The sequence below is a fragment of the Watersipora subatra genome, chromosome 5 (genome assembly GCF_963576615.1).
Source record: "Watersipora subatra chromosome 5, tzWatSuba1.1, whole genome shotgun sequence".
Lineage (NCBI taxonomy): Eukaryota > Metazoa > Bryozoa > Gymnolaemata > Cheilostomatida > Watersiporidae > Watersipora > Watersipora subatra.
In genome coordinates, this window is record NC_088712.1 from 4,306,827 (window position 1) to 4,378,561 (window position 71,735).

The 71,735-nt window shown below is 31.7% G+C and overlaps 2 protein-coding genes across 2 annotated transcripts in view; both read left to right on the forward strand.

The window, feature by feature from the left end:
• The window catches only part of LOC137397058 (uncharacterized), a 34,077-nt gene extending 11,429 nt beyond the window's left edge, over window positions 1-22,648 (forward strand). The window contains exons 3-12 of the mRNA XM_068083341.1: window positions 447-731; window positions 1,394-1,471; window positions 2,595-2,813; window positions 4,220-4,356; window positions 5,887-6,013; window positions 17,813-18,097; window positions 18,933-19,010; window positions 20,125-20,343; window positions 20,877-21,013; window positions 22,511-22,648. Coding sequence (XP_067939442.1) covers window positions 447-731; window positions 1,394-1,471; window positions 2,595-2,813; window positions 4,220-4,356; window positions 5,887-6,013; window positions 17,813-18,097; window positions 18,933-19,010; window positions 20,125-20,343; window positions 20,877-21,013; window positions 22,511-22,648 — 1,703 coding nt within the window. The remainder of the gene's footprint in view (window positions 1-446; window positions 732-1,393; window positions 1,472-2,594; window positions 2,814-4,219; window positions 4,357-5,886; window positions 6,014-17,812; window positions 18,098-18,932; window positions 19,011-20,124; window positions 20,344-20,876; window positions 21,014-22,510) is intronic.
• Window positions 22,649-42,561: 19,913 nt separating this feature from the next.
• Window positions 42,562-60,317, forward strand: LOC137396600 (phospholipase B1, membrane-associated-like). The gene is made up of 16 exons (XM_068082913.1): window positions 42,562-42,627; window positions 43,110-43,143; window positions 43,233-43,327; window positions 45,026-45,094; window positions 46,833-46,908; window positions 49,878-50,065; window positions 50,878-50,977; window positions 51,638-51,770; window positions 52,562-52,608; window positions 52,906-53,029; window positions 54,349-54,481; window positions 55,218-55,387; window positions 56,206-56,398; window positions 57,630-57,728; window positions 58,041-58,103; window positions 59,766-60,317. Exons 1-16 carry the CDS (start codon window positions 42,574-42,576, stop codon window positions 59,799-59,801), a joined length of 1,614 nt encoding a protein of 537 aa, XP_067939014.1. The 5' UTR covers window positions 42,562-42,573; the 3' UTR covers window positions 59,802-60,317.
• Window positions 60,318-71,735: the final 11,418 nt, after the last annotated feature.

Below are 71,735 nucleotides of genomic sequence, written 5' to 3' on the forward strand. Positions count from 1 at the left end.
TTAATTCTGCTGCTTGTTATAGTTCTCTTAACAGCGGAAAATAAAGAGTTCAAGAAAAGGCCCCATTTTGCGAAGAATAACCTCTCTACTTTTAATAGTCATGATGTGGCAGTTATCACATTGAACTGACAGGCAAAAAAGCACCCATGTTTAATTTTTTTCTGTAATAATAACCTGAGACGGACAATAGCAAACAATCTACATGTAGGTACCTTCTTGAGAAAGCTTACACAGAGAATTTATTAATAAATTTAAAGACCTAGCTATAGCCCCATGCTTTAAGTTGATCCATACTTTTGATTGACTCATTGCTTCCATAGGTGGGACTTATTGGCCAACATCTGTAAGTTTTCTCATGCATATGCAAACGTAGTTCTATATCACAATCATTTGTCACACCCTTTTGCAAAAATGGCCGTGCATCAGCTTTTTTTTGCTTATTACAGTGGTTTGGGCTGCAGCGTTTAACTTTCTCGGACCTGATAATGACTCTCAAGATTTGTTCTTATACCGGCAAAGAAACTATGTCCTGCATCAACTTTTACAAAAAGAGTGTCATGAACTGCTTAGATTCAAGCGTGAAGCAATCGATGCTAACCATTTATCTTCAGCATTACTTACAGAACGAAGGGTTTACGATCGATTGTTGAACGCTATGGTCGAGTGTCGGGCAAAAAACAGTTTGGTAAGAGCGCCAGCTTCTACGACTACTGAAGTAGTAATCTTGCCAGGTAAAACAAACTTTAATGCAAAAAAATTCAAAGTGTGTATGTTTAGTTTACATTTATTGTGTACTTCTTTGAGATATTACTCTGCTTTTGTTTTCTTTAGTTGAGATCCAGTGTACCCTTTATAGGTAACTATTTTGTGTACCGCTGTGGTAAACCCCTTTCGTGTACCTCTCAAATGTATACCTAGTTTACCCTCATTTACTAAATATGCATTTACTAATACTACATATAACATTTAGTAATCTTCTCTAGTGTACCTTTCTAGTATGCCTTTCTATTCAATGTATGCATAGAAAATTTCAAAACACTATAATAACATTTGATCATCTTTACGCATCATGATTATTTTAGTTTTAGGCTGTAAAGTGATAAATATATATATATGACTTATTTTTAATTTATAAATATAAATTTTTTGTTCAAGTGTCTTTAATTTAATAAGATCCTTCACTAGACCTGATTAGACAGTTTTATCAATTATGGATAAGTTACCAAAGATCTGATAATTGTCACATTTAGACTCAAACTTCCCACGTATCATCAATAAATGATGAGTTGGTAAAATGATTTTTTGCTTTTTAATATACGACAAAGCTGTGTTCTGTTGAGTGCATCAATATTGTATAAGATACGGATATTTTTGCATCTTGATTATATTTCAGGAAATGGATCAAAAACAGCAACAACCGCGGAACCCAAAAAGTCAACTGTTCTGCAAGGTTTGTGGTCCACACCTCGAGGTAAGTTACCAAGTGCCTGATAAACATTGTAGATATTGTGAGAAGCACAAAGTTGATCTAGTAAAAAAGTTTTGTAAGCTACAAAACAACGCAAAAATAAATACATTGTTATTATAAATAATCAAAATATATAAATTATATAAATAATATAAATGAATAGAAATAGTTCATTAAAGCAAAACTCACCGTGGTGACAGAAATTTTATTATATGCAAATTATTTTAACATTTTTAGAAACATCTCACAAATTAGTAATATTTCAATAGCAGTTGTATCCAATGTTATCAATAGCAGTCTTCCATCGACGTCAAAAGGTAGCATGTGACTATTATGTTTATTGTGCTTTATAGTTTTTCCTCCAAATAATTCAATAAAATTTAGATATTGGTTAAAATTGTAAACTTTTAGTTAGTAGCTTAAAAAACGGAGCATTGACAGCATTAAAATAGACCGTGATAAGGCAAAATATTTATCCTTCTGTAAACAAAAGCTTTTGAGAGAGAGCAGATGTTTGCAGATAGCTTGGTGAATGTATCTAAGTATTCCATTAAGGATCAAGCATGAGTCCTCATTTTCTCCCTGCAGCCTAATCTTTCACCATTTTCTATTCTACAGTCATAGCATCTTTTTCTGCCTTGTCCATTTATGTACCTCGCATAATCATACACCTCCAAATTTGAGTTATAAAAATCTGCAAAGATTACAGATATAGTCAAAATTCAAAATCTATTAAAAAATCTGAAATTTTGAATTATTTTGTAAATGTAAAGCAATACTTTAAACTTCTCAAGGAGATATAGTTTTTTTATTATAATATTTCCTCTGGGTTTTATCTTTAGTATTAAAAAAATGACACATCATTTACTAACATGTGTAAAAACTCAAATGTATTCAGATAACCATTTTCAGCAGCAGATGAATTTCATGCTTTTAGTAAGCAGCTTATCAAGATAAAACAACAGTACCTCTTATCACCATTAAGTTTTCCAGATATTTGTAAAATAAGTTTATGTAATTGAATGTAGTAAGATTATAAGTATATTATTAGAAACAATATTTTCACAACACATTTAAATGAAGACTTTTTTGTGTAAAAACTATAATTAGTAACGGCTGCTTTCAGATTGTCAAGAATATTATGATCATGGATCAAAAACTTCTGGACCATATGTGATAGCTCCCCCAGCGTACAATAGTACAGAGTTTTACGTGTGGTGCGACTTCTTTGATGGACATGGTTGGACTGTCTTTCAAAAACGTTTTAATGGCAACGTGAATTTCTATCGAAACTGGACTGAGTACAAGGAAGGATTTGGTAACGTGTCTGATGAGCACTGGCTAGGTAATTCTACTTTTATAGTATATTTTTACATTTCTTATATTTATGACAAATCACATTTTAGTAAACTTATATGCATCTTGAAGGTTGATGTTCTAATGTTCTGCAAATTAAAAGAGAAAACTTGTATTTACTAGTGGTATTATATAGATTTTTTTCTATTTCTAAGTTTCCATTTTTGAGTAATAGTGGTAGACTTATATGATGTTGCTGGTACCAAATTCAAATGTATCGTTATTTGGTTTACCTTTTTAAATACTGTACAGGAAAAAAAAGTTTTTCAGCCATGCCCAAATCAATTCTTTTTTAATTTTTCTTAGTTTTTTAACATGCTTCAAAGTCTTGAAAACTGTACAAAAAAAGTAAATTCAACAAACGTCAATGAATAAAATAGCTAAAGATTGACATGAAGGGTTTCAGAAGGTAAAAAAATTTATTAAAGGTTGACTTGCAACAAAATTCACATTACCGTTATTTAATATGTAAAGAATCCCCATGTCTTACACTGTTGTGTTGTAAGTGAAAAATATGTGGAAAGGTGATTACAAGCTCTTAAAAGCTCAAAAACGAAAAGAACATCGCAGCTACACGAGACCGCCGTAGATTCCCTTTCCAAAACAGCTCAAATGTGACGTAGTTGTGAAAGATGGTTTCTGTTTACACTTTCTTGCAACCTTATTCATCGAAATATTTTTTACAAATATACTTTACGCATTCAATAAAACTATGTCTATTGTTTTTTATGCATCTGTTTTATCGTCATTGTAATGCTGTCATTTTTAGCACTGATATATTATAACTTACCGTAAAAAATCGTTAAACTTTTTAATTTTAGCTCGAAGGAGTACATATTGATTATCGTCATGATTATCAGACAGGCTTATCTGATAATCATGACGAGCCTGTCGGTCACCTGTGATAATTGAAAAGCGCTGCAAAAATTATTGGCGAAGTATTGGGTCACATGATCAGATTACGACTTAACGATTGAATAATGCCGAAACAAAACTGTAAAGTAGCGAGCATCTATATTTGATACGGGGTCTTCAGTATAACCTGAAGTGTTTGTCATAAACTAGTACTACGATAAGTTTTATATTGAGCTTTTTATTGGCCTTTTAATTCAGATGAGAACATACGTGACAAGACGATAACCAAATTTTGTGGTTACGTCATTGAAATAAAAAGGTTCCAATCTACAGCGGCTTTTCGTTTTTGAGCTTTTAAGAGCTTGTAATTACAAATCCTCATATTTGGTACTTGCAACACCACAGAGTAAGACACGGTGAATCTTTTAATACCAAATAACTGTAATGTGAATTTTGTTGCAAGTCAACCTTTGAATCTTAAAGCTGGCATAAAAGCTGGCTTCAATAAAAACGATATCAGCTTTGATTTTTTTATTTTAGGTCTAGAAAAACTTCATGCTATCACGCTGACAAATAGAAAAATGAACATAAGAATCAAAGAGGTAAATAAAACTGCAGTATCTGGTACCTGGGCTAATGTGTCAATAGATGATGAGACAAGCAAGTACAAGTTACACGTAAGTAAAGTTATTCAATCATCAGGTCAATTGAGTTTAAAATATTTCATTGAATATAAGCAGACCAAAGTTTCTTTGTTTCGTAAAATGTATAAAATAGACTTTCAAAGGTTGTTCAGCTGCTGACTTAATTCAGGTTTTTGCTGAAGAGAAGAGTCAAAAGATTGTAACATAGTTTGATATTTATTAAATACTTTCATCAGATCTTTCTATTTGTGTCTTCCATAAAATGTACCGTAACAACACAACTAAAATTGTGTAATTGCTAAATGAATGGGCTTTGCACACTGTCGGCTTGGCTCCTATGAAATATTTTATTTCATGAGTCGTCTTCTTGTTATACAGCACCAGAAATAACTTTTTTAGGTAAATTTTTTTATATATTTGTCCAAAAGCTCAGTTAAACCAACTAAAGACTGAGTGTGACATTGCTTTAACAAATATTCAAGTCAAATATAGTTTAAATGTGCTTGCAAATTAATTTATCATATATTTTTGGCTATTTATTTTTATTCATTCACAACTTTATTAAACTTCTGAATAATTACAATTTAGATATTTGATGCAGTATAATGGGGCGAATCAATAAATTAGATGGATGCCGGGAACTGAAATTATGCAATTTACAGCCAAAGAAATTATGCAAGGTATTTTGTTTTAAAATTTTTCCTAATAAGCAAGCATTTATGCAAAAAACTATAAAATATGATCCAAAAGATACTTTGTGTTTGAGATATGATGAAGCAAAAATTGGTTCCATTTTATCACAAACATGGTGAATTGCATGGCCAATTACTGCCAAGAGTATAAAGATGCAGTAAGAACACTGTAGATTTCAAGATATAAGCCACTGATATTACAAGTCACCATACATGTTATAATATATGTCGTCAAGTACGTTATGATATAGGTGACTATACGCGTTCAGATATAGGACATAGTACATAGTGCTATATAAGTAATTATTAGTAGATCATTATTTAGGTCACCAGAGAAGGCATCATATGTATAATTCACTAAGAAGGTCATTATACAAGTCACCATATGATGAAAATTGTAGCTTCTGAATAGAAAAATTAAAGTATTGAATAATTCTATTATTCAAGGAAAATCTTTCAATCAAGATAATAAAAACTTACGTATTAAAATTATTTCATATTATAATTTCTAGTTAAAAATCTTTCATAAAAACTCATGCTGACTGCACGAAAAGATTTTAAAACATAAATCTCAAAGTTTAATTTAAACACTCATTATTTAATGATGAAATATTTTTAGAACATGTGACTACCAGTTTTAGAATCTTACAATTAAGATTTTAAACACTAAAATATTTAGAATCTATGAAAAAAAACTACCACATATTTTGTTCCATTCAAAGTTTCTAAACTTTGTTGTTGGCTCTAAAAGCAGTTAGGATGTTCTCTAAGTAATATCTTGCGTTACCTACAAGCACCTTAAATATTACCAACTATTAAATAAACAGTCTTCAAGTGTTTTGTAGCGTGTATGTGTACAATCTACTACTAGGTGAGTGACTCTGAATACACTGGGAGTCTGTTAAGTGTCGGTCTTTCTTACCATGATGGAATGGCTTTCTCAACAAAGGATCAAGATAATGACATATCAACCTTGCACTGTGCCGCCGCTTATCCAGGTGAGCATTGAATTACTTTAGTTTCTAGGCATTTGTATTATCTCAGTTTTAGCAAGAATCTTTCACTGTGGTTGAATGACAGCAATCAACTGCAGACACAAAAAGTTTTGATGACAGCATAAAAAAGTTTTTTTCATTTTCAGTTTGATAACTTTATACAAAATTTTCTGAAAGGTTAAATTAACCAATTTGAGCTATTTTTAAGCTACTACTGCCTTAAAACCTCAAAAATATTACAATTATCAAACACGAAACGCTGATGGTTTTCCTTTAATCAAAAGTAGTTGAATGTTGCAAAAGAGCTGTAAATTTGCATGATAGACTGGCGACTACATGATTTTGCACTTAACTAGTCTGGGAACAAAAAAATAGTTTTAGCATAGAGTTTTAGCGCCTCCCACCATGAACACCAAGTGATATTTGCACTTAATAAAGTAGCTTGATGGTATAACAAGTTTTATCTAGCTGCAATGAGTCTTTAAATTTTAACATGATACATTCATTCAAACTAATAAACCTTAATGAAGTATGAGTGGGAGACGGCACATGCATGTGCACGAGTGCAGCTGTACTTGCTTGTGAGTGTACCGCTACACCAGTGCACGTGCATGTACATGCTTGTACATGCATATATATCTGTGTGTGCCTCTATGGTGACGTTTGGTGTGGTGTCATACGATGTTATTTTATGCAATGTGGGACTGAGCAGTGATATTTATGTGTGTGCGGTGTGTGCATACAGTATGTCTGTGTGGGTGTGTGTATAATTGTGTGGGGGTTTGTATTGTATGGAATGTGCGGTAGAGTGTGGTGTGATACGCCATGGTAAGCTATGTTACCTAAGGAGTAATAGGTTGTGTCGGGTTGTGAATAAGTATTGCTGTGGCGGTGTATGTTGCAACGTGGCATAGTATTGTGCGGTGGGATGGTTTCGCAGTGCTGTTTTGTGGTATGGCTTGCTATTTTGTGAGTCAGTCTATTTGGGTAAATGTAGTGAGCTCACATTTAGGAGCATATTTATTCCAACTTTTATATTGGTATACTCTGTGCCTTCTACCGATTTATTAAAATATTTGGTTTTAAACATTTTTTGGACGGAAATGTTAATTTGTAGACAAACATGATAATTATATTGTAGGTGCTTGGTGGTTCAAGAGCTGTTTCTACTCAGATCTCAATAGTCTATATGAAGATATGTACTGGAGGACGTATTCTTCACCACTAATAGAAAGCGTAATGAGAGTCACCAGACAATGATGAACTTGATATAACAATAATACAAAGTGATATAACTTAGTATGGTTTGATATGACATGATCTGACATTGGAATCTAATAAGTTTTTAGCTTTCCAAACAAAAATAAATTTTTTGAACCCATTTTTTGTTTTCTGTAATTGTTTAGTGTTGGTCTACTATGGTGGCAGTTCGATGTAGTCTGTAGTTATGATGAATTTTGATGTACACAATCTGAAATTAATTTAATCTTATTTCCAGAACAACGGATTAATAAAATTGTCATGGATCCTCAAAGATATTATTAGATTTGAATATTTGAAATGTTTGCTTTTAAATTGTGCATGTAGAATAAGTAAGCATACAAGTTTTAATTTTGTTAAATGAAAACTTCATTTTTCATTTTAAAAACGGTAAAGTTTGGCAAACATTATGGTTTCGTAAAAAAATTTCAAAGAGCACATGTGATAGTCTGCAATAAATATTAGCATCATTGCTGCACCAAACAGAGAGCACTTCTGTCCCGTGCTAGTTACTGCAGCGGAAACATCAAACCCGCAAATAACCACCATAATTTATAAAGATGGTCCAATTTTGTTACGATGACAAGTGAGGGTTTTTAGCAAACATATAGCAATGTTTCAAACCTTTATTTAGTTCCTGTGCTCTAAACTCATATATACCCACCGGATGCTATATCTATAGAAATGAAGAATATTCCAGGTATCATCGTGCCAAACGCTATTATGTTGTAAACATAACAACCTTTACTGCATCTTACTTTTTTCTTGTAAGATAGTTTGTCAGTTTGAAGATCTTGTTACAAAACAGTCAGTGCATGTTACTAAAAAGGGCTGTAGACAAGGACAATGTGAAAGTACTTTGCTGACAGCTACTATTAGAGAAACCTCTGTCTTGGGTAAGAAGAGAGTTCCAACATACCAAGTGTGTCAAACACTCATAAAACAAACTGTAAGTTGTGTTTGCCGACTGTGTTGAGACTTTATTTATTTATTATGGGTTGGACAAATTTGAGTTCCCAGCATCAAACCCCGTTACTGCTGCTATTTTTGGAGTTTACTACCCTTGTCATTCATGTTTCTGAGCTGGGTAGGAACTATCAGAAAGAGGTCAGTTACTTTGCTTCAAATAAAAGTAGTGACAAATGATGTCAGTCAAAAAGTAAACAAAATTCTGAAGTCAAAGTAGAACATACGGCTGCTCAAAAAATTAACATAATAATGAGCAAACAACTTATGTGGTCTCTACCAATAATATAAAGACTAACAACATTTTGTTTTGGTTTAAAAAAATAATTCTTTCAGCTATATATGCTACCAAAGAAATCTTGGCTCTAATGTTTGACTGAGATACTAATGGTACCTAACCTATGCCGGGTGTAGGCTGCACACTATTCAATAACTTAGTTTTCAAAACTTGGTCTACGTGTTATGTCTTACTGTATGTGCTGGGCAAGGCAAAATCACTACTTTCTATAAGAACTGAAGTATGCATTCAAGATTAGGGAACCAAAGTTTTTTCTTCAAGATGCATACACCTGTCTCCTTAGTTTTTGCTACTATGATATGGAGTAAATATATTATATACAGTATGCAGCATAAGTGGTGTTTAAAAAGCTTCAAAAATTTAACAGTATGGCTAAAAATGTTTCTCAGTTTAAGGAGTTATCTTCCCGGTCAATAAAGGGCTGTGATGTTTAGCAGCAGTATGTCACCTCTGACTAGTATCATGTTAAGCTTTTTGGTTGGTGTTAGTAATGACTAGAGATATTTTAACCTTGAAGAATAACTTGCACAAAGTTTCAGTAAATTATATTTGAAAGTGTTGGTATGTTTTTATCATTTGCAATTGTTTTTGATGTTTGAATTGATCTGACTGCCAGGATATTTAAAGATTAAAACCAAAAAAACTTGCTCAAGGTGAAAATGATTAAAAGACAAATGCATGCAACATTATTTCATTAGTTGATATCGTTAGTGCACTTTATATCGGCTATTGTGTTTAAGTTGCATCATCAAATGTTCCTATTAAGTTTGTCACTTTGCAATTATAGACGGTACACTCCTATGTTTGCTTGATATGAGCATTATATTTCTGATCTAGATTCTGGCAATCAAATCACCTCAAAAGATAAAACAATTTCAAATTATAAAGAAATATTGATACTTTTAATAAAACCTACTATAGCTGTGTGGGTTTATGTTCAGTCTCATTGGTCAGATAAAATACAGTATGAATGGTCATACAGTTTGTCTTTTATACCGACTACAACTAAATCATAGAGAAACATTTCTAAGAAGTGAACTTGAAAAAAGTACCAAGCCACAAATTTCAGTTCATATCAAGCAGTATTAAAAATTTGACTAAAAGCTAAATAATTGTGCAATAAAATGTTATTAAAAGTTCTAGACTTGGAAAAAATGCTAGAAATTTTTGCAAATAAAAATCACCACAAGCTGTAAACTAACATTGTATTTCGAAAAGTATGTCATGTTGCATTAGTTTAGTTCGAAGTTGTCAGCTTCTTTCTTCAAAAGGCCACTTGCCAGACATGCATCTAATAAAAAATTACAGGTTTATCTGGCATTCTTATACCGCTCACAACAATTTTATACACAAAATAAAACTTAATTTAAGTCTACAAATCTCCTTTTCAGCCTGCCATACTACAAAAAGACAATGAGCTCGCCTATATTTATTTTCCACATAAACTGTGTTACTGGTAATGCTACTACCAGTAGTACCATTCTAAGATAATAAATCTATAGAGTGTTGATCGGTTAGCTACATAACAAAACAACCAGCAATTATTACAACTAACTTTAACAAAGTTTGTTTTCAGATTTTAAGGGTTATATAAAACTGTAACTAGCAAACTGCAAATGCTTGTGATGATACAGTGCACTATCTGCATACGGTTATTCTGATATGCAATTTATTTACCTTACAAAGTGGAAAATGATGATTCTTTCAATTCACAATATGATTCTATTTTCACCATACAAATTCAACACCATTTTTGCCCCAGGTTAAGTTTGGCAGTCAGTGTGCTGATTATGTGCGTCAAAATAACAAAGATCCCTAAAGGATGTTTACCAAAAATATTTTTACAATGCATGAAAGAAACATGATGATCGAATTCCCTCAGTTCAGTATTTTTCCTGTGTAAAACGGTAAAACTTTCCCATTTAAATCAGTAGAAAAGATGAAGTCACGATCTCTTCAAAGAGAAGGTCAGATAATTTAACTTAACATGCTAACAAAAATCCTTTTTATTACAAAAACAACATTGTTCGACCTTTCTTGCCGAGTTACAGTATGTAGAATGATGTTTTAAGCAGGCCTGTTAGAAGTTGCAGTGAAAGCAAAGACCGGAACTGATAAGTGATATAAGTTTAGTGATTAAAAATTAAAATACAGTAAATAATTAAAAATTCAGTACATACTAACGCTAAAGTTTCAGTATGTGTGTTTAGAAAGGTAAACCTAATTAAAAGGAATTTTAAGTTTATGTTTAATGTACGGCGGCATTAATAATAATAACTCTTACAGTACTTTTTAATGTTACATTTTATGGCAGATCTTAACCCCTATATACACTAAATACAAATATTGTACAAAGTCTATGTAGGTAACTATAGTTATTAAGGTTAACATACTATTTTGTTACTATTTTTTAATATGTACAACATTTATATAAAATTTTGACGATTTTACTAGGAGATGTTTGCATTAAATAAGTACTATGGTTCCTACACCATTACATAGGATTTTTTCACTAGACAATGCCAACATGGAACAAATAAAAATTGTATCCTGAGGGTGCACTGTAGTGGCAAATTTTTACCTAGCATCACTGAGTAGGCGGTTCCCCACTAAATCATGTAACTTCTTTGCAGTGAATTAAACAAATGCCCATAAAGGTTTTAATTACAGTAGGTTATTTTAAGCTTAAGAGCCTAAAATATGCTAATTGAAAAGACTATAGCAACAGGTTTAGAGTTCCTACATGTATATAAAAACCTTGACGCAGGTTTCATCCTATAATCAATGCATCAGTACATAACAGCACAACACTTAACCTCGGTTTTTGTACTTGTTGGTATGTAATAAAGTACCATAAGTAATAGGCCTACATACCATCAATTAACACGTTCACTTGATGGTAGGTAAAATTTTGTGTATCAAAAATTTATATAACACTCAAAACTTTAAAATATTAGCTTTTTTAATGTAAGTTTTAATAGTTGCTAGTAGCTATTTTATACAGCTCACCAGTAGATACTTTTTGGAGTTAATATTTAGGTATGATAGACAATGCTTACCATCATTGTTAATAAAACTCGCCTAGGATTTTAGCGTTTTTTGTTTGTGTAGCCCTGATAATTAGAACAATAAAAAACATAAAACAATGAACAATAAACTATTGTAGTATATATAATTGTCCAAGTTAATTATCAACTTTTTATTATGCTATTTGCTATTTGCTATTTACATGTGTACACGGTGTGAACACCTGTTCATTTTTAGTTTTGACCATTTGCGGTTTTTATATAAACCAAGCCAGTTTTAGTTTTGGCTACTTGAAGGCCTAAAATACAGCATATGCAAAGACCCTAGCAATACAAGTGTGTTATAAATAAACAGACATTTTCTAGGGTAATGCTAACACCATCGAATTGCTACTACTGCTGATAGTCAAGTTGAAGGTTTGTTGTTAATAATTTAGTTGGTTATCTACTACGTTTAGCTCACATTTTAATCTTTGACTTGGCTGAAGATAATCTTCATATATAACTTTAAAAACTAACTTTTTAGCAAATAGTTTTAATAAAGAATTCTACTCTGAATAATAACAAACTTTACATGTAGTAAGTGAATAGACTATGAGAGCGGTAGTTTTCTTGATTGATTGACTAGACACTACAATTGCGTGGGAATAAAATATGATTGTTAAGGACAATAAAATAATTTTTTGATAGTTGCAACATAATGAAAAGATAACTAAAACACCAATTTTATTTCAATTTTATTTATTGGATTGCTTTAGAGCTGGTTTTTTAGAATTTATTTCACTTCATGTGTTATCCTAGCTTTTGCCTATATATCGTAGTTCTATCCCGATATAAATTTTGCAATTTAGGTTTTTTGTGCAAGTTTTTTATTAAACCTTTGCAGAGCACTTGAAACTCGGATGTTTGCTATTAAAGTTATTAAAGATCTGATCTAGTTATGAATTTCACATTTTCGTTATATAGGTCCGAGTAATTGGCAGTTCATTCTTGGTAAATTTATACTCCAAGAAATATTTCTGGTGCATTTTCAAAAATGTTTTTGCAGTTCATCCAACATATTATAATCAAACTTTAAAAAAAAATTTAAATGCCTAAAACTCTATTGTCTAACCTTTTGTCATTTTTCCAAAAAATGTGTGAGCCAACTTGGTAAAAAATGTTTTAAGGCAAAAAAATGAATTTCTGTGCGAGGTTAATTTGGTTTCAGCTTACGACCTTAGACATGGGGTTTTTAGTAGGTGCCAGATAACTTTTCCTTTTTTGCAGCAAATCAAAAGTCAGTTTTTAGAAACAAAGAATGAAAAAACTAACTTATAGATAACTTGGATAAAAACTGTGAAACCCTAATATAATTCAAAAGATTGTAAACCTGTCTATTTAAACAAATTTTGGTGTTTCTGATAAGCTCATAAGATTAACCATATAAACTTTAACATTTATTATATTTTAATTACATCAAACTGTGCTTTTAAATTGCTGCCTGACCTTATGTTGTTTATTAACTTATGAAAGATAATAAAAATATGTACAACTCCAATAAAGCACCTTTGTTTCTCAGCTTTTTTTAAAATAATGCAATGTTTTCACATTTGTTCAATGTTTAAATTAAAACAATAAAAGTTTAAACAGCAATAACAACATCAATTATTCTATTTAAAACCAAACTGCGTTTTTCAATTTTTTATTAATTTTTTTCTTCTGATGACCAAAGGTGAAACACAAGGTGCTGAGTTTATAGCTTTAAAAATTGTTTTAGCATGCAACGCACACCATCATATTATGATTTTTTCCAGAGATCTAGCACACTTTAAATAATGGAGTTATGTGCTATCAAGTGCAATGACCTGCTTGAATTAATATAGCTTTGGGTTTTTTCTGTTTCTTATGGAGTTTGGCAATTTGTCGTAGAGTTATGCTTTACGAGTAAACACATTTTTTATGGTTTGTTAATATGTTTTATGAACAAAAAACAATTCAATTAATTATAATTTACACCTAATGTGTAAAATGCACTTTTAATTAGACCTACTTTAATGTTTAAAATTTTGAGGTTTACGCATAATGTTTAAATACTGAAAGTTTTACTAATTTTTTTCTGAGAACTTGTTCAATTTACGTTTGGTCAATATCTTTGTATTATAAAAAAGTTCAAAGGAATTTGGCTTGAAATAGGTATTGTTGAAAGCTTTGCTAAAACAATACTTGCATGGTTTTCTTACAAATGTAATTTATTTTTTAACCTGGTAAATTGAAAAATTTTTATTTAGTGACTTCCTTACAAAAATTTGAAACCTACATTTTATTGTTTAACTACAGTTTAATATTATCCTTTAACTGCCCAGCATTGCCAAAGTGGTGAAAAAAATTTGCACACAGAAATATGTTCAACTTATATACACCATTCACCATCATACTTTTAAAAATGTATATCATGAGAAAAGGCTTTTGCGTATTTCAACTATATTGAGAGAAAAAGTAAAGCTACTGTAAAATTTTATATATGTGAAACAAGCAGAAAGTAATGGCTAGATAAAGTATCACTTGTTGCAATAGTTACATGTACAATTGAAAGTGAGTTGCCATGGATTCATTTCAAATGGACCGGTAAAACCAAATAAAAATCATGAATATGTTGAATTAACAATAGCAAAGAGTACAAAAAGTGTTTCCAGAGGAAGATTTCTGTTGCTGCAAAAGCTAATCATCAGCCTTTTTAATATGATGATACTGATGTGTGTACTTCCCCATAGGCGATACAAACGCAAACGAAATATTAAAATATCAAATATAAATACATCAGTGAAGGTTACGAAAGTACATACATTGTCAGACCAAAGCAAAACAAGTTAGAAAGGCATTTCCTACTCAAGAATGTCCTTGTGAGCAAATTTCAATTTACAATTTTTAGAAAATTTTCTTTGCAATATCCGCAATTCTTTGAAATAAATTGTGCCGATTTATTTGCACTGTATTGGACCATTTAAAATGCAAATAGCACAATTAGGAACTACAAACGAAGGAAAAATGAATAATGGATTTTGAGACAAATTTAAAATACTACTTTTAAAAAAACGAACACAAAAGGTAATACTAATCTGTATAAACATTTGTATTTAGCGTTAATCACAAAAAAGATACTGCAGTAGACGGGCTAATTAGGATAAAGCTCTTTAGTTAGATGCACGTGTTTGCATACTTGTCATTGCAATTGTAGCAATTTTAATTTCACTACAGTATAAACTTTCCATTGCTAGATTTCAGTGGCTTTAGATTCACGCAGTGATGACAGAAAACAAAAGATGAGCAAGTGACAAAAAACTTTGCTATTCATATATATATATATATATATATATATTTATATAATATATATATATATATATTTATATAATATATATACTAGCTGTACTACGCGGCGCTGCTTGGTTAATAAAAAAATCATTGGACAGAAAATGTATTTGTGATTAACATGCGCATGTAACAACATTTGCCATTTTATCTTTCAAGCTACATATCATGAGAAAAGAGTTTTACGTAATAGAAAGAAACTAACACTAAAAATAAAAACGACTGTAAAGGTTGTCAAATTTTTAACAAAAAATGTAACTTTTTAACTTTTTATCATTAAAAAAATGTTTTGTGCAGGTCAACTAAATTACAAAAAATAAAGACAACAATAAAAGGGTTCAGATATAGATTTAGATGGTTTAGATGTAAATGTGAAATAATTAGCAAGTATAGCTAAATTAGATCGGTTTTGCTATGATTACAGTAAAGGATGATATAGTAATGATACAATCATCATGAACTGAAAAAAAATAAAAATCTAGTGTACTTTGAATTAGTATTAACAATTTTTGCAAAGACGTGTGTTTTTAACCCTTTCACTACCGTTCATGTACAAATTTAGTTATTGTCATACCGCCAGCTATTTTACCGAACATTGCCAATTTTTCTTCCTGAGAAGTATACAATTTTCTCAACTTCAAATTCTATTTAGAACACATTTGTTAAATATTTTGTTTTGTCAACATAGTAGTAAATAGAGTAAATAGTGCTATGTCAAAAATTCAATGTCTCTATTCTTCATGCATTGATAAAGCGATGTGAAGCTCTGAAGCTAGAATGATCCTCTACAATGCTCCTTACTCTTACAAAATATTACATTCATCAACATCACAGTCAGTGCTGCTACTTTAATTATATGAGTAATCACAAAAATCTAAATCTGAATTGACTATAATGTCATCAACATGAGTCATTATCGTTTTTAAATTTGTTAGTTACTTACAAAACTTACACAAAAAATTTTTGTTTTCAAGTTGGAAATTCCAAAAGAAGGTTTAAATCTACTTCGTTATTTTAGGCTCATTTTATAAATAAATCTTTGGACAACACTGCCAATACTATGAAAATTTAAAAGATTGTTAGTTATGTTGTCAAAGAATAATAAAATTAGGTTACCATGCAACTGCTGGGATAGTCGCAAAATGTGTCTATCATTTTGGTAGACTATATTATTTGCATGGTTGAGAATGATAGCAAACGAGCAGAAGATTTGTCCACCCTTTCGCAAATGTCACTTACACAACCTTTGGATTACTCTCACTTTTCACCCTATCTATTGAAATGCCAAAAAAAATGTTTATAGTTTATTAATCACAGTCCAATATGGTGACTTTCATTATTTCTTCCAACAACGAAAAAATTGCCTAATACTTTTAAAACAACATTTTATGAAAAACTGGTGAAAAATATTAAATGTTGATTAATAAATTATTAAACCTTGAATTTAAATTCCGAGTTAAAACTTTTAGCTAAAAGTTGTGATATTATTTTACAATCACTTGACATGACAGCTTTTGATATAAACCTAAAGGAATTCGATTTAAATCAAACATGGTTAATATAGCTTAGTAATCATTGGTTTAATAGCAATAGTGAGTTGCATTTGGGATCTCTTCAATGTGTTTTTGAAACCTGAGGCTAGAAATGTCCTGAAAAAACATCAGATATGACTGAAATTTTAAGGTCTCAGAGACACACATAGTTAGACCTACAAACATAAATACAGTGGTGATACAAAATATGGAACCGCCTCGAACCTTTGTTGCGTAGCAGTGAGTTGTGAGTTGTATTTGTATTTTCAATGATCAATAATTTAAATAATTATACCAAATTATATATCATTTGAAATTTCGTGGTGTTGGCTTTTTGATAGAACTAATTAAAAACCACGTCTTATTTTCTATAAAATATTATTAGAGGTTTACTGAAAGCATTTTGTTAAATTTGTTTGTTAAGTTTAGTTGACTAAAATTTTTAGGATTTTTACACATCATTCATTAGACTACTGGCTATGAGATAGAATGACTAGTTGTAGGACACCCTGACTAGTAGCGCCTTCAACTGCTTTAGAAATGGAATTGTTTTTGGATGCAAAGAAGAATTAGATAATGTGACAGCTGATAAAATTTCCTTTCTAAGGATATATAATTTTCTAACTCCAGACCAAACCCAGCGAATATGAGAGCCGTTATAGCCCATTATTCAATAAAACACCAAGGCGGTTCCATAATTTGTATCACCACTGTACAGTAGTTGCCAGCATATTTTGGACCAAATTAAAGTTAACTGGTTTTTGAAATAACTGTTTTACTACAAAAACAAAGATAACCAACATCAGTAATTCATAACTCCAAGTCGGTAAATGCCTCATAAGGACTGTTGATGTCTGAAAAAAACACGACATACACTACTAGATAAAGCAATCTAAAATATGTGGGAAAAAATAAGAATTATGAAACAGAGTTATGCTTCTTTGTTCGAGTTCTCCTAACAACTGAGAGAAATAGTTTCATAAAGTTTACATTTTTCTCTAAAATAAAATACTTCTATTAATCGGGATTTGATGGCGAGCACAATTAACTGACATGCAGGAAAGAATTTACAATATATGTTATAACTGGACTTGTGCTAAAAACTTTAGTCTGGTAATAAAAAACCATGTCGGTACCTCCTTAAACACACTGGCAGAAAATGTAATAATGACTTTAAAAACTTGGCTAAGAAACCATGCTTTTAATAAAGACATACGTTTGATTTTGATAGGCTTTTTGCTTCGGTAGGCGGGGCTTGTCGGATAACATATATAAGCTTTCTCCAACATGTACAAGTGTAGTTCGCTTTAAGCAGCATTTGCTTAACATTTGCTCAAAATGACCGCACATCAGCTTTTTCTGCTCATTACAGTGGTTTGGACAACAACATCTAACCTTCTTGGACCTGATAATGACTCTCAAGATCTGTTCTTATACCAGCAAAGAAACTATGCTCTGCATCAACTCTTACAAAAAGAGTGTCCTGACCTTGCTAGAATCAAGCGGGAAGAATTCGATGCTAACCATTTATCTTCAGCATTATTTGCAGAAAGAAAAGTTTACAATCGGTTGTTGAACTCTTTAGTCAAATGTCGTGCAAAAGACAGTTTAATAAGAGTGCCAGCATCTGCGACTACTGAACTAGTAACCTCACCAGGTGAAGCAAAGTATATTACAAAAAAGTAACGCTGTACCTGTCTAGGGTACTTATCTCGTGTACTTCTACAAGATATATCTTTCATATATATATATAAGTTCTTCTCTAGTGTACCCTGCAAGGATAGCTCTGTTGTGTACCTTTCTAGTTTACTATTTTAGCATACCGCTTAGTGTATTCTAGTGTCTCCTCAAATGCATATCTAGGGTACAATTGTACACTAGAGACTTTGACTATAATTGACTACTCTAGTATACATCTATATAAATATATATATATATATATATATATATATATATATATATATATATATATATATCTATCTACATATATATACATACAAACAAGTTTATAAACAAGTACTATAAGAAATGTTTGCACAGTATTATATATTATGAATAGTTGAGTGTCAAGCTGAAAACTAATATATATAAGATTATATTTATGTTTAGATATAAAATTTGTTTTTAACTCAGTATATCTTATTCAGAAAGGTTCTGTCACACGTTGTACAAGTTGTACACATGTCAAGTTGTACAATTTATCAATTTGAGATATTAGTTGTTATTTATAATATTTGCAATTTACAATACAATATTACACTATACAATTACAATACAATATTTACAAATTTATAATATAGACACTGTAATTAGACATAATTAGTGTTGATATTGATCAGATGATTGTCAGCTTTTGAGTCAAACTTTCCCAGACTATTTACAAATAAATATTTTGAGAAATAATTTATAGCTTGCTGATGGTAGTGAAATAAAAAATCTGTCATGGATATTGTCATGAAGTGTTGAACTTCCACAATTTTAATCTATTTCAGGAACTAAATCAATAACAGCGATGACAGAGCAACGCGAACCTTCAACTGTCAGTCCAAGTTTAAAGTCTACACCTAAAGGTAAATCACCGAGTAGCTGATGAACATTGTAGGTACTGAAAATGGCAAAAACTTGATTCCATCGAAAAGCTTTGAAAGCTACTAAAATGGCAAAGGAATTAACAATGTTGATAGTCTCTCAAAGCAAGCCTCATTGTGGTTACAGAAATGTTATTATATGCAAAGTATCCTAAAATTAATAAACATATATCTTAAAATATTTAATTTTAACCGAAAGTAAGTCCAGTTTTGCATTATAACTTGTTATGCAAAAATTTAACCTGTTGCTATTGTGTTTTTATGTTTTCTATACTTTCCTCCTTACAATTTATAATAAATTTTAGCCATTTTAAACATAATTATTTTAGATCTTTGGTAAGGTTATAAATTTTAAGTGGAATAGTTTGTAACTTGAGCAGCTGTTAACAGAATATTGACAGTTCTAAATATAGAACATGATGAGGCAAAAAAACTTCTTTTGTAAACAATAGCTCATGGGAGTAAGCAGATGTTTCTAGATAGCTAGGTAGGAGTATCAAAATATTCAAAGGTTAGCCAAAATCTAGTCATCATTTTCTCCCAGCAGTCTGATTTCTCACCTATACTTCTTTCTATATTTTAAGTTTTTAGTTTTCTTTTGTCTTTTCTATCCATGTACCTTGCACATTTATACACCTCAATATTAGAGCTATAAAAATCTACAAAGACGTCATACTTCAAAACTTATAAAAAAATCTACAATTTTGCATTGTTATGCATTCATCGAGCAATACTTTAAGCTTCTCAGTTAAAAAATATATATTTGGATACTAAAATTACTACTTGCGTGCTTAAAAATGGCAGAATATTCATTAGCATATATGTAAACATTTGCAAGTAGTTATAAAACTAATGCAAGCAGCTGATGACTTGCAAGATGTCACTAAGCAACTTATCAAGATAAAATAGTATTATTATTTATTGGCATGAAGCTTTCTAGAAATACATGTATATGAAGTCATTTTACATAATTAAGTGTATTAATAATATAAGAATACTATTAAAACTATTTTACATAATAACAGTTTTGCAACACATTTTAGTGAGAGGCATATTGTGTAAAAAGCTGAATTAGTAAAATAACGGCTGATTGTAGATTGTCAAGAATATTATGATCGTGGATTACAAACTTCCGGATCGTATGTGATAGCTCCCCCAGCATACAATGGCACCGAGTTTTATGTGTGGTGCGACTTCTTTGATGGACATGGTTGGACTGTCTTTCAAAAACGTTTTAATGGCAAAGTGAATTTTTATCGAAACTGGACAGAGTACAAGGAAGGATTTGGTAGCGTGTCCGATGAGCACTGGCTAGGTAATTCTACTGTTGTAGTATAGATTTATATTTTATATATGTTTAAATATATAAACTTTTTCTCTGATTGAATTTCAGCAAACTTTTATGTTTTTTAAAGTTTGATGCTTGAGTGTGCTGCAAAGTAAAATTAAAAACTTGTAATTCATAATTATGATCAATTTCTTCCATTTGTGCAAATTCACTTTTAAAGTAATTGTGGTACTCTTATATTCTGTTGCAGTCAAAAAGTTTAGGTACATTATTTTTAAATTGGTTTGTTTTTACAGAGAAAATATTATTATTGTTTGCCTCAGCAAAAAAAATCATTGTTTAGCAAAAAAAAATTTTTAAGTTGTTACAACGTTATTTAATACTTCTAAGCCTGAAACTTTGTACAAAAAGCAATAAATTCAACCAAATTCAAATAACCGATTTAGTAAACAATGTGATTAGAGGTTTTTGGACTGTACAAATAATGTCCCGAAGCCGGTAAATGAGTGTTTTTAAAACTTAATCGAAATAACATATCAGCTTTGAAGATTTTATTTTAGGCTTAGAAAAACTTCATGCTATCACGCTGACTAATAGAAAATTGAACATCAGAATCAAAGAGGTAAATAAAACTGCAGTATCTGGTACCTGGACTAATGTGTCAATTGATGATGAGTCAAGCAAGTACAAGTTGCATGTAAGTAGAGTGTCACGTACTGTTATGTACTCATTAGATAAATTGAAAGCAACATATTTCATAAAATAAAAGCAGACCTAATTTTTCTTGTTCAGGTCCTATAAAATTCTATTTTTAGCAACTGAACAATGTAAAAATAGAATCTCATAGTTTGTTCAGCTGCGCAAAACTGACTATATGGTTAACGCAGTTGCGAACTCTCAAAGATTATAACAAAGTTTGATCAAACACTTCAACCTGATCTTTTTTCATGACTTATACCAAAACAACTAAAATAGTGTAAGTCCAAACTAATTAGGTTTTTAAACTGGTGATTTGATTTTTAAGAGGTATCGTATGTTAAGAATCATTTTCTTGTTATACAGCATCAGAACTATCCTATGAAGTCACCAACATTGTTTTAGTTGCAAAAAAATTTTAATTATAGCACATAGAAACTTACGGAGTTGCTACTCTAAAAGTTCTTAAATCATAAATGTTGGAGAGTAGTTGTGAATATATTTTGCGCTTTGTTTTTGCCTTGTATTTATTTTTATTTATTCAAAAAATCATTAGGTTTCTGAATAAATACAGTTTATAGTTTGATGTAGCTTACTTTTGCAAACAAATATTTTAGAATAATGCAAGGAACTAAATTTTTGGAAATTAAATACCAGAAAACTTGTGCATTGTATTTTATTTTTAAACTATTTTTAACTGCCGTTAGGCAATAATTTATCTGAAATAACAGTACAATATTTGATGTAACACAATACCTTGAGTTAAAGAAAAAAACCAGCCATATATTATATTTTATTACAAAGCTTGCATTGCCAATCATAGCCAGGAGTAATGATGTAGTGAGGGTACTGCTGAGGTCATGATATAGGTTACCATATATGTCACCATATAGCTCATAATATATGGTCACTATATAGGCTATGATATATTTGATTATATATTAGCGATATAGATTATGATACATCCTGCTATTATTATCAGTCATTAAATAAGTCATTATACGACTGAGATTGTAAAATTTTAATATGAAGATGAAGATACTGAAAATTCAAATATTTAAGGCATAAATTTGCATCAACTTATTTAGTCAAAGAAATGAAAAACTGCTAAAATTATTCCATGTCACACTTTTTAGCTAAAAAGATTTTATCTAAAGTTTTGAATATCCGTTTTAAAAAATAGAATATGAATATCTAAATTTATTTTAAGTAATAGTTATTTGTTTATAAAACAATTATGGAATATGCGTGACAACAATTATTACAAACTTTTAATCATATTTACAAAATTGGAACATCAAGAATCTATTAAAAATTACAGAACTATAAAACATTTTAGCCTTTCCAGAATGTAAACTTTACTGTAGAATGTAAAAGCAGTTACGGTGTTTTCTAAATCAATTTTGGTATTACGTGCAAGCACCTTTAAGTAATAACAACTATTAACTAACCATTATTTAAGTGTTTTAAAGTGTATATGTATACAATTAACTATCAGGTGACTGACTCAGGATACACTGGCTGTCTGTACCAATTTGGTCTTGCTTACCATGATGGGATGGCTTTCTCAACTAAGGATCAAGACAATGACATATCACCAATGGACTGTGCAGCCTATTATCATGGTGAATATTGAACAATTTTCGTTTTCAGTCATTCATATTATTTCAGTTTAAACATAGTTTCAAAAGTTTTTTTTGCATTTTTTGCTGTTATTAAATGACAGGAGTTAACTACAGATTTGTAAACTTTTTGATGACAGCTGCAAAAATCTTTTTATTTTCTCTTTGAAGATTTTATACCAAAGATTAGCTAAAGGATAAAACTATCCAATTTGAGTTGTTTAAAAGGAACTAATGCCTTAAAACCTCAAAGTTGTTGCAATCATTAGGCACAAATTGCAAATAGTTACCCTGCAATCAAAAGTATTTAGAGGCTGCAGAGAAGCTGTAAATTTTCAAGGGAGATTTTATGATTAAACGGTTCAGCTTCTAACAAGCCTGATAATGAATTGATAATTTTTGCACAGAATTTTAATGCTTACAACCAGGAACACAAAAATACATTTGGAATAAATAAAAGAGTTTGATGGGAAAAACAGGTTGTAACAAGCTACAAATTATTTTACAATTTATACATAATTATTGCATTAATTTATACTAATAAACTCTGTTTTGTTATTTTATGTATGCATGTGGCCGCGTGTGTGAGCATGTGTTTGTATGTGCATGCAGGCATGCCTGTGTGTATGTGTGTGCTCATGTGCTCGCGTGATCGTGTGCACATTTGTGTGCATGTGTGTGTATGGTGCAATTGGTGTGGTACGGTGTGGCGCAATGTAAAAAAATGTAGTATTGTTTGTGTGTGTGAATGCGTGCGTGTGTGCGTGGGTGCGTGTGTGCGTGTGTGCGGTGTGTGCAAAGTGTGCGCGCGATTTGTGCGCGTGTTTGTGTACATGTATGTATGCATGTGCGTGTGTGTAGTAAGGATTGGTGCAATGTAGTATGATGTGATATGGTTTAGTTTGGTAGGCTGTGATGTTTTATTAGTTAATAAAACTTGGTGTGTTGTGAAGAGGTGTGGAAATGGTGGTGTATGTCATGATGTGGCGTGGTGTAGTGGTGTGGCATGGTGTCATGAGATGTCACAGTGGTGGGGTATTAGTGCAGTTTGGTTGTGTGGCTTGCTATGCTGTGAGATATTCTTTTTTCTGGCAAATGCCATGAGCCTGCGCTTAATGGCCTATTTCATCAGTTTTTCTTATCAGTATATGCTCTGTGCCTTCTCTGAATATATTAAAACATTTGGTTTTAAAAGCTCCATCTACACCTAATTTCTGTGTTCTAAACTCCTAAACACCCACTGGAGGGCTATATAGCTTTAATATATTATAATTAATTAATAATCATAATTAATATTAATATCATATTATAATATAATTACAATATTATATAATATAGCTATAATCATAGTTGTATCATTGTATATCTCAATGAAAATGAAGGATACCCCAAGCGTCATTAGTATTAACGCTAGTATATTGCAATCATAAGATCCCAAAGTGAATCTAAATCTTTTTTGTGAGATAATTTGTCTGTTTTAAGATCTGGTTGATAAACGGTGAAAGATTGTCACTAAAATGAGGTTTGGACAGAACATTTTGTAAGTTTATTTTGTTGACAGCTAATATAAAAGAGTTTTTGCTTTAAGTTGTTGTATGCTTCTCTTCAAAGTCTATTGGAACCGAAATTGATGAAGTGTTTTACCTTAATGGTTTTTTGAGATAAGTTTAGGTTACAGTATCATATTAATATATGCTGTAATTAAAAATATAATTACATCATATAATATAATATTTTGAGTCTCACAGCATCATTAAATCTTATGTTTATGGCTTTACATAAATTTGCATTGAAAAAATCATTTTATGATTTTTTTGCAAGCCCCAAAGGAACTCGCTTTACCCATGATTTGATTTCGCCGCCTATGGATATCTCATTGCTTCTAGGCACAGCGCAGTGAACTTATGTTTCAGCCTGCCCCTAATATTTAGTTGTTTTTGTAAACTATTAGCTGTAGTTCAATTTTATGCAAGTATGATGCCATGAGAAAGACCTTAACTTTATTTTCAAAAAGTTTATAACTGTGAATAGGCAAATTTGTTTGTTATAATGGACACTTTGATGTATAGTTAGATCATTCAATAAAGTATTTTGTTAGTAGAACTACGCAAATAATTTTTTATTCAACTCACTAGTATTTAACTCCCTACAGTTGTGTATACTAAACATAAATCAAAAAGCTTCTTTTATTTTTTAACAAAACAATAATTAAAGCTGAACATTTAGCAGTAGTTTAAAGGAATGCCGGTTTTCTACTTGGTAAATGATCAAACTTGGAATTTTCAAAGGTTTTTTGAGCTGTCATGCAATGCAGTTTGCTTTTAACTACAATGCATGTTTATATCTATGTATGTCATCAAATAGGATATTTTGCCAGTGTTGCTATCAAAAGAAATTTAAGCTCAGTACAATTTATTTTTTGACCCGCAAAAACATATTTTTCAAAAGATTGCTAATAAAGGCTAATTTCCTAAACAAAAATTTTGATTTGCAGACAAACATGAGTGTTATATTTTAGGTGCTTGGTGGTTCAAGAACTGTTACTATTCAGATCTCAATAGTCTATATGAAGATATGTACTGGATGACATTTTCTTCACCATTAATAGAAACCGTCATGAGAGTTACCAGACAATAAGGAACCATTCATAACAATAATATGATTTAAAATAAGGTAGCATGTCTTAATATGCCTTAATATGACATTGGAACCTAATAAGATTTGAGCTTTCCAAATGAAAAGAATTGAGCTCAACCAGTTTTCTTTCTTGTAACTGTTTTGTGTTGGCGTAGTGTGACAGTCGTCGGATGCAGTCTTCCAATTTGATGAATGTCAACGTACAAAATTGAAAGTTAATAAAAACTTATTTGTGAAACAATGATTAATAAAAATATTATGATACCTCCGAAGTATTATTGTTCTTTAGTTGTTCCAAATGGTTTCTTTATAGTTATGTGTGTTTCTTGTAAAAAAGTAGGCATACAAGTTAGGTTAAGATAAGGCCTAACTTATTAGGTTGAAAAAATTCATTGTTCCAAAGACAAAAAAACATCTAAAGTGTTACAACGATGATGATGTTCATAAAACCTCTTTCCAAAATCACATATAATAGTATGCTATAAACATTGGCATCAACGCTGCTTCTAACAAAGAACACTACAGATTCACATTACTTCTAGCAGCAGACACATCAAACACACATAAAAATATCAGAAATTATAATGAAGATGATCAAATTTTTTCCAGATGACAAGTGAGAGCTTAGAGCAAACAGATAAAAACGTTGTCCCAAGATTGTTCTGAGTTATCAGATATGTCAAACAGTCATAAAGCAAACCATAAGTTGTGTTTACTAGCTGCATTGGGACTTGATTTACTCAGTGTGGACATGACAATGTTGAGTTCCCAACAGCAACACTTGTTACTTTTATCACTGTTGGAGTTTACCGCCCTTGTCCTCCATTTGTCTGAGCTGTTGGAAATTATCAGAAGGAAGTCGTTTACAAAAATTTTGATAGACTTAGTTTCTGAGGAACTCAGTCAGCAAGCAAACAAACAAAGGTTTAAAATCAAAATAAAAAGCGACTGCATTAAAAAGTTACATTAGAATGAGCAAAAAACTTATGCGGTCTATTAAAATGAATCCATTAAAATGAAGACTCATAACTTTTTAAAGCAAACTTTTATTTTTTTTCAAATTAATTATCAAGTTAGGTATGCTACTAAAATTATATTGAGTCTATCATTTGACTTTGATACCCATATGCCGATACCCATTCGCGATCGTAAGCCGATACATCGGCTTACGATCGCGAAATAGTTGAGTTGCACTAACCTGTCTTTGTATTTTTTGCTATCATAATAGGGAACAACTGAATATATTATGTATGCTATACAGCATAGGTCATGTTTAAAAGATACCATAATCTATATATATATTTCTCAAAGTCAGTGTGTCTGTTCATCGGAAATCCGGCTATAGATCTTAATATCTTGAAATAAATATTACGTACCGATGAGGATTCGATCTCGCACCAAGCTGTTCACAGGTCTTACATCTAGCCCACTGGACTATGGAAGTCAAAGTTGCTGGCCAACCAATATAAGGCATTATATCAGAGCTATACCTAACTGCTTTATGTATGCCGCAGGTTATAGCACGTCACGAGAAGCTGTTCGCTCACATTATTAAACTGCCTAATGGCCCTAATAGCAAAACTCTCACTACTTCTCATTGTTTATAAGACAAAAAATTTTTCCCACAATATGTAGTTTGAAAGTTAGTATGGCAAATGTTGTTATATGTTAAGCACAAATCAATTTTCTGTCCAAATACTCTTCTATTACACGGGCAACGCCGGGTGGCACAACTAGTTTAACAATATAACTAAAATTATCTCTCAATTTAAGGAGTTATCTTTTCGGTCAGTAATGGGTTGTGATGTTTAGCAGCAGTATGTAACGCCTGAGTAGTTTCCTGTTTAATCTTTTTAAGAGGTCTCAGCAATGACTAAAGACTTTTGTAGCCTTAAAGAAGAACTTGCACAAGATTTTAGCAAGTCCTATCTGAAAGCATCGGCATGTTCCTATCATTGGCGATTGTTTTTGATGTTCGAATTGATCTGACTACTAGGATGTTTCAAGATTAAAATCAACAGACCTTTCTTGAGGTGAACACGCTAAAACGACAAATGCATGCAAAATGATTTCACAAGTTGATATCGTTAATTTAGTTTATACAGGCTAGTGCTGGGCACGAGTACTTTTTGGCCAACAAGCTTAGACTCATCCCCCTACGGTTCAAGTTTTGGAGTATCGGGTAAATGGTAGGGCTTGGCACGATTACTTCTTGCCCAAAGGGTTTTCGGGTATCGGGTTTGTTGATACAGATTTTATGTCTAAAATTTCTAAACATCAGTCATATTTTAAATTTTACTATGCAATTAAAATGTTATTTAATTTATTTATTGTTTTACTATTTTCTAACAACCGATATTCGTGCCCGCAGCCTTAATCTTTTGAAGTTTGAACCTCAACTGTCGGTTTCAGGCAGTGAGAAACTTGTTTCAGAATCTTTATCGACCGGAATTCCGGCATTCACCTAGCTTTTTTACAAAAAAACTGTTTCTAAGTAACAGCGTAAACCGATCAAATAGATTTTTGCACAACACATGTATATTAGACTAGAAATTTCGATTCCATTTGTAAAATTTTTTAAATATCTTTACCTACTTCCTTTGTTTTAATAACAAATTTGATTTGAACGTTACTGCTAAAAAAATTGATCTGACTCGTTTGTTGGTAGGTCATGAATGATTGAGATGCAAATAACAAACTTTATAATACAAATTACAATTTTCCAGTACATTTTGAATCATAAAATATTGATGAACATGTGCTCGATTGATATGATTCTATTGTAAAAGTTTTAACGAGTTTTTAAATTTGTACAAACTTTTATAGTTTTAGCTTGAATAATAGTAAAGTACTGTTTTTTTCTGTTTGATGACATTTTCTGTGGGTTGCCCGACATTTTTCCTAGTGTTTTACCAAATATTATTGTGTTATGAGTACGTTCAATATATTTAATAAAAGTTTAAAAACTTCGCATCGCTGGACAGATTGCCCAGGGTTACTGACACGCCTTGACAAAAAAGGCCAGTGTTCAAAGGGTTAAAAGGTGGGTTATTAAACACGCCTATTTAATAGGCGCAGGGTGCAGCACACCCCGCACTCTGCGCAAACCGCCCTGCGCCCTGTGCCAACAATAATTAATATATTTATGCGCCCTAAACGCAGAGCATAGGGTGCAATAGACCAAGTTTTTGTCCACTCTACTCGACAGATCCATGTACTAAAACCCAAACTCGCATCTCGAAACCCAAACCTGCAAGGTCGAAATGCTCAAAATCTCAAACACTCGAGACTCGAGAGAAGATAAACCTGGCGAGTCCAACGAGTTTTATTACCCGCGCCCAGCACTAATATCGGCTATTGTGTTCAAGTTTCATCATTACACGTCTTTATTATGTTTGTTTCTTTGCAATCATAGACGGTACACTCATACTTTTGCTTGATATGAGCATTATACTTAGGACCTAGTTCTGTCAATTTCAATGTTAAAATATCCTGACAATCAGATCACTTTAAATATCAAAAATATTTTTAAACTATAGAAAAAAAACTTTTCCGCCAATTTTACTATAATTGTGTGTGAGTTCATCTTTAAGTCTCTTTGGTCAGGTGAAAAATAAATTATCATACTGTTTTTCATTTATACTGACTACAAATAAATCAGAGCAATATGTTTACAAAGTGAATTAGAAAAAATGTAGCAAGCGGCAAAGTTCAGGTCATAATAACCAATGTGTAGAGAAAATTTAAAAGCTGAGTGTTTTTAAAACGAGAAACAAGAAAGTTGTTAAAAATTTCTACACTGGAAAGAAAGTGTTAACAATACTTACTGACAAAAATCACCGCAATCTGTATATTAAAATTGTTCTTTTAAATATTTAATGTTACATTAGTTTAGTCGGTAGTCGTCTGCCCTATTCTTCCCAATAAAATTAATCTGCCATGTATCTAATATGCAAATACATGTAAGTGTTTAACTGCCTATCTTATATCGTCTATAACAACTGAAAATACAGAAAACAGTCTACATTTGACTCTATATATCTCTTTCTCAGCGTGCCTACAAAAAGACAATACATTTATGTTCCAGATAGACGATGTTACTGTTACTGGTATTACTACCAATAGTACTATAAAAAGATATTAGCTCTACAAAGCATTTATCGGTGAGCTATATAACATACAAACTAGCAAAGATTATACCTAACAATTAAAAAAGTTAAAGTCTTCAAGTTTTGAGTGTTATATAAACCTGTGACTCGCAAAACTGCAAGTGCTTGTGGTAATTGTAGCAAATTTTTAGCTGACATCACAAAGTAGGCGGTTTAGCACTAAGGCATGTAAATTCATGTGCCTATAAAAGTTCAATCTGAGCTATTTTAGGCTTTGAAGCCAAAAGTTTTTTCATTAGAATTTACTATTCTTGGCATCTTTGTTTCTGAGCTGATGGGAACCAGCAGAAGGAGGTCGTTTACAGATCTTGACAAAAGTAGATGCTAGGATTGTCAGTCAGATAGCAAACAAAAACATGTTTAGAAGTAAAACAAAACAAGTAGCTGCTAGCAGTGGTAACCTAAGACTGAACAAATAAACTGTTATTTTATTTTTTTCTCTACCATTAAAGTAAAGTCTAACACTTTCTCAGAGTAAACGCTTATGCTGCTTACTTTTAAACTACTTTTTAAACTAAGTTATGCTTGCTAACAGAAGTAGATTCATTCTGTTGTTTGACTGTGGAACTTACAATAAACACACTGTGCTGGGTTTATGCTGTAGACCCTGCAATAAGCAAGGTTTTATAAACTTATGATGTAATCTTCTGTGCTGAGCAAGGCGGAAGCATTCCTTCTCACAGGAATGGGCGCTCGCATAAAAAATCAGTTGGTAAAATTTACCTTTCTCAAGCTGCATAGACCTCTCTACCCAGCTTACTTGAAATTATAGCAGAATACTCCTGCACTTTTAAGGCTCTGTTTTACATACTTTGTGTTTAAAAAAATTCAAAAATTGAAAGTATAATTAAATTTATTTCTCAATATTTGGAGGCGCTATTGTGATATTTTGCAGTAGTATGACGTGCTTAAGTTGTTTCAAGTTTTAGCTTTCTTGGATTGCCTTAGCAATGACTACAAATTTCTTCAGCCTTAAAAATGATCTTGCACAAAATTTTAATAATTTTTAATTTAAAGCATCAATTTTTTATCTTTTTTTGGTTTTTTTATGTTTAATGTCATCTGACCGCCCAGTTTTATAAAATTAAAATCAATTAAACTTGCTTAAAATAAAATTCTCAGAAAACAAATGAGCGCAAAAAAAGATTTCACTAGTTGCTATCATGACTATAGCTAATATTGACTATTGCATTCTAGTTGTTCTCTTTGCAATTATAATTGGTACAATGACACTTTTCATGGTCTGAGCATTTTAACCTCGATCTAGTTTTTTACATTTTAATTTTAAATTAGTTTTGCAATGAAATCACCTTAAACATCAAGAACATTGTAAAACAAGCGACAAACAAGTAGTAAAGTATGTTAAAATACAGCATAATCATTTGTCAGTTTATCCTTGAAGTCTCTTCAGATAAAACGTGATTGTGATTCTGATTGTTATTCTTACCGACCACAACCAAATCAGAAAACAGCATGTTTAAGAAGTGAGCTTTAAAATGTAGCAAGCTACGAATTTATATTCATATTAAGCAGTGAACATAATGAATCTAAAAGTTAAGCATTTGCATATCAAAAAAGTTACTAAAAAATTCGAAACGCGAAAGAACTCAAAAAATTGTGTTTTAAAAACATGTTGTGTTGCATTGGTTTAGTTGGTAGTTGTCTACTCTATTCTTCAACATAAAACTTACCAGCTATGCATCTAATAAGCATATAATTGGTTATACGGCAGTCTTGCTTTTACAGAAAAAAGAAAATACACAAAACACAATTAAAGTCTACAAACAGTTTTTCAGCATACTCCACGAAAAAAAGTTAATGAGCTCGCCTTTCTTTTCCAATTATTAGTATTTCTAGGAACTTTTGGAAAACAAATATGCGGTTTTATTGACAAGCTAAGTTGGCGAACACATTACTACAAAAAATTAATTTTTTCTCAGCAATTTTATTAAACTACCATGTTTAAAAAGAAATTAAATTAAAAAGTAATAACTCTGGAGTATTATGCAATGATAATTTATTACCCCTGCTGTTATAAAAAGTAATGGAACAGGAAATACTTATTGCTAATAATAATGAGTTGACTGTCTGTTATGGTAGATGTTAAACTTGCAAATTTTCATGGCTAGTACTTAAGAAGTAAAGTGAGCTGGGCAAAATTTAGGTGGCCCGCTTAATCACTGATCCCAAAATAGGCTAGTCTGCCACCTTTCTTAATGAATAGGCTAAATTCAAACTGTAATTTTTACGATATTGTGACATTTCGTTGCCTCCTCTTTCGTTCTATGCCCAGGTATGCTGTAATTGGGTCTAATTAGCAGCAAGTATATGAAGATGTTTTAGTTTGTTAAATCAAAAGAAAAATTTGGCAAAATATTAGATACAGTATGTGCTTCAGAGTTTTAGCACACGTTTTTTAACAGTCTAGCCAAAGGAAAACTATTGAATGCGTATTCACTGACTACAAAACAAACAAACCTTTTTTAATGAGTAAATAGGTTGTTATCCAACATTTTAGAACACCGCTGTTCTGCATGCTTTACCCTACTTTATTAGCAATATAAACTGGATTGGACTACTAACTACTGCAACAGTAACATTAGCCATAGGATCATTTTGTTCTGTTATTATTAATAATAGAAATTGTAACAAATACCTTTATGATATACTGCGCTATTCTCATTTTTAATGCAAGTATTATGTAAATTGCATTGTTTAACAAAACCCTGTGTATTTGTTAGAACAAAATAGAATCGAAACTTGCATAAGCTGAGAGAAAACTGAATTTTGGTGCTGACCAATTCTAATAGTTGACATAATGATTTATATGCTGACCAAAATCTTTGGCTTTGTCCTAGCATCGGCTAGTAGTCAAATTGGTGCGTCAATATCTTATAAAACTACAATGTAGACAATGAATAACCATACATTACATTGGGAAGTTTTTCAAAGTACTGCCCTTACAAGTTTTAAGTGTTTTGCAAACCACTTTTGATACTCATAAAATAACATAAGATAATTTCTTTTTGCAGTAATAGTTATTGTTACAAGAGCTGGTATAAAACTTTTAACATTTATAACTTGAGGTTCGGAGATAAAGCTTGGTTAACCGTAAAGTCAATTAAAAGTTAACCAAAAATTATGGCATCATGAAAAAGGCAAATAATTATGCTATTGAAAATTGTCAGCACATTAGTAATGTTGCCACTTTATAAACCTAAAATTAATTTTTAGTTTGTTTACTGTAATTCAAAATGAATGTGTTATATTACAAACATTACTATCAACTGGCACGGAAGTTAACCTTGAAGCGGGTTTAGTGGGTGGCAGCCTGGAAAAGGATTATTATGTTAATTCCGTTCATGAGTTTAATAACATTACAAAACAAGTAACAAATATCATTAATCAGCTACAAGAAGCAATGTTAACAAGATACAAAATATGGGATTTAAATTTTTACCCCAGCGATTTTCTAAAAAAGTTTAGGAATATTTTTAGGAAAAAGTTATGTGAACACCGATAATGAGGCTAAACTGTTGAATATAGGCCAATATATTGTGCACTGCAAATAATTATTGTCTTGGGCAGCTAGTCGGCCTTGATTTGTAATTTTTGAGTCGCTGCGTACAAGAGTGATTTCTTTTAACTCTGTTGTTGCAGTTTCAACAGCATTCGCCTTCTTTTCTAACCTGGGGTTACATTTGATATTTGTTCATAGATTCAACTCATACGTGACTGACTAACTTTCATGCGTTTTACCTTAGATTAAATACAGGTCAGTTCTCAAAATATTGTAATAATTTAAACTACCACTACAAAAGACTGAACTGAGATAAGTTACACATTTAGTTTTTAATATAACCAGAAAGGTCTCCTCCTTTAAATAATACAACATTCAAATAGAGAACTTGTATGACCTACAAATGGACTTGTGTTTCAAATAAAGTAGTGTTGGAACATTTCTGATTTTCACGGACTTTTATTTGCTGAACCAAAGTTAACGTTTTAAAATAAATAGAGTAATATATAACCAAATCAGCAAAAAATATTGTTTTATTACGTGCAATACAAAGTTAAGAGTAATATATTTGTATAAGCAGAAGTTGGCGATTAGCATGAAAATCCTGAAACTCTAATCTCGTGCTCTTTTTCCTGGGTATCATCTTTCAAAGTAAAACATTGTTAATATACATGCCATTTATCTCAAATAGACTGTCATAGATGCGCTTCAATTAGCAAAAACATGTTCACAAACTCTGTTCTGTAGTTTTCAAACTTTATAGACAGCTCCAAAAATCAAAATGATCCTATCGAATGTAAATAATAACTTTAGTCTAACAACGACATACTACCTAAAAAGTGCATTTTTATTCAAGCGTAACAATTCAAATTAACAAAATTAAGAGTTGAAAATAACTTTGAAATGTTAAAAATAATTTTTGGATATAACTATTCCCTTTCATATCATTAAGGTACAGTTCTAAGTCTTTTTGATTGGCGGAAAAACTTATCAAAATAACTATTCAAAATAATTCCTTTATAGCTTAGAAGTAAGTGTAGGCCTATATGGAATGGATTAATTTGTGAGTTGGATAGATGCAAATGGATGCAAATGATTTCTAATACTTTCCATTAAAATACACATTATCTACGCAAATCTACTCAGATCACAAATCTACAAACTCATAATGTAGGAGAAAGATAAAATCAAACAAAACTTAAATTCTCACAAACGCAGCTAGCATAATTTCAACTCTCATCTGAGCATCTATATAGACTACATCAGCAGGGGCAGCCATTTTTAATTGCTGAGTTGATTTTATCTGTTTTTATTTTGTTCGAAAAGGCGAAAATTTATACTTTGAGAATAATTCTAAAAAACAATTTTTTTTGGAAAAGGTTCCTCTCTATTTCACCATTAAAGACAAACGTGCAAAAAAATTTAGTAGCTCAGATTATTAGAAAGTATTTGAATTTTTCTTTATTACAGGTTGCTTTTTATGTTTGACGTAATCTGACTGCCAGTAAGTTTCAAGATTAAAACTTACATCACTTCATTGTAGCTAAAATGCTCAGATCAAGCAAAAGTAGACTTGTGATGTTTACATATATTTGCAAAAAAGACTGAAAAAATAGAGACTGGTTATGCTACTTATTATTTAACTACTCGATTCCACACAATTTATAAAAACAAATTCTGCTCAGAGTCTAGCTCGTGGTTAACAGTATTTCCGAGTCACTGTAGGGCACTGTTACTAATCTGCGTACTAACTAGATCACATAGTAATCTTTTCTAGTATAAATGAAATGATTGATCAATTGGTTCAACATAATTAATTTAATTAATTAATTTAATTAATTAAATAAATAATTTAAATAATTTAATTAAATTAATAGGTTAATTAATTTCTGTATATATTTTAAAAAAGGAAATAAGATTTATGTGTTGTTAACATACTCGCATATTTTGATATCGTACAAAAATAAAAAAATAAATGTTTAGTATTTAGCCAAAAAAATCATTCAAAAACAGAGGTTCACAGCTGTTTGGTTTGAAATCATGAGAAAAGCGGATTATTTCTATAGTTAATGAATAAGAATGTTGTGAATGACAATTTTAGTTTTTAAAAAAGGATCCAGTTTATTTTTAAATCACTGTAAATGCTGCAAAAATTCGTCAGATTTTTTCACCAATTTCAAAAATAAAATTGGAACTATGTCTCATACAAATATGAATCGATACTGTAGAATTTGCATGGGATATAAACCAGCTTTTTTCTCACATTGTTTACTGAGAGAAAAAAGCTCTTACTCTTACTGTTTACAAAACAGACAGCATTTTTTCTAATATTGCTTTGTTGTTTTTGCTAACAATAAGCTTACAAAAGCTCTCTTTCTGTAACAGTTGCTGTAATCTCCTGTTAGGAACCATTTTCATGTGACTCATGAAATTCTGTAAATTCATGATTACTCAACACAGATGGTTCATCTGAAAATCTTACTACAATTACAACTAATTTATAAATTTAGGAGAGATTTGCAGATTTGATTCCAAAACACAGGTATTAAAGGTAAAGGACATTTTTTGACAGCAGTCATTTTAAGTTTCTATACCCGGCATCGGTAAGCTTGAGTGTTTGTTAGAAGCCTAAAGATCAGCATTTTAACAAATAGTTATTTGAAATGCATGAACCTAAGGCTAAACCAACAAGTATCATGCAAGCCTCATTAAAATTTTTGTATGACTATGCCAAAGATTCAGCATTTCTAGCAATCAACTGTTTACTGTTTACATGATCAATGGTGATTTGGCATTGAAATACCCGCATATTTCAACCCAGCAATCAACTGGGTTGAAATATGCGGGTAGCAGATAACAACTGCTTTCAGATTGCCTCTGAAAAGTGGTCAACAATTTGATTTGTCAATCCTTCCAGGAAAATTGTATACTTGGCAGATACATGTACTTAGAGGATCACGGATGTTACGCATCAGCAATCACAAAAACAGAGGCTAAGTCATTTTAGTATATCAGTCCATTGATAATAGAGTACAGCCTGTTTCACATTATTATGACGGCTCTACAACCTAGAAGTGCTCAATTAGAACAGCCATATACACATATCTGATGTAATGAAATAAGACTAAAAGCTTTTATAAGATAGGCCTGCCACTAGGAACAGTGACAATGACAACCTACCACTAGGAATAATGAAATTAGGAACTAGCCCACTACTATTACCACAAACACCTTGAGTTTTAAAACGCATAGATTATTTATGACACTAAAAACCTGACAACTGTAACCTTGTCAACTTTGAATATGGTATATGCTAGTTGCTAAGTTATGCAGCTTACCAGTATATGCATTGTACTAAAAATATTTTGGTATATCTGTGGTTTGCGTTTGTCAAGAGTTACAGCAGAATAACTAGGTAACTTACTGAATATTGAGGTTTCTTTGTCTCAGGTTATGTCAATTGCACCAACCAGACTGCAACCTAAGTACTTGCCTGCTCAACAGAAACTGTACACTTCTTTACAATTAGAAAGAATGCCACATAACTTGAGAATGGAAAAAATTGGAGCAAAAGTACTATTTTTCAATACTTTAACTAATTTGTGATCAAGCACAGAAAACTCCTTAGCTAACATTGAGTTATTTGAAAGCGGAATTTTGCATCATCTGCCAGTTTAAATCTGAATGTGGCTTTTTTATTAGATTATTTCAGATTCGATTTATAAATGTTTTTCTGGTTCATTCTGACCTGACCTCTTCTTCATTGCCAAACCAGGCAATTTCAATTTCAAAAAAGGTTTTTTAGCGGAGCATGAACTTTGATATGTCGCCATTTTAAAAACACTTTCAGACACAAAAATGGTAAACTTTGGTTGAAATGCACTGCTTGCCCATGCGGGAAAAGCCCAAATTTTAGTTTTAGAATAATTTTACAGGTCATATAGTATTTAGTTCAAGTTATAGTTAGTGTTTGAGCAGAAATTTTAGTGCTTAAAACGATTTGACAAAGTTCTTTCAAAATTTGAATTATAGGATAGTAACAGAGTAGTTACGATGGGCACAGACGCTTCTCTCTATATAGTTAAGATTGATAAGCTAAGGAGAACTGAAAACTATCTAGCAAGCCTTACATGACGTTATTTGTTTCAATGAAGTTTTATAACATGGAATACTTTAAAAAAAGCGTTTAGTTTGAAGTATAATGCTTGCTAGTGTCATCAGCTTTAGCTTTTTTAAATTTTAACTATCAGCACTTCTATAATGACTAAACCAGCCTGATAGTTCTAGCTACTTATAGCTGTGGAAGATAGATTATGCAATGTACCAACACAATACCTGTGTTATAAAGGAATATCAACTTTTCTTGTGTTATATCTACAACATGAAGGCTTTGGAGTAGATTTTTTAGCCAATTGATTCATTTTTACTAAAGTGAGTTACATGAGTTTTTTATGAAGTCTGAACGACTTGGGTAGACACTTTTTTTGTGAATTTACAGCGGCTTATTAGTTACTAAATATTACTGATTCATAACAACCTCACCTACATTCTTTTATGCTTCAATTGCATTGACACTGATGTCAGAATACTCCTAGCCCAAAATTAGCTTAAGTAAGCAAAGAAAATTGTAATCTTTGATCAGAAAATTCCTTTTTTCTGATGTTCAAACTTTGTAGGTGTAATCTGGCTTCTACAAGCAACTGCCATGTTGGAAAAAATAATAGTATTTCTGATGATATTATAGTCAAATCAGATTCCAACTTTAGCAATTACTTTGATAATGAAAATCACAGAACTGACTCCGATTGTAGTGAACGTAATAGTGTTGTAAGAATAAGGAACATTGTGGAGAATTATAATAGCTTCATATCAAACATAGCTTCACATAGCTTTAGCAATGCGCAATAATAATTATACTGAATTTTGCTTGGTTTTATTTGGTCCCATGTTGGCAACATAAAAATATGTAACAAAAATTTTCTAGATAGTGATGGAAATTTAAAGAAGTGGATTCATGTCACACATAAGAATCAGCACATTTTAATGAAATGGCAGGCAGTAAGTCAAAAGTTAAGCTTGTACATAAATGGCAGTGAAAGGGTTGATATTTTCAATTCAGTTTAAAAGTTGATTTGTGACTGCCTAAAATCATTCTAACTGGGGACCTTAGAAACTAATTTTCATGCTGGTAATTTTTATACCAGTTTTCATAATTAACTTCATTAAGCCAAAGGCCTGTCATGCATGCACTAACATTCATGCTTGACTGGCTAAAGTATGTCATCGTGTGTGAGTAAAACAAAGTTACTAAGCGTATTGCCAGTAATTGCTAACAGTTGCAAAATGGTAACAGGTTAACTTGCACAAGCTCCGGTTTCTCTGTACTCTGTTGTGTCAATTGCAACAGTCACATTGCAAACCGTATAGTCAGCAACAAAATACATGTAAACACTTGTTGACAACGTAGACCAGATGAGGGATAATTTGTGGGTTGAAATAGTATTGAACACAAGAGATATTTCAAGATTTAAACCATTTTTTTATCAAGGGCACACAGTTTCTAGCCTAATGATAATTTGCTTATGCTAAGCTAGCAGTTAATAGTAGCGTCCACATATAATTTCTTTAGCAAAGCAAGAACTCTCCAGTGTTTTCATTTCAAATACTTCGCCTAAAACAGAGACGAGAAATATTTATTAATTAGCACCGCTTGCACATTCGTGTTAAGCACGAATTATAGTTTTAATATAGTATTGGAAACGATATCATGTTTCGATTTTACCAATAATAAACTGCTAGAGCTGAAACTTGTCAATCCTCACAAGGAGTGCACAAAAACTTATACAAGATAACCGTGTCAGGTAGTGACCGAATTGGTACCATTGGCAAAAACGCTTCAGCTAATAGAGTACATGTATGTTAAGGGTTAAAAGAAAAGAAAACAACTGTCTATTTGGCAGGCGGTTTGATACAGCCAAAAAACTTAAAGCGTTATCTAAAAAGTAATGCATTCTAATGTAATAGGCTTTAGTCTTGTTAAACGACAACTAGTAGCAGATTTATAAAGCCAAACCAGCCTTAGTGTTAGCTACTTCCTGTTATAAATGAAATCTGATACAAAAACAAAAATACTATAATTGTGTTATAGATACACAGGCAACTTTTTTGTTTGGCATTCACATAATCCAACCACTAACACATTATTTTCAGCTACATGCAAAATAAAACATTGTTGTTATTCAATTTTTTAGTTATTTTATATATAGCAATCTTAATGTTTAATTGTGGACTGTCTGTCTGTCATCCGCCAATCGTCTGTTGGTCTATAGCAATAAGGTTTTAGCATCAAAAAATCACAAATGCACTAAAATTGAACTTACAGCATTCCAACTGCAGACTGCTAACAAGCATGTGCAACCACAAGACTAAGGGTTTTTACCATACCCATCACTCTTATTATATACGGTATAATTTGTGATTGTACGCACTAAATTAGTAATTAGCATTTTCTCTGTTAGACAGATTTTTTTGCTTTACAATATGAGATACGATGTATTTTTCATTTACATCATACAAGAATGAAACCTTTTGTTGACTTTTTTTCATTATTAGGTATTAACAAAATATTTCTCGATGTTAAAATTTGGCAGTTGATGTACCGATTGCGATGAAATAGCAAAAATGCTAAAAGTGGTTTTCCTAAATCTCTCCCTCAATGCCTCAAAGAGATATGATGCTCGCACCCTCCTTTTCGTCATTTTATAGTTATATTGAGCACCAAACCTATAACAGATAAGTAATTAAATCTTATTACATGACACAGGAGAAGTTTAATTCAGTGAAATACATACCAAAACGTAAATTCAAGTCGGTTTTTAGCAAGCTAAATTTATTTAAATTATTTAAATGTTTAGGTTACACCTCTCTAACCTAAACATTTAAATAATTTAAAAACCTGGAAGATTATTAGATTAAATAATAATATGTAAGATTAAATATCTTAGATTATAAATAATACAAACTCCTTACAGAACCTGGGAGATTTGAAATCTCCCAGATTCTGTGGGGAGTTCTTACCTCTTAAAGGTAAGAACTCCCCACAGAACAAACTGCTCCTATTCTGTTGCAATGTTGCGTTTTCGTGTTCTTTGCGTGTTGAAAACCACTTTAAATAGTCATAGCTACAAAATTTAACTTATTATTTTGCCAAGCATTTTAATATTTAAAGTACATATATATAAAATTTTGATATTTTTACCAGAGTGTGTTCGCATCAGATAATCGGTATAGGCTTTCTGTACCGCAGATACAATTTTTTTCCTTTGCGATCTAAACATTGACACAAATTAAAAATTACATAGCTGTGTAACAAGTAATTTTTAGTGTAATCATAGAGAGGTACACTCTATTTGGCTGTTACGGTAGACTTTTTCTATTACCCAAGCAATGCTGGACATTTAGTTTGTATATATATATAAATGTAAGTGTCTGTCAATCCATTTATACTAATAAAGTTTTAGTAATAAAAATACACTTCGCAGAAGATTCTACCTTAAAACCTTCAGTTCTCAAAACCTTCAGTTGGCAAGGCATCGGAATTACCCATGAGGCTTCATTTTCAACTGAGCATTGCAAATAGTAGTAATAATAATCATAATATTGATGATAATCGTCCCATTAAACCACATGAAACCTTGTAACCCATTAACCTACCATAACCCGTAATGACGTCGCGTCGCTCGCTGTGCTAACGGCTTCACTAGATCAATAGCCGGCAATGTACGGGAATAAAAACATTTTAAACAGTTGCAGGTATTGTAGTGTAAATGTAATGTAGTAGGTAAGGTAATGTAGGTAAGGTGATTTGTAAAAGTGTCTTTATTCTCATCTAAAAAGAGGCATTTAGCTAGCAGCTAAATGTAACTAACATTTTAATGCGTGGCTTTCCCTAGAATTGTTTCAATAGGAAAATTAGAAGCTAGTTTTCAACATGGTATTTTTTATACAACTTTCCATTATGAATCACGCTAAATTACACTAAGTGACAGCGCGGCTGTATAGCACTAGCGTTCACGCTTGATTGACTACATGGTATCACTGCGTTTACATAGAACACGCTTGCCAATAGTAAAAGTAGTATTGCCTGACAGTAACAAAATAACCCGTAAGATCTTGCGGTTTCTCTGCACACAGTTGAGTCAATTGCAACAGCCAAATTGCAAACATAGTCATTACCCTCAAATCAACAAAAACATGCTTGTTGACGTTTTATACTGGTTGCCAAATAGTTTGGGAATTAGGCAGCTATTGAACGAGCATATTACTCTTCAGCATTTTCAAAAAATAAACCAGGATCACTAACTTTTAAGCCTTGCATAACCTGTTTGGTAAATTATGAGCTTCTTGTCAGTTTTCCATAAATTTACGCAATTAGTACTATCGAAAGCTAGCAAACTAACAAATGGAATTGTTAAGTTTTTTCACAGATGATCGATCTATTGGTTAGATATTTGCTCTAAAAACATGCTAATTGTATATTTAGTTGATTATTAATAGTTTTATGGAATGCAAAAGATTTTTGGTTTGAGTATTTACTCTTAAAAGCTTGTTTGTAGCAGCTGGTAAACTATTTAATATAGAAAGTAAAAGCTATGATATGAGCTCCTGACCCTTTTGTCACAGATTTGCAAAGTAAATATTATATTCAATTGATTTGATTAATCCAAAGGTATTTATTAAATAGATTTTAGCAAAATAAATTAGATTTGATACGTTTTTAACGGTCTATCTTTTGTGTTATCAGTAGTTTTGTTTAAGTACTACATGTAGATATTTTATCATTGACTTGCTATGATATACTGATTAGCAATCTGTGCTTTAAATCAGCTGATCGGTGGTTCAGTTTGCACCACAACATGTTAGGATGAGGATTGGCCATGTTTTGCTTTTTTGGACGCAACGCTGTAAAGTAATGTCATCTTCATCAGTAGCCAGTGCCTCTGTTAGCCAAGTTTGTCAGGGTCAGTCATTAAAGCGTGATAAGTTTTTGACTGCAGCTAGGTATCATAAACTTGAAGATTTTTAAAAAAAATGTTGAGCTAAATTTAATCAATTACAGATGATAGCTTTTTTTTGTTGTCAAACTTGCAATAAAATTTGACTTTTTATTTCATAAAAGCCTTACTGTAGTCATTATTTGCTATAGTACTAGTCGTTTTCATCAGTCAATACATTTGACCAACATCTATCAGTAGCTAGGGTTATATCCTAACAACTGGGCCAACTGACCACCCACTAGCATTATGGAACAATTGTTTGGGTAGCTATTACACCTGACAACCTCTAACAACATGGCAGTCCAACTTCAATGCGAAAGTACATGAGAACTTAGAATTTAAGATAATGCTGTGCAAAGATACATACGTAGATATGGGCATGTTTTTCCTAATGACTAATCAACCATCCATTTATGAGAAACTATCACAAACAAGTGAATGAGAATCATAGCTTATATCCTTGTGTTGTTATTGGTCTTTTATTTCCTGGATGCTATCATGCTCGTCGTATAAAAAGGATGATAGAAGCTGCTAGTCCCACATAATCAAACTACAGAATGAGGACAACTTCTCTGCTAACATTGTCAGTGATTGTTGGAGTCTGTTATGGGGTAAAGTTTATTTTGATAATTATTACTATATATCTACACTCTTCTATTGTTTTTGAAAAACTGCTGACCAACACGAAAACATTTCATCAACTGTACAATGGCATTGTTTAGAAATTTTGTAAATTGTTTGGTTTTCATTGCTGCGTGGCTATTTTTTATTGTCATTGCTTATGTAAACTCCTATGGAAACCAGAAATAGCAGGCTAACGATTAACATTCTGGTAAGGTATGCAGGTATGATATTTATACTTACTTGATGTGTATATATTTTGTAGCTGTTAGTGAATGCAAACTATTGACGTAGCTTTAAATATCTGACACCGCTTAGTTAGGGAAACTAGCTGTTTTGTTTAAACAATTTCATTTAATATATGCTTTGTTCCCATTTTTAAAGTTTCTAGCTGCAATTACTAATTCTATCAACAGGTTGCCGTAGCAGCTATCTAATAATACATTGGTTGAGATCTAGTTTTCTGATTTAGGTTGGAGCGGATACCAATTTTCTGGAAGATGGAGGTAAGTAAAAGTTATTCTCAGTCTGTAAGATTGTGGTTGCTAATATAAGCATAAAACAATTTATTGCCATTATAAAATGTTGTTTTCAGCATGTTCTTCTATCAAGATGGAAGCACTGCAAAAAGCATATGATGCCAATGCAAAGGTTTTGGCAATAAAGACAGACTTGGAATCAGAGTTGCTGGTAAGTATTATCAAACTATTCGAATATTGGATATGAGCCAACTTTTCAACACAATCCCAATTAACAAAGACATTCTTGGGGCGTTCTGTGACGAGCCCCGTAAAATAACGCTGCAAACAAATGTTTTGATATTTTTCTACAATTGTTATCTGATGACATTATGTTCCAACAATATTGCACAAATATTTTGCAGAGTAACGAGCAGGAATATTATCTCAACATTCTATAGAATGTTGCTACGTCTCATAGATTGTTGTCAGAATCAAAGTTTTTAACGATATCATAAATTTGTTAGAAAACATTGTTATTGAATGTCTCAGCAAGGATCTAAAATGTTACTTTGAAATATCTGAGAGCAAAACTCTATATAACATTGGCTTAAGATGTAACCAAAGCATTATGGCGTGACATCACCTTTCTCTTCAAACGAGTGTTCAAGCAATGTTACAGAAGTGTTACTTTGAAATATCGTAGTTTAAACGATTATATGGTGCGACATCATTATTCACTATTCTATTAAAGTTCATTAAATGAACTACAGTCAAACATGGATAACTCGTCCACGGATAGCTCGAACACATGGTTAATTCGAACATTTCCTTTGGTCCGTTCCCACGTAATGATAAATTGCTATAGATAACTCGAACTCAACACTGTTAATTCGAACTGTTTTTTTGCCCAACAGCTACCGAAACGGTTGTTTTCGCTTTAGAAAATCACTTTATTCAAAGCCATAGAGGTAAACTTCATCTTTTCATAATTCATAAGCGTCATTATTACCACCATCGGCAAAATATTTTTGTCAACGACTTTTCTAAAAGTTTGGTGAAATTTGATTTATACTGCGATACGATGAATAGCACGGGCTAGCCGGGTCACGCGTGCAAGAATTTTCGCCACGCACATACAAAACAAAAATCGCATGTTGCTTTGTATGTGCGTGGCGAAAACCCTTGAGTGCGTGACTCGGCTAGCCCGTGATGAATAGTTTTCCGACGTTGATTTCGTGTTGAATCAACGTCGGAATGTTGAATGTTTAAATGTCTTAAAAAATGTTGTAATTAAACGTATACGTTGTCTGAGCTACAAAAAACTATTCATCGTTTGACCTAAACACAGAATACGTGTGTACATTCAATAAGTATCTATTAAAAAAGCGTGAGTGATATAGAATGTATCGTAAAACCTCGTAAAACTTCTAATTGAACTGCCTCGGAGTGTTGCTCTTAACGAATCCCAGGTAAAGTAAGGTAATCTGCATAAACTTCAAGAAAAAACGGCAAAATTGATCGTGGGTAAAACCCCAAAAGAAAAAAATGTTTTTTCTTTTGAGCATTTCAACAACGATCAAGTTTTGCCAATGTCAATCTGAAAAACGTCCTGGCAATAACATCACCTCAAACAACAAACCAATCTCAAGTGATAGAAAAATCTCTATACTTTTTCATGAAAACGTTTTAAACTTTACATTAGAAGCATTTAATTTGAAACAAGCCATTTGTGCTTTTGATTGATATTATAGTTTGTATATTTACATGTATCTACTAATAAATAAGTAAATATATGGACTTGTGACAGTGCTCTGATAACTTGAATGCTCTGATAATTCGAACACTTTTGCACGGTCCCTTGAAGTTCGAGTTATCCATGTTTGACTGTATTTCAATTACATGTACATGCTTAAGTTGTTTTTTGTAGGAAGCAATAGCAATCAGTGAGAGCCATTGTGGAGCAGTCACTGCAAGCTCTACAGTTCTGCCTACTGAAGTGAGTCTGTAACTGCTACGGATACTAACAACTTTTGCATGAATCAGTGTATTTCTAACTGCCCAAACTTATTTCATTTATTCGCTCACTTTGAGTCTACCTGGTAACCAGATTGTAGCTATAAGTTGTCCCAGTAGCATTAACCGTCTGGAACTTTTTTTATTTTTTAATCCCACGACCAAATGAGCGGAGTGAAGTTTGCGGGTTTTTATGATAAAAGCAGGTGCACACAACATACGGAAATTATTCATCATCATTTAACCTCCCAAACCCTTGTACCGAAGTCTCATCAACAAGTTTAACCATTTTTCAGTTGAGTCGTTTAAGTATAATATTGATACGAAACGCATAAAAACCTATTTAAATATGTTACCAAGTCTTTGTAAATTCTTGACATTATCTTAAAACTTACCCATCTGATTGGATTATACACAAATAGACAGATTAATTTGGCCAAAAATCGTTATTAAACCATGCCAAGCCTTATTTTTATCAAAATTAAGACTGGCAAACAAAACACCGAGTGACAGGGAATAGAACCATTAAGACGTGCGCATTTCACGAAAAAATAACGTGCACATTTCACCAGTCTATGGCATTGTCGAATTGCCGAAGGTTTCTGTAATTAACGTAGGAGTACTGAAATCGTTTTATTTTTGCCGATTTCAAAGTAATTGACATTTTAGACACTTGAGTACTTTGGTATTCTAACTGCTGTCCAAATAAGTGTAAGTAAAGGAAATGACGATGAAATTTTTTCCTATCGATTCCTATGAGATTATTACAATATTTAATTATAAGTTTGGCTAATAATGAATAATGACTACGTAATGCAGATTTTCTAAAAATCTATATAAATATCACGACTTCGTGATATTGTTAGCTATAATGTTTTGAAATATAAACAAAGTTGAGCATTGGTTTTATATTATTACTATATTAATAATATTGGTTATTCTAATAATATCAGTGCATTTTACTTCTAGTATTGGCCAATATTGCAATTCTCCTATTGAAAGGGGAGAAATATAAAGATATAATCTTTTCCTTTCATTATTGCTATTGGTTGTATATAATAACACCCACACCCAGTACATTACAGCTGCCATTGCAATTTTCCTATTGCATTGCAGTGCCATTTGACTGCTAGTATTGCATTACTCAACCATCAGTACCCTCTTTTTTCCAATATCTCTTTAGTCGTGTGCTGTATGACAGTGGAATTTCTAGTAAGTAATATAAATGTAAAACTGTTTGGATGTTGGTTTTAGAGAATCACATTTTGCAGTCAAACCTTCACTCATGGTCATGTTCACATACAACTTTGCTATTACAGTCAAAATCATAATCAGTATAATTTCTAAACATAGTTTGTCTATTACTGTTCGACCCCAGCTATTGATCCCATTTACATATAACTTTCTTAAAAAAAGTTAAATCTCAAGTGGAGATAATTTCTACCCATAAGGTTCATAGAATATAGTTTGTGAAGTCAAACATTACAAAATAGGAATTTCATATTGACGTGCATGCATGTGTTCATATGAAAGTTCAACATTCAATTCACTTGACAACTCATATAAGCTTAAACAGCTCTATGATTAGCTGTAAATATGACATATACTAAATATTTGATAATCTTTTCAAAGCGTAAGAACCGTTGGTTAGCAACAAACTCTTCAATTTTGTCTTACTTCTAAACTTTTGCAGCTATTTAAGCTTTAACTCATATTTTCAGGAATTAAAAGACAAAAAAATTAGACTTCACAGATCACAGATTGAAGAACTGATGAAAAATTTAGAAACAGGAAAAGGTGAGTGTAAAGAAAGGTTAATGGAGTGCACAGACATAATCTATATATTTATATTTCTCAAACTCCGTGTGTCCGTCGGAGATCCGGCTATAGATCTTAAAATCTTGAAATAAATATTACGTACCGACGAGGATTCGATCTCAACGTCAGACCTAATTCACCGGTCTTACGTCTTGCCCACTGGACTATTGAAGTCGAAGTTGCTGGCCAACCAATATAAAGCATTATATCAGCGCTATGCCTAACTGCTTTACGTATGACTCGAGACATAGCACAACGTCACGAGAAGCTGTTCGCTCACATTATTAACCCTTTGACAGGGGAAACGACCAGAATGTCGTTTACCGGTTGCGTGGGGAAACGACATTTATGTCTATTTCGGTAGACATATAAAGCTGTCGTCTAGTAACGTTAAACAAAGGATATGAACACTAGTAAGTTTTAAATATCATCAACAAGATATCAGTCGATGATTTACAATATGAAACGATTATCTGAGAGGCGTTGCTTTGTGCTAAAAGCTAAACAAATCGCGATTCCTTGGAAAAGATTAAAAGTTGGAAAAACCAGTCAACGTCGGCTTGACTTTCAAAACGGTAAAATAAAAGATTATTTTATCCTGCGATCGTTAGTGATTTTTTGTCTGATCAGAATAAAATTAATTCAAATGATAAAAGTGATGTAAACTTTTTTGGACTTTTAATATACTTGGAATATTCAGAAAAAACGATTGTTATGGTGGCTCGCACGGCTACGTTATAGCGTTTGACTCTACCGAAAAAGATGCTTCCAAGCATTTCATACAGGGACAATTGCACATGGTTGTAATTTTTTTTGAGTAGTAGATATGTGAATGAATGTATATGTACAAAAAATTTTGTTCATTGAACTAAATTTAAGATTTGAGCTATGCATGTTCATAAAATATCGATTTTTTTGAATTTTCGAAAATAAATTACACGAGTCTCGGTTGTTTTTGGGGGGGCTTATACCCGGTCAAAGGGTTAAACTGCCTAATGGCCCTAATAGCAAAACTCTCACTACTTCTCATTGTTTATAAGACAAAAAACTTTTCTCACGATACGTAGTTTGAAAGTTAGAATGGCAAATGTTGTTATATGTTAAATACAAATCTATTTTCTGTCCAAATACTCTTATATTACACGGGCAACGCCATGTGGCCCAGCTAGTTATTATTATAATACTAGAAAACTAGTTCATGTGAGTGTACATGTACATGTAACAACAAAAATAATAATTGTTGTCGGCATTATTGTTGCAATTCATATTTTTGTTGTTGCTGTTAGTAAGGCGGTTTTGTAACATTTTAGCTGACGAAAAAAACTTTGTTATTTTGAGCTAGCCTATATATATAAATATATATATATGTATATATATATATATATATATATTATTGATCCCATTTATATATACATATATATATTGATCCCATTTATATATATATATATATATATACCACCCGGCGTTGCCCGAACAATTAAAAAGTCTTTAGACGAAAAATTGATTTGTATTTAACATATAACAACGTTTCCCATTCTTACTATCAAACTACATATCATGAGAGAAGTGTTTTGCGTAGTTGAAATAAATTAAGAGAAAAATAATAACAACTGTAGAGGTTTAAAAACTTTGTCAAACAGCTGTACTTTTCAGGCTAGTATCCTGGCATATTGCCAATGGAAAATTCCACTAAGCTAGTTAATAAGGTTAGGCTTCTAATGACAGTAAGCCATGACTTTCCAGTCTGCATTGTTGTCCAGCTCTGCTGTTCTAATAATAGCATTGCCCTGTTCTAATAATAGCATAGCCGGAATGCATACCAACAGACCAAAATATATACATACAGACATATTCTAAAAGATATATATTTAGATATATATATATATATATATATATATCTACTATCTACATGTATATTATGGAGAAAATGGCATTTGTTCTATTTTTGCTAGATTTTCATGTTATATATAATACTGCTTACATTTTATTTCTACCAACCAAATTCTAATAATCTGTGAATGAGATTATTTTTCTATAAGTGCTATCCCATTCTGTTTTCAGATATTAAACAAACTGACTATATGCGATGACTATATTAATTTATTTCGCCGTCATCTAAACATTCGCTTGTCAATAAAATTAGGATAAAGGTGATCATGTTTGTCCAACCAGAGCTTATCAATTTCGAGTTATCAGTCAGTCATAAGTTTCTAGTTTAACCTTTTGAACTTTAAGGGCTTGTATTGCGGCACTGCGTAATGTCTGTCAGCAATCCTAATCGCCAAAATAATGGCATTCAAACGGCTCAATGTTAAATTGCTGTTTGTAAGAAACACCATGAATCTATCAAAGGAACTTTTGCTTTGAGCATTACACCAGAAGTTTCATTCCCATTATCAAGCCTTTTCAAATGTTTTTATTTACTTCTTTCGTCTTGATAACAATTTTCATTGAAGCTGCATCCCGAAGATATCGATCCAACTCGTCGGTTGGTAAGTTAAGGATGATTGTGATGCAGATGAAATTTACATGATACTAACTATAATCTTTTAGTGTATTTTAATTCATAAAACAGTGATGAGCTTTTGTGCAATGAATATGGTGCTCCTGTAAATAATTTTACAAGTTTTTAAAATCGTACGATTCTTTATTGTTATAGCCTGAGTAGCTATGAAACACTATTTCTTCTGTTCGGAGGCATTTGCTGTGGGTTGCCAGACTTTGTTACAAATGCTTTACCAAATAGCATTGTATTATGAACACATTTAAATATATTTATTAAAAATTGAAAAAATTTTGTATCATTGAACAAATTGTTAAGAGTTACCCAAACACGTTGACAATAATGTCCAGGATTCAAAGGCTTAATTCCTCAGAATGCAAAGATTTTTCACAGCACAAAAGAGTGAGTTTAGAAAGTTATAAAAACAAAAAGCATTCTGTTTCAGTCACTGTGCCGTTAGCGAATAACGTTCAGACAGGCGTACTCAAGTCAGCCGCAGAAAGAAATCCTCAAGAAGCAGCAGATCTCACAATAGAGAGGTATCTAGACACACTCAGACAGATAAATGAGTCAGATGCTTTGCTTGAGGCTTGGTACAAGCATATTAATTTAGACAGATCAGATCCAAGAGTGGTAAGTCTGATGTTTTTATTCATGACTTGAAAAATTAATCAAAAAAATTGTTTATCAGTATTGATTAATTATTCTTAAAAAAATTTTAATCTTTGTAATGCGGCAACTTTAGATTTTTTGGTTAAAAATATTTAAAAAAATAAACATGAGTTGAAATTTTCATTCAAGTCATTAAGCTTACTAAGCTTTAAATATCTACTTCGCATTTCTTTTTCTTACTTTTTTTCAACAATTTAGCCAACTAAGTTCTTATCTAGCACACGAGAAGACAACTCTTCAAAAGCGATTTCTAAAAATATAATTGTATTAAACTAATCTTTGAAAACAAAAGATACAGTGTTATGCTAAATTATATATTGCTTTGGGAGTATGGTTTAACTTTAGTTCCTTCATTTTATTCAACAGAAATAAAATATTTCTTCGGCGTTTTATTATTTCAACATTATTTTCATACCACTTTTTAAAAATATTTTGTATCTCAGTCAAATTATATATACAAATAGTTACACAATCTACATTTTATACCAAGGGGTTAGCATTAGCTATTACTGAAACTCTCAAACATTATTTCAACTGCTGCCAATAATTGTTTGCTGCGGATTGGACTTGCACTGATAATCTGTTCACAAAATATTGATGTTGGTTAATCTGAAGCTTTGACAAATTTAAAAATATCCCCTTTATTCAAAATAATAATTTTATTTTTTAATATTCCTTTCAAAATATTATCTATAAGTAGCTTTCTGCATGAACTAGGATGAGTTAGTTTTTAATTTGTGCAGTGGGCATTTACTTATGTTGTGTTGAAACAGGTGCAAAGGGAAAGAGCGGGCTTCTGGTCAGGTGACAGTGATGTAAAATTGACATTAGATTGTGACATGCAAGCAAGATCTAAAAATCGACCTACTTCTGGTAAGCATGCGTTTTTCTAATGGTCTAATATACTCAGGGCTTATACCGCCTACCAAATACTATAGTTTAATTGGTAGAGGTGGTTGCTTGTGCTCCCAACCTCAAATAGCTTTTGGCAACCGGGCATGGCTTTGGTTGCTTTTGCTTATTTGCTACTAGACTCAGACAAGCCTAACTAAGATCACAGAACCCATGTGTGCGCAAAAGCACTATTAAAATCAATATTAACACTAAAAACGTTATAGCCTCTACTGGCGGCAAATTGTGCCAGTACTGTCCTTCTTTTTTTAAATACTGCTAACATGTGCTTATATAATTAAAGTACAGTAACCCCTAATTGTTGGTCTTAATCAAGAAAGGTGTTCATCCAATTGTAATAAGTGAAAACCTGAAAAATAGAAATCAATAAACTGACAGGTAATAAAGCCACTTTTTTCACTAATTCTAAGCATTTTTATCATTTTCTCATGTTTGCTAGACAAGTTTGCTAGACAATGTAAATAGCTTGAATTTTAATAGCTGAATTTTTCAATTTAAAATTAGTTAGTTAATCTTTGGAATACTCGCTGACGGAAAGAAATGTTACCAGTGCCTACATACTTGTTTTTATGCATTTCTCAGCATTTTAACGTGCTTTCAATTGCATGAACCGATTTCTAGTTCACAAACTTAGACCTGGAGATATTGACGTAATTGGAGCAATGGGAGATTCAATAACAGCTGGCTTTGGAGCAGGTGCTGACTACATTTTTATAAATGAGTGGTTTCACGAGTACCGAGGACAGTCATGGAGGCAAGTTGTTGGAACTGTCTTTATTGCCTGTTGACTTACCTTTACTTTCTTAACCAATTGGTAGTTTGTTGACTTCTTGTGGTATTTTATTCATCACATGTCGTTGTGACCTACTTTATACATGTTTGCATGCATGCATTTCTTCTGGCATTGATGACCATTCTGAAAATGACGTTTTTGTTATATACCAAAACCAACTTGGGGATACAGAAGCCAGAGGTTATTAAGTGTGTTGAACAAAAGTATTCAAAATATTGGAAATCCAATATCAATTTGGATGTGTCGTGTTATTTTAGGTTGTGGTAACAGAGTTTTCCCTAAGTTAAGCATATAATGGTGAATGTAATGTAATGGTGGCATGGAACATAAATGTTGCTACATGAAGATCTAATTATCATGGTTCATTAATTTATTTTTTGCTCAAACTGCTAATCAAACTCGCAAATTACAAAAACCTTCTATCGCTCAAATTACAATGAGCTATTTACATCTTGGAAATGTTTAATGTGAACACAACTTTAAATATAATAGCAATTACAAGTTCTAACAACTCCAACTTAAGAAATGAACATTACAATTATATATCAAAGAGCTTTATTCAACAAAAAATTATCATGTACTTAAAGCTTCCAGTAAAACTTTACTTGATGCTTAAGTAATTTCAAATAAATTAAAATGAAGCAAAATTCCTTCATTTTAAAGTATTGGACCATGATTAAAACTGCTGATGAAGCCATCAACATTTATGTAATGCTAAAAGTTAAGTAATACTGTCCTTGTTTGTGTTTTAGTGCTGGTGGAGACAAAAGCTATAGCCAAGGTCACACAACTCTTCCAAGTAAGTGTTTAGCAAAATGTTGCCTCATATGCGTGTTTTAAAACTTTTTTTTAATCAACTGGTTATTTATCTTCTAATTTGATATTGGTATAGCTCTCTTTAGCCAGGCATTTTATTTTATATCAAGAAGTAAATGTTTTTCGCTCAGAAATAAAAGTTGTTACTGCAAGCAATATTTTGGTGCTAGTTACCATGAAGCGAATTTTTTTTAAACTATTTAGTGTTTTCTGTGGGCTCTTATTAGAATTCAAAAACTTTTCAAAAACTTCCAATCAATTCAACTTATTTATATTTTAGATATTCTAAGAGAATTTAATCCTGAACTTACTGGGTACTCAGAAGGAACACTAAAACTCTTTGGAAATCCCTTAACGTCATCCAAAACCCAGCTGAATGTAGCCATAACTGGAGATGTTGCTCAGTGAGTATCTTCTTACCAATTTTTAAATGTTCACCACCAGCTTTGAAAATAGTATGAGATGCTTCAGTTAAACCTTTTTCTGCTTAAATGTTAAAGATATATTTACTATATTAACAATTGAATTATTGTACCATTGTAATTTACATACTTAAAATTCAATGCATTTTTGACACATAATTGCTGATGACTATGATTTAGTGCCAGGAAAAAATTGTTAAGATATATTACTAAATTTAAATTGACTAGAAAAAAAATAGTGGTAAAGTGAGATAATATGCAATTGTCTAGTGGTAATAATCATGCAAATAGTTGAGATTATACTTTGGGCTAAATAAAAAGATATTGTTTGACTTTTACGAAATGTGCAATTTATAATTTAGCACTGTATCTGATCTTTTAATGTATACATTCTTAAGGAATTGAATTTTTAAAACTATTTTCTGAAGAGTTTTTTCTCCTCTGCCAGCTACAAATGTAATTGAAAAAATTACCAAAAGGAAAGATAATATTAATTTGGGTAAAAAATTGCCAACTATAAGAAATAACCACCATGAGAAGGCAATATGCTTTTAGGTGGGTCCTGTATACAATATTTAATGATCCGAACATTACATTTTTCAGTTTGAAATAACAGTGTTGTGAAAATGTTTAGATGGCCATATTTTATCCATGCAACTTTATTATATTACCAAATGAATGTCCTGTGTTGTACGGGTAAAAAACAGCTTATACACATTAAGTTTCTTAAATTACCTTACATTCTACATTACGTTTCTGCTACATTATTTGCATCTGTTTATAAGCTGATTTTGTTACCCATGCAAAACTGGCCATTCATCTAATGAGGCCCCGAGTCTAGCTGACACAATTTTGAATTGCGTATTTGAATTGATGTAATGAAGACTTTTAGTTAGTAATTTCCACTGTACCTGTAGTCTAATTGGTTAGCTTGTTGCTTCAGAACTGGAGCTGAAACGTTAAAATGTAGTATGAAGCGTGTTTTTGCTCTTAAAACTTTATCGATCTAACTGGACAAACAACAACAGATATGCACAGAGCTTTTTATACATAAAATATATAGCTGACAAAAACTGATTATTTAGTACAAACTTTTAGTCTTTTCAGAATTTTTTTATGTTGAGCAAATTTTTGAATATACATGTAACTGATTTTACATGTACTTTTTTTTCCAACTTCTGCGAAAATCCTGCATAAATGGATAGGATGCCTCGATAGGTAAATGTAAATAGACAGGTAGTTGGAATATTTTTTCCTATCAAAATTTGCCGGCTATGAAATATGATTCGCTTTTTTTACAGAGATATGAATGACCAAGCAAAAAATCTTGTAGAAAAAATGAGAGCCGACCCAGACATAAACATGAAGCATGATTGGAAAATGGTAACTCTGTTTATTGGAGCTAACAATCTTTGCGCTTTTTGTAAAGATGAGGTAAGGGTGTTTCTATTAGCTTAAAGCACAATAGCAACACAAATAAACAAAAAACAAATGTTACCATAACTAAATTCTGTTTTTTGTAGTAACATGCCACATTTGTTTGCAAATGAAATTAAACATTTGGTAGATTTTATCACAAAAGATCGATTTTTTCTAACATTTGCAATTATTTAGAATGTTCAAATTAGTCTGACTGCTGGGGTATTTCAAAATTATATTAAACAAATTTTGATCTCAGTTCAAACGTTCAGAGCAAACATGTGTTCGAAATTAAATCACTAGTTGCTATGGTTGCTACATTTTATTTTTGGTTTCATCCATTGCAGTGTTTTGTGTCTCTATTCTTTTGGTTTCTATGCACCTTTAAATGGGGTGACCGATTTTTCACTTGATCGGAGCATTTTATACATTATCATGTTTTGTCAATTTAAATGTCAAAACTGCCCGGCAGTCAGATCAAGCTTACCAACAAAATAAGTCACAATTGACAGAACTATATCGATGCATTATGATAAACTTCATTAAAATTTGGTGCAAGTTTATCATTAAAACTACAATAAAAACGATGTTAAAGACAAAAACGGTTTCCTGGAATTATTTTTAATCAGTGAGCTGGCAAAGTTTACTATAAAATAAAATAGCACACGGAGTGTGCAAATCTTACACCAATGATCTATAGCTACTCTCTTGTACATTGCAGTTAATTATTTTTTTTATTTTTTTGTTTAAGGAAGAACATTCAGCGAAGTCTTATATTAAGGAAATTCAGAAAGGTCTTGATATCTTAAAGGCAGAGATTCCCAGACTCTATGTTAACCTAGTTGAGATATTTGACATAGTTCCGCTTACCAAAATGGCGAAATTTGAGCTCGGAACCATCACGTGCTCTCTAGCACACAGGTGAGTCAACTAATTAGTTTGCTACGATTATAACAAGAAATCGGTGTATAGAAGACATTTTTAAAGCCTTGAGAACATTGGCTGGCTCATAGTACCTGTTAATTACTATTTTCAATTAAAAGTTGTTCATTTCCATTTTTCAACTTTTAAAATTTTTGATAAAACTTTGTCTGCCTAATGCTAATATACCGCTTGCTTGATATTAGATGTAATACAATGCATATAGTTTTGACCTCGAATAATTATAAACCCTGCATACAGAAAAAAACTGAATCATTGCTATATAGTAACTCCATATTAAGGATTGACCTTAAAAACTGTAACTGCAGTTTTCTTTCAGTAGTAATTTGCTACTGAAAAGTAAACCTAGTTTAATAATGATGATATTAGTGCTGAATTTTTTTTGGGCTTTTAAATTTTAATTTAAATTTACATTGTTAATTTTTGGTAGTTTTTTTTTATTAATTTGCTATATCCAGTTGCTATTAGTTTATAAAAAGGACAACTAAATCAAGAGGTTGTACAAAAATGCTGTTAACAAGTCGCAAGATAAAACTTCCATATCACAGCTTGTAAATATCAAATAATTTTTACTGCCTATGGTCACTGCTTCATTATTAAAAATTATATATTCATATAATATTCATTATCAAATATTATCAATTTTTGAATAATTTTGTAACTTGTCATACCTTGAAAAATTTGTTTAGAATGTAATTATAACCAAAAAGTATTTAAAAATACTTGCTATGGAAAAACCCAATAAAATTGAAGTATTATTTTGGTACAGTCAGACCCCACACTTACTATACTTGCAGTTTAGCCAATGTGTGCCCATGTACAAGAGATCAAGATGACATAAACTACAAGTTTGATGCCAAGGCTCTTCGTCAGCGTGCTCTGGAATATCAAGAAGCGATTCATGATTTGGTTAACAGTGGAAGATATGAAGATGAAGACTTCACTGTTGTTGTCCAGTCATTCTTCAAAAATACTGGTCCGCCTCTAGATGTAAGTTTTTTCATACTAATCTAGCTAGTATGTGGATGATTTCGGGTGTTCTGAGAAATCATCAGGTGTACCAATGATGGTCAGAATGTAACTGTCTGCCAAATAACTTTAAAAGCCTAAAAGAAAATATGGTTGGCGAAAATGGTAACATTTTGGTTGATAAAACTGAATTTCATGGATTTGCACACCGTTGTTTGTAGTATTTTTCCTAACATTTAACCATGGCTGCACGCAGACAAACAGGGTAGCGATTTTTTTTTATAGTAATTATTAGCCAAATTCCAAACGCTACAGAGGTTATAGAATAGTTACTTATCGAATTTGAGTAACTAATTTAACAAGTTAAATCTTTACATAAATCTTTACAAAACAATATTGGCGTTTGGGTCAGCTTAACAATAGCTAAGCGTAACTGCCAACAGTTGTAGCTACGAACCCCAAAAAAGCGCTTCCAAGTGTGAGTAGCTTAACTGATTTAATGGCTTTTGGAACCCACTTTAATGAGTTCATTTTTTTTGTGTATGGTAATGGTTCAATTTGCCGCCTTTAGAACTGGAGGTCCTAAGGTCAAATTCAGTGCTGTGCAGATATTTCTCGATATATTTGAATTATTATTATAACTAGATATAAGGTTTAAAAATAGTAAAATTTACATAAATATACAAAGTTTAACTTATGCATATACATGTATATAAGAGTTGATTTTCTGTCTAACTTTGATGTGAAAGAACAATGTGGTACAATTATTTAAAATAATAATTGGGTCAAATCTTTTATTATTCAGCTAAGCTTTTTCAATTTTAGAAACATTTGTTGAAATTTTTTAATTATGTGGATTCTTAAAAGTACACTTTACTAAACTTTCTGTAGCCTGTCTAACTCGTTGTATTATTTGGCAAAATTTAAGCAAGTCGTTGAACTTGGCTTTTGACAAAGAAATATTCAAAAGATAAAACAGAGGTGTGGTAATATTTCGATGCCTAGAAACTTTTTTCTAAGCATTAAACATGACCACGAATTTGTATCTATGTTTGTAAAGTGTTGTTCTTATAAAACTATTTTTTAAAGATTAGTATCAACATAGCTATGCAACCTTTGATGAGTATAAGTGTATTTATATTCTATACGAGAGGTTAAAAATGCAAGAAATCTTTAAATTGTACATGTGCCATACAATTGTATGAGAAACAAAATAAGTACTGACACAATACCCTTATAAACTGGTTTATAGGAAGATGGAGAACCAGACATGAGCTACTTTGCCCAAGACTGTTTCCACTTCAGTACTAAGGGACAGAATAGAGCCGGAATTGGACTTTGGAACTCTTTAGTGAGTAACTTTGTTAATGTGTGTTCTTTAAAAAAAGCCTTAGGCCGGTATAAATATACTATCTTAGAAACTCAAGATTTGTCATGTATGGGAAAAAACTATTTCAAATAATTACGAGAGAATTTTGTTTGTTTTAGTTTTTCATTGAATTGATTAAATTTGTGGTACAGAATAACGGTCAATCGTTATTCACGGTTTTAGTGGTCGTAATAAAAGTTTACAATTGTGGTAATTAACATTGACAATAGTTGCTATTTGCAGTTACATAATAAAATACCTTAATCTAAAATACCTTAACGTGGTTGTTTGCAGATTCAACCAGTTGGAAGGAAACCAACCACATGGGATATTGAAGAAACAGCTAAATGCCCTCGAGTAAGTACTGAAATCTTTTAAATATCATTAGGTTCTAGAATCTACAAAAGATAAATTATAATAGATTGTTAATTGGCTTTTAGTTATAACAGCAAAAAAAATTAAATAAACAGAAGCCAAATAATATCAAAAGTCTTTGATAGCTACAAGATATATAAAATTTATATGGATTTACATTTGTAAATGTACATGTAACTACAACAAATTACTATGTAGCTTAAAAGTCAGATCACCCAAAGTTAAAAATTGTCAAAAGGCGCCTCACCAAAACAATTTTGTAATATTAATTGCACAAAAGCATATTCCTAGGCTTGATTTAAAACTGTTTTAAAATAAAACTTTTGAAACTGTGATAATTTATTATTAGCAAACCTGAAAAAGTTAGTTTAAAGCTTTAACCATGTCAGTAAACAGTCAACACGATGACTACATATTGATGAGAGGACAAAAACAAACTCTAGACCAGCTTATGTAAGGAAATACCTTTAAGTATATACCTTTGATTTGCGATTTGTTCAAATCCATTCTCATTTAAATCTGCAACTTGTTCATCTGTCTTGCTGGTAACCATGTTATACAATGGTACATGGTGATATCATGTGCCAAACATTCCTGTCAAATAATTGAGCACTAGTATCAAATTAGCTTCACTGCTAGCATTTGACTGGCAAAACATGTGCTTTCACACACAGATATACCGTTTGGTTATGTATATCTTTTGATTAAGTCACTTTGTTATAGATTGCTAAATATGGTATACATGAAATTTTTTATTATAAAGTAACTTGTTGATCATTCAACTTTTAGTAAAGTAAAACATTACCAGGTATGTGCATCTACTAACTTATTACAACCATAGGTAATCTAATTAAATTATATTATTATGTAGTAGTTAAGGATGTCTCATTTTTTCTTCATAGTTTTATAAGTTTTGCCAGAGCAAATTTTTCTGCATACACAGAATAAAAACTTTTCCTTTTATATATAAGATGCCTATTAATAAGCTGTATTAAAAACACTCAATTTTGATGATTTAATTACTTTACTAAATTTAATTAATTTACTAAAAGATTGAGTAGTAAAAATAACACTCTCAATTTGATCAAATGCCAGGCCAAAGCTACAAAATTTAATTACCAACTTGGCTAGTTATGTTTTCATTTTTAAAACTTCACTTTCTCATTTAGAACAGTTTGAAGCTCTGAGGTTAATTCTACCAGCAATTTGGTAGACGCTGTATTTTAAATGAGTCAGAGCGTCTCTTAGATTTAGTTCATTAACTTAGCTTTTTGCTATTTTAAAATCGTGGTTTCTACTGACTGCTAGACAATAACCAATCATATTACGCTAAGAAAATGTTTTTCCAAATTGTTACGTTTAAGTTTTATTTTGAATTGCAAACCAAACTTAAACACGCATGATACTGCCAATTTAAAAAGATTTTGTAAAGCTGCTTTTGTGTCCTTTTTTTTTTGTACTGCATTATATAAAATCTGAAATTGGACCAAGTAAGTCTAACTTGTCTAAATGGGAATGCAAAAATGGTTATGATAAATATTGTTGAAAACTTTCTTTTTTACCATAGAGAGTAAAATTTTAATTTGGCGCCACATTATATGAAGCATATGTATAGCACTCAAACTATCAAATGTATCTTTACAGATGGAGTACTTACCTACCAAGAAGAATTCTCTTTAACAAAAATTCAACCAATCAGTGGGAGACTGGAATAATCTAAAAAATTAAACCAACCAATGGGAGACTTGAATACTCTACAATATTCAACCAATTAATGGAAGACTTGAACACTCTAAAACTTAAAGTAGATAGACCAAAAACCTATATAATGTTTTAGGTTATTTTTCAAAATTCTTAAATATATGTTTTTATATTGCTACATGCCAAAAAATTAACTTTGATATGTTTATGATTTATTGTAGTTTTAAAATGTTTTTAATTTCTAAGGATGTTTACTATTGATTTTTTAGATTTCAATCACCTCTTATTGTAATGGATTTTTAAACGTATTACTATTATTGGAAAATAAATTATTGACTTCATAATTAACAAATTGAGTGTTAATAATTCATAAGATTATATTATCAGTTTATAATCAAGAGAAGAAGAATAAGTCAGATAAATATTCAACATTTCTCCTGTGCTGCTTGATCTTCACCTGTTGCACTTATAATACATTTGTTTACACATAACATATAACGCATAAAGTGTATCTATTTACAAACTAATAGTAATAAGAAATCTTCTTAAATAAAATATAAATAAATATATTACACAATTTTTCATAATTAACGCTTAGTAGCTGTGCTTAATCTTTAGTGAGAGTGGCTATAGCCACTGGCTATAGCATACATATATATGCTTAATCTATTCGGCTACATTTATATGTGGGACTCTCATTTAAAGATTGCATAGACAATGATCTTACAGAGCACATATTTTTAATATTTAGAATATAGTTTTGCTCCAATTTTTTTTTAATTGAATCAACTAAAAAAGAAAATATAACTATTTTGATATGTCATATCTTTTCAAAGATTTACCTATGAAATCATGCTTTTGAATTAGATAATTCAGAATTATCTTCTCATTTATTCTGTCAGTGCCTTAAATTTTCTAATTGTCTATTATCACCTGACCATCTGAGTGGAAAAACTAGATGAAATTAAAATCTGCTGTTTTAGGTCAATTGCAATGTATACAAAACTCATGGTACAAATGCATTTATGTTAAATAAAATTAGTTTATGATAAAAATAGATAAATGCCATTTATTTATTTACTAGTAATACTATTTTACTAGCTGATACTTTAGCTAGTTAAATTTAGGAGTTACGCACCCATGCATATAGATAAGATACTGAGCTGCCTTCTAAATAATTACCAACACAGGCTATACTAATTCTTATACCCTGTCAGATAGAGTTTGATATGCATATGTAAGATACATCTATGCATAAGTAAGACACCTCTATGCATATGTAAGATAGCTTTACAACAAAACACAATTTCATAAAATAAATACCACAATATTCATTTTCTTATAAGAAGAAAATCAGGCAATTCAACTTGATTTAGTTTACTGATTGTCTGTGTTTTATTCTGTCCTTCTGTCTGTTCAAAGCCAGAGTTAAAGCTTGAGATAGATGATTGCTATAACTGGGATATTAACTCAGTGCATTAATCTTAATATATTGACACTCGGACACCGCATCAATTAACCACCTTGCCTTAATGTACTTATTCTCTCTTTTTATTAACATACCCTACAATCTTTCTTGGCCAATAGACGACTAGAGTACCATTGCTTGTAATATGTTCAGCACATATCAATGGTTTTACATCTGAACCTGGGCAGATGATAAAGGTGAGTTTGTAATATATATATACAAAGTATAACAGAAAGTTTTCCATAATATCTATTAAATAGTTGTGACTCAGTTTCAAACATAACTTTTATCTAACAGCCTAAATATCTAATTGTTGACCAAATTTATTCCCATATAGAAACAATAGAAATTTAGCTATGCCTCAGTTAATATAATGTAACGTACAGATTTTGAGAAAACAATATTTGTATAAGTTACGATAAATGTGCTGTTTTAAAACTTTGACATAATCTAATTTCTTAAGCTTAATCATGGTCGTAATAGCTTTCGTTTTTTTGAAAAATTAGGTAAAAAATCATTAGGTAATACAATAATAATAATACATAAAGTTATTTTAACCTATCTTTTTCATTAACTTTTTACTGAGCTTCAACAACGTTAGTAACTACTCAGCATGACAACCACAGCTTGATAAAAGGGTGAAAACAAACTCTAGATCAGCTTATTCAAGGAACTACCTTTAAGTAAACCTTAAGTAAACCTTTATAAACTAACCCAGTTGTTCCCTGAATAGAAATTAAGAGGTAAAAAAAGCAAAAATTGATGATTTTTTGGGTGAAAAAATTTATGCATGAATAATAAACTAACTTAATAATAAAAGCTGCACAAAATATATAGAAAATTAAATTAAAAAAATTAATATGCATAAATTGCTACAAATTAGAATGAAATGCTCCCAGATTCAAGCAGTTGTGCCAAATTAGCATTTTTATCTAGGAAATATGCCATAAAGTTATGAAAAAACCTATAATGAAAGTGTCTGTTTTCAAATAATACACTCAAGGACCTATTATAAACATTATGAATGGTGAATGAACTACAGGTTAACCAGTTATTTTCTTTGGCATACACTGAATGCATTACAGCAATTTATTCGCTGAAAGAAAATATTTGAAATTATAAGAAGATTTTCAAAAAGTTTAAGCTAATACAATGTTAAGTCTTTGGGGATAAAAAACAATTACCAATTAGGCAGGTAAGCTATTACCATATGAAACATAAATTTGTTCAAAGCCTTTAGTAAAACCCAATCCAAATGTGCAGTTAGGAGTTGTCAATTTTAAGCATTTTTTGAAAAGTAAGTTCTTGGTCTTTTTTAGGTAATGCTCCGTAGTGACATCCTTTGTGCTGTCTTATAAAAAAACGCATGAGACGTGGCTCGGAAAAAAAGTCATTCGAAATTTAACTCAATGCTCATGTTTTCGTCAATTTGATCCGTACCGCAGGCTGCAAAATGAAATATCTCTCAAAAAGGAGCATTCAAGGTAAGAATGAAGCAACAACATTTCACTCAACATATTATTTTACAGGCTCAAATCTAGCCTTTTTCATTAAAGTTGGAAATATGTCACCCCCATTTAGCCAATACTTACTAGGATGTTTTTACCTGCTGTTAATTTTATTACAAGTTTATGCTAGTATGGTTAAAACCCTCTAGCTCAATAAGCTAAAATCTTAATCTTTTGTAATACTAACTCATACTGCGGAAGTATGAGCTGATTTCTTAAAGCCTTTGTTCAATTGATAATTAGACAATTATTACTTCAGTTTTAATTTTGCAAGCAAAATGACACACTTTAGGTACATGGCATCACTTCCTTTTATGTAGCACCTTAACTCACCTGTGTTTCAACTTTGGCAGAAATTTATTTCATGGCTTTCATCCAGTTTTTATGAAGAAGCAATCGTCTGTTTTTCTTCTACTGCTTTTCAGTTGTAGAGTCAAGGTCTAGTCATTATTTAGTGTTCATAACCTTTTCTCTTTACGCACATTTAAATCAATTTCATCAGTAGAGAAAGCATTCAAATAGTAGCTTTGTTAATTTCAGAATGGCAAATAGAGAACAGTGTGTGGATCATTCATGCTGCAGGTTTTCGTTTGGACAAAACAAAGAAATAACAAACCATATGCACATAATAAAACACGTATGCTTATGTTCAAAATGTTTCTATCAGATTGGGATCAGTGTTTGAAATAAATGAGCAGCATCAGGTGTTTTGCCCCTAATCTGTTTTCACCAGTGCCGTAGCCGTCACAATATATTTGATTTTGTGTCTTTGATAAACCATTAGACTCCTATAGCTTGCTGGTCATCTCTAATTACTTTCCTTGTCACATGATATTCCTTTTAATGAGGTATGAGAAGGCTAATAATAAGGTAAGTTTTGTAACATGGACCAATGAGATGGAAAAAATGCGATTTAACAGTCAGTTGGTGCCAAGTTCCCTTAACTTGTCAGCCTTATAAGGATGATCATTAACTAACATTTTTTCTAATTACAAGCTTCGATGATCTGTAAAGGGTACTGCTGGTCCCTACTCTCCACAACACAGTTAGGCAATAAACACACTAAGTGTTTGCCACCTATATTTATCTTTGTATATTATACATAAATATACATGATTGTTAAGCCATAAACCGTGAACACAAATAAGAGAGTGTGTGAGTAGTACGACTCTGCCAAAACAATAGCGGCTTTTATGCAATTCTTATTTTATTTGGCTCCGCCCACCTTTGAATTTGTTCACGCTCGGTCTTCTGTTCAGGTTACCAGGTTGTCTGAGCGTTCTCAACAGTGACCAAATTTTTTCCCATTGCAGGAAGGCTTGGTTCCGGCAATCAGGTTGATCAGGAAGTTGGTCTCTATAGCCCTAGTCATGGCGCTCTGTTGTAACACAACTAAAGCTTGACAGATAACATGATGACATACGGTGCCAGTTGAGTCTATGTCTATGTCCAGTTGAGTCTATGTCTAGTAATCTACATAGTAAGTATTGATAATTCTTGCATCGTTGCTAACAATCTTGTCGTACTAAAAACTAGGAATGTGTGCTTAGTTTTATTCTATATTTATTTTACCTTGCATTGAACAAAATTTCAAATTATTACAAGTGTTTGAGGTTTTAGGGAATGCTTACAAGATGCTTATCTAAATAGCCTATGCATTCTCACCCCCTAAACTTCTTTCATCTATATACATTCGCTTAAAACTGCCTCTTCAGCTATGTTATCTAGTTATAATTACACAGATCAATAGCTAGAAAAATTATTAGAAGCTTGCTAGGAAGGTTTTTATGATTTGTTGAAAACGTTGGTTTTTTAGGCAGGGAATTTTCAAACAAATTTTTAGCATTACTGGCTAATTTTACTAATCACAGAAATTCTAAGAAGCCTTTTTTATTTTTCTAATAGTTTGGTATTGTATTATTTAGGTTATTCTTCTAATCTTCTTATAGTCTACCATTCAAAACTCAGAGGAAAATGTTTACTCCAAAGTATAAAACTTGCTGACAAACTGGTCTTCTAGTTTTTCTCCCTCAGGCAAATGCAATTATTCATTGATGTGCTCTGACAGTTGGACAGCTAGGCTAGTTGAAATGGCATAGCGTTAATTGGATAATTGCCATGGCAACAGATTCTGTCAAAAGACAACACACATATGACCATATACAATAGAATAAGAAAATGGGCAAATTTATACTTCTAATCTCTTTCAAAGAATTTTTCATGTTACATTTTCTAAGTCAATATTTCTCTAATTTAGGGTAAAGACCTATTATATTTTTTGTTACAAAAACCCAATGATCTACGGTTGTCCAGTTTTTTTATGCAGTTGTTTTTTTCTAAACACAACTATGGTGGATGGTAATTTTCCTCTCACCAGTTCTTCAATAACATCATGACGCATAGTGCAAATTTTGTAGTTTAGACATGTGAGGGCTTTCAAAAAACACATATATTTGAATTCCTTATAAAACTTTATCAGTGTACACAGTGATATTGTACCAAAAAACAAAACGCTACTGACTAACTTTCATATTTACAGATATACAAAACTTATTTTTACTGCTATTCTGTTTGTTTGGTATGGTATAGAATAAGTTATTCCATATACTAATACTTTAGTTGTCAGATGTTAGTGTGAGTGTAAAACCAGTTGATGCCCAGCATCGAGCCTCTTTCTAACTGTTTATCTACTTTATATCTCCCAAAAAATATTTTCCCAACTAAGCGCTTAAACGCTCGAACGACCAAAAATTATGTAATTGCCACGTGCTGAAGTTGGAAACGCGTAGTAGCAAGGTTGCAATTGTCATGGTAACAGGTTCTTGCAAAAAAGCAACACATGAATAAACATTCACTAAGGAATAAGAAAGAAAGTTTCTTTTTAGACTTGTACTCACTTTCCAATGATCTATTTTGTTCCAGTTTCCTGGTGAACTTATTTTTCTTGGAGAGTCATTAACTTTTTTTTTACAAAAACCTCACGTATTATGATTTCACAGTTATTGTTTAGCATGCAATAGTTTTTCCTAAACACAATTACACCTTTTGCTAGTTTGTTATTTTACCCATTGTTTAAGACGATTGTTGCTGTATGGCATTATTTTGAAAACACTTTTTTAAAATTAATTTATAGGTAATAAACTATTAAAACAAATTTTTTAACACATCTAATAAATGAGTTTGATTGCTATAAAAGTAAACACTTTAATACTCATGTGTAAGAAATGAAAATACCAAAAGCATGTTTAAATATATTTGTAGTTTATTTACTTCATAAGTTATGTCAATTGTATTGAGCCAATGATCAGTATTTTTAATGGGTACTACTAGCTGTCACCTACTACTAGCTGTCACCTGTCACTAGCTGTCACCTTGTGGTTTTGAATGCCTGATGGGTTAACAATAAGTTTGAGTTTCATTCCAAAAAAGACCACCCATACTAAAAAAAATGGCATCCACCCTTAAATTCTTCTCTGCAGCTTGATTTGGCTCCGGAAACTGAGATTTTTATGACACTTGGTTCGGACATGCCTAGCAATAATTTCAGAAGATTTTTTTGGACAATAATATTTTTAGGAACACAGTAAATCATTGCTTTCAATAATTTAACGAGACATTATACTTGATCTTCAAGAAATTTATCACGCAAATAAAAGCGAAAAAACTGCCACGCCATACATTCTTTTCTAAAAAGAAAAAAAAGAGCATGTCTATCTTATCAACCATTTGGGTTGTGGCTTTACCATTTTTTGACAACCTGACTTTAAACCCAAAATTTAGTGCACATTAGCTATTATCCAACCAGTATTCTTAAAAAGTGTAATAATTGTATGAACATAAAACTGATAGCTAGAAGTTTTTAATAATGACCAACTCAGAGAGGTAATATAGTAGAACTATCTACACACCTTTCATTGATCTTTTTAACATTTGACTGAAGGAATACGTTGTACTAGCATCAAAGTTATCATCCCCTTTTTGGTTATAAACTAACATAATTGTTGTCTGAACAAAAGTGAGGAGGTAAAAAATGTAATAAATTGTGTTTGGTTAAATGATAAAAATTATTCATATTATCATAAACTAACATAAAAATAACATATGCACAAAAATATAGGAAACCATGAGAATTTGCTTAAAAAGAGAGTTATTTGAAATTTAGCTCAATGTTCATGTTTCAGTCAAGTTGATTTGATTTCAAGTTAAGATTGAGACAACAAAACTTTCACTCAACATATCATTTGACTGTTAAAATCATACAAATGTTTTTTTGTAAGTAAGTTTTTTATGATACTCATTAAACCTGAACAAATGGGAAAGTTCAGCTTTTAAATGGTCTGGTATTATAGATGGTAGCCTACATATCAGAAAATGATAAATTGACTTATTTTCTTAAAGCCCTTTGTTGATGCTCTCTAGCACTTACATAAGTTCTTTGCAATTTAACCTTTTGAACCCTGAATTTCCGAGTAAATGAGTGTCAGTAAACCTGGGCAATTTGTCTAACAATTCAAGGTTTTTGAACTTTCATTTAATATATCTAAATGCGCTCATAATACAGTGATATTTAATAAAGAACTAGTAAAACAGTCTGACAATACACAAAAAATGTCTGCAAACAGAAAAAAACAGTGTTTCAGAGTTAATCGTGATCCAACCAAAAGATTTGTGTGATTTCAAAAACTCAAAAAGCTTTTTTGAGGTACAGCCATGTTTATTAAGCACCCGTTCATCATTGTTTCATGACTCAAGATAAACTAAAAGATTACAGTTAGTATCATAAAACTCTTCCTTTGCATCACAATTGTCCATTACCTACAGACGAATGAGCTTCATATTTTAGCAGCAATACTAAGAGTACACATTATAGAAACAAACGATTCCTAACCCTTCGGATTCTTAATTTGGAAATTGTCTTTAACTTTTCTTTAATTGACAAGTTATTAAACAGCTTGTAGCAAATTTACAGTGTAAAGGTCGCTATCAGTAAGCCTGGCATTGCTAAAGATTTGTTTCATTGGCAATCAGATAACCCATTGCAAGAGTGTAGAGTTTAAATGTAAAGTGCTAAACTTTTTTCACGAGACCAATTGATGACCAATTTCACAAGACCAATTGGGCTCATGGCGATCTTTTGTCCTAATGCAGGCAAAATAGTGCTCTTGAAAATTTAATCAACTGCCTGTCTAAGAGGCCAACAAGCAGGCTGAGTGTTGAAACCAAATACTTTAGATGACTAGTAGAAGGCACAGAGCATATCCTGTGAAAGGCAGAATCAGAGAAAATGTGAAAACACATAGTGTATACACAGACTAAAATAAACACAGACACACAGACCCTCATGCATACTCATGCGCCCATCAACAAACAGCACACCACACACACACACACTCACTCACCACACACATGCTCCAGTCAACACACACACACGCACACACGCACACACATGCACACACGCACACACACGCACACCCACTCACTCACGCATATACCCACACTACAAAACAAACCCACCAAATACCACACACCGCTTACCGCACACCGTACACCACACACAGCACACCACACGCCATACACCGCACACCACACACATGCACACACCTGAATGCTCACACACATAGACACACAATCATCAATTTTTTCACACAAACACACACATCCACCACACCACATACCACACAACACACACCACACCCTACACACCACACACTACACTCCGCACACCACATACAGCACACCATACACCACACATCGCACACCACACGCCACACGCCACGACCCGCACGCTGCACCACACATCACGCACCATGCACCATGCACCGCGCAACACACCACTTACCACACACCACTCACCACACACCACATCATAAGTAGTAGGCATTATTAAAGACTGAAACAATTTTGCACCTCCTCTGATCCTCTACAATTTCTTTAGAGTATTCGCGTAAAAAAGCATCATAAAATATTTATAGTGATAAGGTTACTTTATAATAGTTGTTTTAATCCTAAATTTGTTTAGCCATATTTTTGGAGTTGCCTTCTTTATATCATGTTGGTGCAGTTTTTACTTCAATAAGAGCCACGTCCATCTGTTCATATGTTTAAAGCATTGTTAAACATTGGGATAAAAATTGACGCAAATGAGATTTAAACTGTGAAGCTCGACTCAACTTAAAAAAACTCAACGCTTGGGCTAATCAAACTATAAATTAGGAATTCATGTGTCATGACCTTAAAAATTTGAATTCTTAGCTATAGTAATAAGCTTGTTAGTCTATCTGAAGCTAGTGTTAGAGGCTAAAAAAAATTGTTTCTTAAGTAATTCGAGCTCATGACATTTGCTTCTTTAGAATAAAACTGACCTATTTCATTCAGGTTAAATTCAGAATTTTGAAATCATGCTAAAAGGTCTGAATAGCGTTTTGAAAAGTTTCATTTTAGAAGCTGATAATATCTTGTTTTGGCTTTTTCTTGTCAAAGACACTGTCATTTGAATTGTCAGTGTTTTGTTACAACAGGCACCTCACTTTTTATCCTTAGTAATGCTGACCGCAAATCACTCCATCGCGTACATCAGTCATGTAAATATGATTGATATATTTTTGGAAGGACCAAGTTTTGTAGCCTCGTTGCACATTCTACTTAACAATTTTTCAAATTTTCACTATAATAAGAGCTAAATATGTTGCTCTGTGTTTGTGTCTGTCCAAAACCATAGACATAAGTTAGAAAAAGATTGTATAACACAGAATCAAATTGATGGCTTTTAGAATAGTACATTAATGCTTACACAATTTTGTAAACTAGTATGATGTGAACTTGTGAATTAATGGTATATATAATTAGTACACTGAGCTCTATCTCATAGTTAAGGTTCTAGCCATAAATAAATTATTTACTGTTCGAAATGATTATAACTATGGTACATTCAAGTAAACAACAGAAACTGGACCAACTGCTTCGACGCTAACTCGAAAATGCAAAGACTTTATCTGAACATAGCAATTCATTGCGAGAGCTACGGCTTATGTCTTGTAAATTGGACTATCATCAGCGTTTAACGATTCTCAAGTGTTGTGATGATCTGTAGCATTTTCCATAAACATGGCTGTGGGTGAAAACTGCAGCCTGGTTATGCATGAGTAAGACCCAGAAAGTTTCCTCGAGTGTTGCAAGTTGACTTTATCTGTCCTAGATGATGCAATATTTGTTATTATATATTGAAGGATATCTTGATAGCTTCTTTCCTCTCTATAGTGGGTGGCCATTCAACCATAGATAGTGATTCGTTGTGAACGTCCTATTTAGTGGCTTCAACACATTTCAATAGGCATATGGTGAAGGGGGATAGTATGCTATGTAGCTACTTAACACCTCAATTTGCTTTATTCTCACAATTTGGCTTTAGAGTTTCTTTAATGGCGCTTAGTGAATTTTGCTTCAGCACTCTGTATTCATATTTCTTGTGTATCTTTGTAATAGTGTTGGCAGATTGACAGTAGCACATTTCACAAGTTTTATTGGCATAAAAAAGTGAGCTGTGCAGAAATTTAGCTAAAATTTACAGAGACTATTTGATAAGCTAGCTTAATTACAAGAGCTCAAGGCATACATGTGCAAAAGCTTTCGTCGAATGTTAAAAGCATTTTTTCACTTATTCATGCCTATTCATGAAGTTTTGCTAAAGGATGAGCAAAACAGAAAAACGTCCACGTAATCTGGGTTTTTCTGTTTCCTCTTGATTGATACAAGTTTCTTTACTTACATAAAACTTCATCTTTCTGTTACACATATGAGGTCATTGCATGACAGAGACATATTTTGTAAAACATTCTTAGTATATTGGCTTAGTACACATTGATTATCCTTTTGATTTTATTCTTTCTGTTGTTCGTTAGTTTTATTTTTAGGGAATCGACAAGTTTTTTTTAATTAGCCTATGACCTACAGAAAAGATCGAAAAAAAAAGAAGAAAAAAATAGGAAGAGATAGAAAGAAACAAAAAAAAGAAACAAGCAGTAAAGAAAAGAGAGGGATAACAAGAGAGAAGGAGAGACAAATAGAAAGAGAAAAAAGAGTTGAAAAGGGATAAAAAGGAAAAAGATGATAGGGGAAAGACAAAAGGTCAGGCAGAAGAAAAGAGATGAGAAAAAAGGCCAAATTAAAAAAAGGAGAAGAGATAAAAGGGAAATAGAGAGATGGAAAAAAGTAAAAAGAGAACAATGTGGGCAGAGATGGGGAGTAAGAGAGAGAAAGAAAAAAGACAACCAATTGTGTAAGATGTGTTTTAAGAGACAAGGAACTGTTATGAATGTTGGAGGCTAAACCTGAGTCTATTTAGTAATGAGTAAACAAATCACTACGTGACTCAATCAGTGTACAGGCATCCTATACTTTAGGTTTTCCAAAATATGCATGCAAACCAACAGAGCATAAGTCACAAAGAAATACAACGAAGCCACTTAGGTGTACACTTTCTGGTTGTCATCGTTACAAAAATTAGCCAATTATAAAGACTTCAAGCAATAGTTTTAATGAAGCATCAAAAAACATTTGCCTTTCTACTGACAACAGACCCTGTTAGCTCATTTATTGCGTAGAATAACGTAAATTAGGGAGTTTTCGAGCTTTCGTATGCATAAAGAATATGATATTAGCTACTGTGAGGCACTTGATTTCTGATCACATACCCTCACAAAATTGGAAAATGTGCAACAGTTTTAATGGTTGGGTACATGGTGTTACCATGTGTCGAGTCAGATAGGATTTAATGAAAGTGATGTGCCAGCAGTGTTTTGCCTTATTTCTCAACATATATATTTTCAATTTGTTAACTAAATACTTGTTTTATAACAAATGCCTTTTGTGTACATCAGAACCATTTCAAAACAAATAGGTGCGCTTCCTTCGTAGAGTAATTATGGTGCTAGTTGCATT

What these genes read in the sequence shown, in the direction of transcription:
- LOC137396600 (XM_068082913.1), top strand. Translation starts at nt 42,574, where the DNA reads ATGAGGACAACTTCTCTGCTAACATTGTCAGTGATTGTTGGAGTCTGT. An exon ending in ACTTGGAATCAGAGTTGCTG is followed by an intron (nt 43,328 to 45,025) that starts GTAAGTATTATC and finishes TGTTTTTTGTAG; the next exon opens with GAAGCAATAGCAATCAGTGA. An exon ending in AAATTTAGAAACAGGAAAAG is followed by an intron (nt 46,909 to 49,877) that starts GTGAGTGTAAAG and finishes ATTCTGTTTCAG; the next exon opens with TCACTGTGCCGTTAGCGAAT.